Here is a 72,089-nt window from a genome sequence, read left to right as displayed (position 1 = left end):
CAAACCTTAATAGGCTTCTTAGTACATGAATATCTCAATCTTTGCTTTTGATCCTAGTTTTTTGGTATAGATTTGTTGTAGAAATAAAGGAAGGGTTTCGAAGAGTTCTAGAGGGATGGAGGATCTGTTTGTTTAGGATAATAATGAAATAAAAATGTGGGAACTTATATTTATAGTCAGGGCTGGAAAGTTACAGATCCGCGGGTCGACGAGCAGGGTCGACGGTCGTTGACGTGTCGATGGTCTGTCGACATGTCCCGCCGAACTGTCGCCTGAGATATCTGAGTGCAGAACCTTGTCGACAGTGCTAGGAAATGGCTTGTCGACGTGTTGACGGTGGCCCTCTGGGCCGTCGATGCTGACTGGTTTCAGCATTTTTCTGAACTGCTCCGTTTTGCTCCGATTCGATTCGTTTCACTTCTAATTCCCTCGTAATGTCAAGAATGTATACTAATACTCCTGTACACATACAAAGTAAAATATCTCGTGACCAAAGCTCTGGTGCGGATTACCGTACCGAAGGTACACACCACCAATAAGCCAAAATCTCCTTGCAATAAAATGGGAAGTGTAACATCAGGTGTCTAAATGAAACAAGGTTTAGTTGAGGTGTTCAACTGAAAGAACCGGACGACCACAAGTGTCTGTCAAGGGGTTTCCCTTTTAAAAAAGTATATTCAGCAAAATTATTCTATTCTTAATCAAACTTTGAATAATGTTTTGTAAATGATTGATACAAAATGCTTATTCTCCTTTTTAACAATGTCGTAAAATTTAAAATAAATGAATTTCTTCTTTTAATTGTATTATTCCTTTTTACTGTTTCAAATTAATTTTTCTAGCTATGAATATATCCCCCATTTTCAAAACCAAAAAATTAATACTACTATTGTGGATTTCAAATTTATCAAAGGTTTGAACAGATTTCAACAGTTTTTAATAGCTGCACATTGGTTTCCAAGAGAGAAACTGTTATATCCCGTATTTCATACGTTCGGATATCCCAAAGTGGTCGTGACGAAGTTAAGGGAATGACCAACTTACAAAGTTATTTTAATGTACAAATTGGTTATGAATATCATTTGTGAATACTATTGTATGGAAATGTTGAGACAGGTTAAGGGTAAAAAGAAAAAAACTGCAAAAAGGGTTCATGGAAAATATTGCGGAGGACTAAGGGCAAAACGGGAATTTTACAAAGTTCTAGAAAATTCATGGAGAGGCCATGTTGGCCGTGCAACATATGTGTGTGCATGTGACCACATTTTATTAAATGGAATTAATTAGCCAAAGCTTGCAAGGGAAGCCAACTAAGTCATCTTTCATGACTTAAGGAAATTTCTAGAAAATTGAAGAAAAATTGAAAAACAAAAAGAAGGGGAAAAACGTTCAAGAAGGGGTCATGTGCATGACCATGTGCCACTACTTATATATATAGATGCATAAGTCTTGAAAAACAAGACAATTCACCCCTTAAATTTCTAGAGAATTCAAGAGGAATGGAGAAAGAAAAAGGAGAAGGAGGGACGGCCAAGAGAGGGGCTGGCCGAACCAGCCCCATGAAACCTATCATGGAAAAATTGTTTCTTCATGCTTTCATGCTAGTTGGAGGGTCCTCTTCGACGTGGAGTAGTTGTTGGAGTGAGAAAACCATTCGTTTTGCAAAGAGATGCTCCTAGCCGTATGGAAGAATAGAGTAGAGAAGGTAAGATTCAATCCTTTCTTGTATGTTTTATGGATGTTGAAACATGTTGTTATGTGTTGAAATAGATGAAACTCATGAAAATAAGGATGTTATGTGTGTTGGCCGAATGCATGGGAATATGTAGAAAGATGAAATGATTTTTATTTAGTAGTTTGATTATTGTTGTGTGCAAAGTAGAGAAATGGATGAATTATATGAAAGTATGTGTGTTGGATGTGTGTCCGTGAAATATATATATAGTTTATGGCCGTGTATGGTATGTGTAATGTTGTGTGGAAGATTGAATTAATGTAGCATGTTGTTGATATAATGTGTAGAGATGGATGAAAATGCATGAAAATATGTAAGAAGAGGTTATGGTAAAATAAGAGGCGTTTTGGTAAGTTAGGGTAAATCGATGTTATTTGACATTCCAGTTGTCGTCGTTATGGATTATGTGATGAAGAATGAAGGTTGTTGTTGAAGTTAGCATACATGAATGATAATGACATACACGGTTGTTGTCGAATTGGAGTGTTTCGGGCAAAGTGATATGTAGATTGAGTCGTTGAAAGATTATGTGAATTGAATTGAATTAAATGTTGGAATGTTGCTAGAATGAATTGCCAATATTGTTGTTGGTTTGGCCGAGTTCCATTCTCGGATTGTTGTTGCTAAATTTGGCAGAGTTAGAATCTCGGGGGTGGTGTATTTACAGGGGAGATGCTGCCGAAATTCCGGCAGAATATAAATGAATGTGCTTGAAAGGTTAAGGCAAGTATATGACAAAAGATCTAATGAATGTGTGAACTCCTTTGAATGTAGATTAACAAGTTGGACGAATAAGCGTAGCTAGTAAGGCGCGACGCAGGTATGTTAAGGCTCGTCCCTTTCTTTCTATGGCATGATCCCGATGTTATAATTTTGTAATTGTTCCCATATCGTCCTTATTTTGAAAGTTAGATGTCTATGATTCTAAGGTATGCTTACTTCCCCGATAACTCGTCAATGTTTTCCAAAATGTTCGTATTTCTCCAAAATAAAGGTTATGGTGTCGTAAGCTCTTATGGCAATGACGATGGATATGTTTCACGATGACAATGATGATGTCAAGATTGAGAATGTCCTATGATGATTATGATAAGAATGATTTTTCAAAAATGACTTCTGGAATGTTCATAAAAGGTTCTGAATTTCAAACGCTCATAACTTTCGTAAACTAATTCCGATTGACCCGAAATATGTTTCTGAGCCTTCATATGTTCCCCATAACGTCCTTATTTTCAAAAGCTAGAAGTTATGAATTCAAAACATGATTTCCTTTCCAAAAGTTATAAATGTTTTCCAAAATATACATCTTTCTCCAAAATCCAAGTTTTACAAATTTTGAAAGTTTTTACAACTAAAACAACGACTACGAAGTTATGGTGATAATAATGAAGCCAGACATGAGAAAGTGTCTATGACGAATATGCCAAGGATATGTTCTTACCATGAATACGACGGTATGAAATGCTAAGCTACTTTTGGATAATGACTATTTTAAAGGTTTTAAAGTACACGAGGTAATATGTTATGATCCTGTTTTATGTTTTCCCAAGATAATGTTCTTCATTGATAGTCTCGCCTTATAATTGTTCCTTCAAGGCGTGACATGACGACCATGATGATTCCATAATACAATCGGAGGTTACCGACCTTACGTCACTCCGATAGATACATGACTTTCCTTGGGCTCTCATGCATGCTATATATGTATATGGGAGGGGGGAAGGGATACATGTATATGGGGATATGGGGAAGGGAAACATGTTTCATTTCCACCTGGTCAGCTTTCTTATCATCCCGGGCGCGGGATGCCCGGACGCGGGACATATGGGCGAGCCGATGTATTTCGGCGCTATGTGGGCGAGCCGACTTGTTCGGTGCTATGATATGATATGACCAAATAAGCATGCATGGTTTCCGCCCTAAGTGGCATTCATATGTACAGGTATTTCAATCAGCCTCTGATCCGCTATATGACTCCCTATGATATGATATGCTATGACATGATATAATATGATACGACATGATATGCTTTGAGATGACATGATATGATACGGTATGACATGATATGACATGATATGATATGATACGACATGATATGCTAAGAGATGACATGATATGATACGGTATGACATGATATGATATGACACGACAGGATATGATATGATATGACATGCTATGATATGATACGATATGATATGACATGACATGTACCCTATGAGATGCCATATGATTCCTTTGTGATTAACTCCACTGGTACCTCTCATTGTGTTGTCATCCATGCCTTACATACTCAGTACATTGCTCGTACTGACCCCTCTTCTTCGGGGGCTGCGTTTCATGCCGCGCAGGTACACCCAGATGAGCCGAAGTCATTATAGAAGATGTTCCAGCGAAGTTGGTGAACTCCAATTGGCCCTGGAGTGTGGCCGAATCAGCGTGCTATACTATGATGTTTTGTTCTATGTTAGAGACTTTGCAGACAGAGTCGTGGGTATAGAGTGTCAGCTTTGTAGACGGCTTCACCCGTCGATATGTTATTACGTTTCATGTCGCGGGCCCCATATGATTATAGACATGACTTATGAAAAAAAATATTGAGAGCTTACTATGTATTTTATTCTGAATTGATTCCAGAGTTTATATATGTAATAAGAGTCAGCGGGTTCGCTCGGCTCCAAGTATGGGGTCGGGTGCCCATCACACCCTAGTAAGGTCGGGGTGTGACAAAGTGGTATCAGAGCAGGTCGGTCTAAGGGGTTGTCTGCAAAGTCGTGTCCGGTAGAGTCCTGTTTATGGGTGTGAAGCCGGCCACATTTATAAACAGGAGGCTGCGGGGCATTTAGGAAATGTTGACCTTCTTTCTGTCTTAGATCGTGCGATAGAGCCAAGCCATAGGAAATGAGATTCCTGGTATTAATCGTTAATTTTCGCAAACGTCCAATAGCGACGGAAAAAGGCGAATGACGATATGGTAAGACACAGAGGTAAGTTGGGATATTTATTCTGTTACTTGGGACAGGAAGTTCTGAATGGCTGGAATATGTCATACAGCTGTATGTTGTGTAAAGTATCGTCGATAAATGTTACGTACAGACTGTGAAGAGTAGGAATGGTAACGGAGATTCTGGAAGAATGGATACGCCTAACAAGAAGGCGCGTAGGAAGGAAATATTGCAAACCGGCAATAGGTGAGATGCGTTGGTCCAGAAGGGTTATGGATTTGGGCGTGGCAACAAAGGTAAGGTCGCTACCATCGGGAATCTGGAAGCCCAAGACAGGAGGTAGTCATACACACAGGCGGAAGGTGAGCATCGGGAACCAAAAGGGTAAAACGGTAATTACAAAAGAAGGGATGTGTTACGAAAATGTTTTGGGAACTGTAAGACTTTGACTTGCTCCAGAGCATGCAATAAAGGTCATGTGAGGAAGCTGACGCGAAAATATCGGCATTAAGACACCGAATTTCAGTGGAGCTTTTGGGTTAAGCGTGCTCAGGTGGGAGCAATTCCATGATGGGTGACCCCCTGGGAAGTTTATAAGGAATTTTACTTATTCGGACGTAAAAGACAAATGGAAAACTAGAATAGCCTAAGTGAAACTACGGTATATGAGATGATGGGAGACCATAAGAAGACGTGTGAAACGAGACAGACTAGCTCGGTAAAGAGCCTTGGAATTAGGATAGGCTTGAACAGCGCTTGGAAGTATTTTGTAAACCAGTTGATAGTGAATATGTATGTATGTATGAATGTGTAAGATATCCCGTATATGATTGTATCGGTGGCGTGCGAGCCCCAGCAACCGAAACTACGGGGAGAAAGGTATTGATCACGCAAAGGTGCCGAAGTACGAGTGACAACAAGAATAAATGGTACAAGTGCGGCAAGTGAACTGTTATTATTTTACTATAGGTTGAGGTCGGAAATTTCAGTATAACGACACTCGGAGAAGAAAGAGAGTGTGAGTAAATGGAAGATAGAAAGCCTAAATGTTGGAAAAAGCGAAAGTTAAGAAAACCTTAGTAAGTGAAACCCCCGCGAGAAATTAATGGTAAAAGTACTGTTATATCCCGTATTTTTGAACGACGGATTATTTGCTAAGGTGGGGCCCACACATCGAGATTTTTTTTGGAACATCTGAAAAGTCATATGAATCACATACGTGGAGTTAAACACAACTCAAGAAGGACCCTTGGGCCAAATCAAAGTGGAAGCCCTCCAAACGGATATTTTTAAGAAAACGTTTTCGGGTAACCTGACTTCGAGGAGCCAAAACGGTATTATAAGTTCGGAATTTGGAAAAGTACCAATCAATATAAGTTGTAGATAATTGAAGTAGCTTTCCAACCATAGGTCGTGGGTTCCCAGGTGACGTCGGTACAAGGAGATATGGACGTTTTAAGGTCAAAAGGTCAGTGGGCTAGGCCCAACTCGGGCCCAACCGGGTTAGGCCCATGACCCATCTTATTTAAGTAACATTTCAGCGTTTCCCCCCTCATTTTTCACACCTAAACATCTAGAAATTTCTGGAGGAAAAGAGAGAAAATATCCTAGAGAGAAAAATAAATTTTTGACCAAAATCCGAGCCCCAAATTCCGAAGCCCATGAAGAGAAAAGTGTTGTACGTCGCGTTGTCTTCAATTTGAGCTAAAAATCAACCAAGGAGGAGAGTGATAACGTGGTGGCTACCTACTTAAGGTAATATGAAGGTTCCTTTTCATTGTTAACAAGTTTATTTAAAGATTTAACGGATTAGGACGGAAGAAATAGCGATATAAATTCGTTTGTCGGTGTTGATGTGGTAGCCGTATAGGGGGCTGTTTTGGTGGGGCATGATGAGCTAATTTTATTTAGTATTTTGATTGTTGTTGTGTTGTGGAATGTAGAAAGGAAAAGAATTCATGAAAGATTGGTTGGTAAGTTGTTATGGGGAATTTTGTGATTTTATGGAAGATTTATGTAATGATGAAAATGAAATTGTTGAGTTGGAAATTATGATTATTGTTGATGAAATTGGAAGATGGAAATGTGTTATGAATATGTATGTTGAAGATTAGAAGTTTCGTATGGATTATGGTTTTGGTGGAAAATTTGTATATTTTGTATATCGTGTGAATAGCTTGTAGAAATGATATGAAATGCTTCCGAATCGTATTGTAATGATCTTGATTAGTAATGAATGTGAAAACATTGAGGTTGGTTTGGAAATATGACGTTGGAAATGAAAGTTATTGTACTATGTTGGAAAGAGGACTAGTTATGCTATGTTGTGTTTTGTGGTGATTGTTATTGTTGTTGGTATTGTTGTTGGTTTGGTTATTGATGTTGGAGCCGAGTTAAATCTCGGGGATGTTATATGTATAGGGGAGATGCTGCCCAAATTTTTGTAGACAAGTGATGAGTTAAAGATTTGAATGCTAAAAGTCTTACTATTGACAATGGGTAAACATGATCATTTGTAGATTTTGGGCGAAACGGGAATTGAAATTGAGCGAGCGTAAGGCGCAGCTAAGGTATGTAAGGCTTACCCCCTCTTTCTCTTGGCATGTCCTAGATGTGATAGGCTATGACTCGAGCCTCGGGGATGACTCTACTCTTAGAAATCCGAGCTTATATTTAACCCTTTTTCATTCAGTATAATTGAATTGATTATATTATGTTTAGTGAAAAGGTAGTTTGAACATACGCAACTTCCACCAACGGAACTGGATTACCCTGAAACTTTCGTAGATGACCGTATAAGACCAAATGTTTATAGTTTTACGTATGTCACCTCGACTTGACCCAAGGTAGGCCCACAACCCCCGAGACCTATTTGTATTGTTTTATTTGCCCTATTTCCGTATGATAATTAAGAGAAACTTTGGCTAATGTTCCGAGTTTGCTATAAGTATCTAGTAACTCAAATATAAGTATTCTGACTCGACTATCCTGATATGAACACTCCGATACGAACGTTCTGATCCGAATATTTTGATATAAGCATTCTGATGTAAATATTCCGATATAAGTATTTTGATATAAGCACCCAATATATAAATAATCCGATATAAATATTCTGATATAAGTATTCTGAGTTAGGTATACTGGTACGAGTGTCTGGTATAAGTGTTCTGATACGGGTATTCCGATATAAGTATTCCGATATAAGTATTCGGCTATGAAGATCTAGATATGAGTCTTCTGATCCGAGTATTCTGATATGAGTATTCTTTGTAAGCCTTAATGTTTTTATGTACGATCTCGGATCGCTTAGAAGTCCGAAGAGGTTTCTGTATTTCAAATGCTCATAACTTCCTGATACTAACTAGGAAGAACCCGAAACTCGTTTCTGAGCCTTCGAATGTCGGCAAGTGTACCTATTCATTGAGTCTGGATTTATGTGCATATGATTTCTCATGACTCTGCTCGTGCATGACTTAATGTCTCTTTCACTGCGTCCCGGGCCAGGTTCTGTTATCGTGCCCTTCTTCTGCTTCGTGCATGACTTAATGTCTCTTTCACTGCGTCCCGGGCCAGGTTCTGTTACCGTGCGTTTCCTCTGCATTGTTCACCGCGCCCCTCGGTTGGAAAGCCGGGTTCTGTTATCTGTATATGATGATATGGGGATGGCGGCCAGGATGGCATATGATTATGTTCACCGCGTCTCTTCCCAGAGGGTCGGGTTCTGTTACCGCGTCCCTTATCATAGGGCAGGGATCTGTTATCTGCTATCTGCATATGTACATATTGTCAAATGATTTTGACATATGATGATTCTGTTACCGTGTCCCTTATCACAGGGCCGGGATCTGTTATCTGTGAAGATGTTACATGATTCCGATATGCATAATTTGTGTTCGGAAAGTAAGCACTCTGAGTATTTTGTACGTTCTGTGTTTCGTCCGATATATGACATCATCTGCGTATTCTATACGTTCTGTATTCCGTCCGATATATGACACTATCTGAGCATTCTGTACGTTTTGTATTCCGTCCGATATATGACATCATCTGAGTATTCTGTACGTTCTGTATTCTGTCCGATATATGACATCACCTGAGCATTCGGTACGTTCGGTACTCCGTTCTGTTTTCTGTATTTTCTGCACATCTTCGGACAAACGATCTATAATTGTAGAATAAGTATTTTGGTACTTTGGCTAAAACACTTACCTTCTGTACTTCCACTGACATGTGAAACAGGTATGCATGCTTTGTGTCTGAAAAATAATAAGCGTCTGGTACTCTGAATACTGTACTTATTTGTTAGTTCTATCTGTCTCCGTTACGGTTCTGTTTCTTTGTAATGCATGCCTTACATACTCAGTACATATTCCGTACTGCCCCCTGTCTTCGGGGGCTGCGTTCCATGCCGCGCAGGTACTCCCAGCTGAGTTGAAGCCAGTATAGAAGATATTCCAGTGCAGATGGCAAGCCCCTTTTGTTCCCGGAGTGCTGCCGAGTTAGAGTTTGTATGTTATGCTTTCTGGACTTATGTTAGAGACTTTGCAGACAGCGTCGTGGGTATTAGTTGTCAGTCTGTAAGCGGCTCCGTCAGCCGATATGTCGGTCTGTGTTATGTATTGAATTTTGTATGACTTTAGATTTGTTCGGCTTGGAAGCTACGAAAAAGAATATTTCTGAAAAAAAATTATTATGTGCTTTAACTTATTTGTTTTAAAAAGTTTGACGTGATTTTATGTGCAGCAAGAGTCTGAGGGTTCACTCGGCCCTAAGTAAGGGTCGGGTGCCCATCACACCCTAGCAAGATCGGGGTGTGACAAGTACGAGACCACTAAGAGGAAAATTCAAGTAGGCATGTGAGACGAGATAGAGTGAGGTAAAAGGAAACAAGGAGAAATGTGGAGAGGTTGAGAGTGGATTTCAACAAGTAGGTCTAAGAGAAGGAATGCTCAGGATGGTGATGGTGTTAAAGGGAAAGATCTGTAAAAGGAAAAGTATGTAACTATAGTAATATGCTTAGAGGTTTGATAGACAAGGACAGGGAGAAGGAAAGTTGTAAGAGTTCTGTGCTGAGAGGAAAAATAGCGGAACGCTTACGAAATACGGACGTACAGCTACAATACGAACACGCAGTTAAGAAAGAATTACGAGCAAGAGAGCTAAGCAAGTGAAATGACGAATAAAGGATAGAAAGGTATGGAAATGTGGACAAATGAGGACCTAGACAGCAAGTAAAAGAAAAGCTTAAGATAAGAAGTTTTCGATATGTTAGGCACAAAGCTGGAAAGGAAGGTGAGGGATAAAGAGATAAGCGAAGACTTCATAAAGGACTATGAGCACATAAGGAACCCCTTAAAGGAGGGGAGGCCATATTAGGCTTACAAGGAATGACGATAAACGAAACGAGCACCAACACATGAAGTCAAAGACAAGTGTACCTGTATTGAGGGATACGAAAAGAGATTAAAGAAAAGCTGTAGTAAGAATCTAAAGGCGTGACTTTTGTTAAGATATGGTGACGAAGCAGTAACAAGAGAAGAGATGATCTGAGGAAGACAAGGATAATACGTTGGCCCTACAAAGTAGAAAGCCCAAGACACGGGGAGAAGATTTATGTAAAAACCGAGAAGTTCGATTATAAAAGGAATGAGGTAAAGGACAAGGAGTGAGCATGAAGGAAAGGACGACTACAAAGGGATCCTCCCGAAGTGTTACAAGACCCTATAAGGTCAGTTGAACATTCGAGGACGAATGTTCTAAAAGGGGGGAGGATGTTATATCCCGTATTTCATACGTTCGGATATCCCAAAGTGGTCGTGACGAAGTTAAGGGAATGACCAACTTACAAAGTTATTTTAATGTACAAATTGGTTATGAATATCATTTATGAATACTATTGTATGGAAATGTTGAGACAGGTTAAGGGTAAAAAGAAAAAAACTGCAAAAAGGGTTCATGGAAAATATTACGGAGGACTAAGGGCAAAACGGGAATTTTACAAAGTTCTAGAAAATTCATGGAGAGGCCATGTTGGCCGTGCAACATATGTGTGTGCATGTGACCACATTTTATTAAATGGAATTAATTAGCCAAAGCTTGCAAGGGAAGCCAACTAAGTCATCTTTCATGACTTAAGGAAATTTCTAGAAAATTGAAGAAAAATTGAAAAACAAAGAAGGGGAAAAACGTTCAAGAAGGGGTCATGTGCATGACCATGTGCCACTACTTATATATATAGATGCATAAGTCTTGAAAAACAAGACAATTCACCCCTTAAATTTCTAGAGAATTCAAGAGGAATGGAGAATGAAAAAGGAGAAGGAGGGACGGCCAAGAGAGGGGCTGGCCGAACCAGCCCCATGAAACCTATCATGGAAAAATTGTTTCTTCATGCTTTCATGCTAGTTGGAGGGTCCTCTTCGACGTGGAGTAGTTGTTGGAGTGAGAAAACCATTCGTTTTGCAAAGAGATGCTCCTAGCCGTATGGAAGAATAAAGTGGAGAAGGTAAGATTCAATCCTTTCTTGTATGTTTTATGGATGTTGAAACATGTTGTTATGTGTTGAAATAGATGATACTCATGAAAATAAGGATGTTATGTGTGTTGGCCGAATGCATGGGAATATGTAGAAAGCTGAAATGATTTTTATTTAGTAGTTTGATTATTGTTCTGTGCAAAGTAGAGAAATGGATGAACTATATGAAAGTATGTGTGTTGGATGTGTGGCCGTGAAATATATATATAGTTTATGGCCGTGTATGGTATGTGTAATGTTGTGTGGAAGATTGAATTAATGTAGCATGTTGTTGTTGTTATAATGTGTAGAGATGGATGAAAATGCATGAAAATATGTAAGAAGAGGTTATGGTCAAATAAGAGGCGTTTTGGTAAGTTAGGGTAAATCGATGTTATTTGACATTCCAGTTGTCGTCGTTATGGATTATGTGATGAAGAATGAAGGTTGTTGTTGAAGTTAGCATACATGAATGATAATGACATACACGGTTGTTGTCGAATTGGAGTGTTTCGGGCAAAGTGATATGTAGATTGAGTCGTTGAAAGATTATGTGAATTGAATTGAATTGAATTAAATGTTGGAATGTTGCTAGAATGAATTGCTAATATTGTTGTTGGTTTGGCCGAGTTCCATTCTCGGATTGTTGTTGCTAAATTTGGCCGAGTTAGAATCTCGGGGGTGGTGTATTTACAGGGGAGATGCTGCCGAAATTCCGACAGAATATAAATGAATGTGCTTGAAAGGTTAAGGCAAGTATATGACAAAAGATCTAATGAATGTGTGAACTCCTTTGAATGTAGATTAACAGGTTAGACGAAAAAGCGTAGCTAGTAAGCCGCGACGCAGGTATGTTAAGGCTCGTCCCTTTCTTTCTATGGCATGATCCCGATGTTATAATTTTGTAATTGTTCCCATATCGTCCTTATTTTGAAAGTTAGATGTCTATGATTCTAAAGTATGCTTACTTCCCCGATAACTCGTCAATGTTTTCCAAAATGTTCGTATTTCTCCAAAATAAAGGTTATGGTGTCGTAAGCTCTTATGGCAATGACGATGTATATGTTTCACGATGACAATGATGATGTCAAGATTGAGAATGTCCTATGATGATTATGATAAGAATGATTTTTCAAAAATGACTTCTGGAATGTTCATAAAAGGTTCTGAATTTCAAACGCTCATAACTTTCGTATACTAATTCCGATTGACCCGAAATATGTTTCTGAGCCTTCATATGTTCCCCATAACGTCCTTATTTTCAAAAGCTAGAAGTTATGAATTCAAAACATGATTTCCTTTCCAAAAGTTATAAATGTTTTCCAAAATATACATCTTTCTCCAAAATCCAAGTTTTACAAATTTTGAAAGTTTTTACAACTAAAACAACGACTACGAAGTTATGGTGATAATAATGAAGCCAGACATGAGAAAGTGTCTATGACGAATATGCCAAGGATATGTTCTTACCATGAATACGACGGTATGAAATGCTAAGCTACTTTTGGATAATGACTATTTTAAAGGTTTTAAAGTACACGAGGTAATATGTTATGATCCTGTTTTATGTTTTCCCAAGATAATGTTCTTCATTGATAGTCTCGCCTTATAATTGTTCCTTCAAGGCGTGACATGACGACCATGATGATTCCATAATACAATCGGAGGTTACCGACCTTACGTCACTCCGATAGATACATGACTTTCCTTGGGCTCTCATGCATGCTATATATGTATATGGGAGGGGGGAAGGGATACATGTATATGGGGATATGGGGAAGGGAAACATGTTTCATTTCCACCTGGTCAGCTGGCTTATCATCCCGGGCGCGGGATGCCCGGACGCGGGACATATGGGCGAGCCGATGTATTTCGGCGCTATGTGGGCGAGCCGACTTGTTCGGTGCTATGATATGATATGACCAAATAAGCATGCATGGTTTCCGCCCTAAGTGGCATTCATATGTACAGGTATTTCAATCAGCCTCTGATCCGCTATATGACTCCCTATGATATGATATGCTATGACATGATATAATATGATACGACATGATATGCTTTGAGATGACATGATATGATACGGTATGACATGATATGACATGATATGATATGATACGACATGATATGCTAAGAGATGACATGATATGATACGGTATGACATGATATGATATGACACGACAGGATATGATATGATATGACATGCTATGATATGATACGATATGATATGACATGACATGTACCCTATGAGATGCCATATGATTCCTTTGTGATTAACTCCACTGGTACCTCTCATTGTGTTGTCATCCATGCCTTACATACTCAGTACATTGCTCGTACTGACCCCTCTTCTTCGGGGGCTGCGTTTCATGCCGCGCAGGTACACCCAGATGAGCCGAAGTCATTATAGAAGATGTTCCAGCGAAGTTGGTGAACTCCAATTGGCCCTGGAGTGTGGCCGAATCAGCGTGCTATACTATGATGTTTTGTTCTATGTTAGAGACTTTGCAGACAGAGTCGTGGGTATAGAGTGTCAGCTTTGTAGACGGCTTCACCCGTCGATATGTTATTACGTTTCATGTCGCGGGCCCCATATGATAATAGACATTACTTATGAAAAAAATATTGAGAGCTTACTATGTATTTTATTCTGAATTGATTCCAGAGTTTATATATGTAATAAGAGTCAGCGGGTTCGCTCGGCTCCAAGTATGGGGTCGGGTGCCCATCACACCCTAGTAAGGTCGGGGTGTGACAGAAACCCTAGGATTTGGGGTTCTGTATATAGAACCCCATCTTTTCACATTGAAACAAATCGTTATTGAAGCTTTTTATTGACTTTCGATCAATTAGGAATTCAACTATGTCGCTGGAACCTTTAGATAATTGAAAATTCAGTTTTAGTTCCAAAATTTCTCTTTTGTGTGTGGTTTAGAAAATTTGTGGTTGTTGAAGCATTGAGGAAGGATCCCCAACTTCATAATCTCGAGAAGCTGCACTAAGAAAGATAATTATTCTTCCTTTAGTCATTTTGTTTATTTTATGCTTGTTTGCTCAACTATTAGCTTAGTTGTCAGTTTCATTCATGTGTTTTGTTTTAATTATCAGCATTTATTTATCTTGCTTAGCTTATTATTTTTTGATGTTTGGTATTAGCTGTTAGGTTAAGCTATTTGCTCAATGATGTAGTCAATCTCTTATTAGCTGCTGACTAGTTTGTCAAATGATTATTTTGAGTGTAATTAGTTCTAGTTATTTATTACTAATCGAATTCTGGCCTTAACTCAATCATCTTAATGAATTGAATATGGTTATGTAATGCTTAATCTTTGAAGATTAGTTGTAATTAGTCATGATTGATTGTTTAAAAATGGATAAATCATTGGTTAAGTAAAAATGGATAAATCATTGGTTAAGTAAACACTTTAGGTTTGTTTCTGATTAGTTAGTCTTAAACATCCTCATAACTGGCTTAGTGTACTCTTTTGAGTTTCCGGTAATAGTCTTGTGTAACACCCCGTACAGTTAAGCCAAAGGATCCAAGTGTATCGAAATGTTAAGCCTAGTTAAAGTTGATGAGATTCATAAATGAATAAGACGTTGGACAAGGTAGACGACCTACTAGCTTCACCTATATGTTTCACCTAATTTCTTAGACGACCTACGTGCTTGAGCTACTATTTAGCCGTCCTACTTACTCGAGATACTTTCTTACACGTCCTACTTGCTTAAACTACTTCTTTACGTTCTACCTGCTTGACCTACTTATTTCTCGTCCTACTTGTTTCACGTCCTACTTATTAAATGAGGACGATACACGTGTCTAGAGGAAATAAAAAAACATCTAGCTTAAGTAGTTAATAAGTTGGTGCATCACCTACTTAATAAAGGAGAGGACCAGATTTTTTGTTTAATGAACAAGTAGGTGCATCACCTACTTAATTAAAGGAAAGGTCCAAATTTATTTCATATAAACAAAGGTAAAAAAGGGGTCGTATATGGCCAAGATCTGAGTCATTTTCTCATTTTCGACATAGAAAACATTTCACAATTCTCTCCTCTCTTTCTCTATGATCTAAACCAAACAACCCAAACATTCTTTTCAAAGAAGAAGAAGGGATTTACCTTTAAAGTCTCAGAAGGGATCTGCTTCTTCTTCTTCTTCTTGTTCTCCTTCTGCTCCTCCTTCTCCTCCTCCTCCTCATCCTCCTCCTCCTTATGCTCTTTCTTCTCTTCCTCCTCCTCCTTCTCCTTCTCCTTCTTCTCCTCCTCCTGCTCCTCCTCCTTCTCCTTCTGCTCATCCTTCTCCTGCTGCTCCTCCTTCTGCTGCTCCTTCTTCTGCTTCTTCATATGTATAAGTTAGTTTAAGCTTTAGATGTGCTTTAGTAATTACAGGTTCATGGGTTGATGGATCATGGATGAATGTCATTTTCTCATTTTCCACATAGAAAACATTTCACCATTCTCTCTTCTCTTTCTCTACGATCTAAACCAAACAACCCAAACATTCTCTTCAAAGAAGAAGAAGGGATTTACCTTTAAAGTCTCAGAAGGGATCTGCTGCTGCTTCTTCTTCTTCTTCTTTTTCTTCTTCTTCTTCTTCTTCTTCTTCTTCTTCTTCTTCTTCTTCTTCTTCTTCTTCTTCTTCTTCTTCTTCTTCTTCTTCTTCTTCTTCTCCTTCTTCTTCTTCTTCTTCTTCTCCTTCTTCTTCTCCTCCTTCTTCTTCTCCTCCTCCTCCTTCTCCTCCTCCTTCTCATCCTCCTTCTCCTCCCCCTTCTCCTTCTGCTCCTCCTCCTGCTCCCCCTCCTTCTCCTTCTGCTCCTCCTCCTGCTCCTCCTCCTTCTCCTGCTGCTCCTTCTGCTGCTCCTTCTGCTGCTCCTGCTGCTCCATCTGCTGCTCCTTCTGCTTCTTCTTCTGCTTCTTCTGCTTCTTCATATGTATAAGTTAGTTTAAGCTTTAGATGTGCTTTAGTAATTATAGGTTCATGGGTTGATGGATGAATGTTATGGATGAGCTATTGGTCTTGTTATGTAGTATGTTAGGGAGTCGGTCTTGTTATGATTTAGATGCTGGAAGTATGAGCATGATGGATATGAATTAGTTTGATGATTTAAATGTGCTTAGTTGCCACTAGTTGGTAAGCTGAAGATGGACTGATGCAATTAAGTTACTAGTTGTGTTGTGTAGCATGTTGGGACAGTTCTTGTTGTATGCAGGTGCTGGAAGTGTTGTTGAACTTGTATTCACATGTTATTAGGAGGGTTGAAAGGATTAGAAAGGAGATAGGCTTGGATAATCGTCGTAGAAACATTTGTAGAGTAAGCATGTCGCTCCTTGATTTCTTAGTAATATGGTTGATATAGTTGTAGTATGTTGTTTAGGGGTTGGTTTGTATGTTGAGGTGCTGGACGTGTATATTGATGATGTTTGTATGTTGTTAATGTTGTGAACTTGAGAAAATAAAAGGGGCAGGGGAGATGCTGTCCGATTAAATTATAGAACGAGCTTGTCGCTCGATGAGTTGTTGATGTGCTATTCGTAGCTTGACATTAGCACTATTATTGTTTTTTGTAGATTAAGGTGTTGAGGAGGCTGTTCTGATAGTATAATAAGGAGCTCGATGTAAAGGTACGTAAGCCTATTCCTTGACTCGCCACTACGGCACGACGTGTGTTATTGTTGCTTATACGAACCTGGAGGTTTAGAGTTATAAGTGTATTGATTCCATGTTATAAGTCTTATGAGTTTCAATCAATTGTCACTCAAGCGTATTGCTTTTAGAAGTTGAGTTCTAAGTTATCATGATGGAAATAGAGTTTTCCCATTAGGTGGGATGATATTGGTTCCCTCCTAAAGCTGAGTTCCAAGGCATCATCTAAAAAGGGGAATAGAACACGTTTAGGATCAGGGGTGTTAAAAGTTCCTAGAGTATCTTTAAAAGGGGATACAAAACGTACATAAGATGAATGAATATTGATAGTTCTACTTGGTCATTGTTGGAGTGTCGAGAGTTAAATAAGATCAGTCATGTGGTAACTTCTAAGGATCGTAAACGAATGACGAAATGCTACTTAAGATGAACTGTATGATTAACTTTCATAAGATTGTTGGTTGATTATAGATTATAAGATTAAGTCAATCATGTAATTAGCTTCAAGGGTTCGTTGATATATTCCAGATCCTATGGAGGATTAGTTGGTGAATGAGTTCCTAAGACATGTCACATGTCCATAAATTAGTTGTTACTCAAGCACACTACTCTTGGAGTCGAATTCTGAGTTACCATGATGGGGGTAGAGTTTCCCCTTAGGTAGAATAATGTTGATGGTTTCTAAAGTATGGTTAAGGGTGTTGTAGGACATGAGCTAAGATAAATGATATCGATAATCCTACATGGTCAGAATTGGGTATAGAGGATCATTTAAGGTGAACTATGCTGAAACCTCCTAAAGAGCGCTAATGGGAAATCGAATGATGTCTAGGACGAGTCATATGGCTAGTTTCTGGTGCTAGTTGATGGGTTGTAGATGTAAATGTAAGATGAATCAAATGACTGGTTTCGGGATATCGTTGATGAGTCATAAGGCCTATTGAAGTTAAGTTCTACGTATAAGGTTCAAGAGGTATCACTAAAGAGTTCTAGAGTTTTTAGAAATACATTAACTCCATGTTATAACCTTCGTAAGCTAAATGAGGACATACGTTACGGGTTCGTGATTCGATTTTTCATTTGAGCGTATTACTCCCAAGGTCAAGTCACTAAGTTCTCATTGTAGGATTAGAGTCTCTCCCTCAAATGGGCTAATATTGACAAGTTTCAAGTAGGCTAGAAGGATTATAGGTCACCGACTAAGATGGACATAATGTCGATAGTTTCTAGATGATCGATAAGGGGTTATAGAGTGTAACGTAAGAGGAATTTATGTCGTAAGTATTCAGATTACCATTGTTGGGGGTATTGAGCTTCTTTTAAGATAAACCGCATTGACATAGATGATCATAGTCTTTCCAAAATAGGATAGTCCACAAGATTAGAGAACAATTTTTGAAAATATTATAACAAGATCGTAGAATAGTAGGCATGTCCCTATCACATCTAGTGACATGAAGTCTTATCATTCTTCCTTTTTCATATATTGTTCCTTGTGTTGTCGATGACATCAGAATCCCCTTCTTGATAAGAAGCTTGTACTTTATACGTTAAGGAAAGTGTGTTCACAAGTTCACGGTTTTAACAGATCATAAGTACAGTAAGTATGTTAAGGCTATCTTTCTTCTTTTGGCATGATCCGAATGAACGAAATCTAAATGAAATGTCCTTCCATAAAACTCAACTCTTGAATGTTAAAAGTGTCCATGTTATTCATTCCATTGAAATGTTAGTCAAAGCATGTTTAGCTATGATTCCTAAGTCCCCTTTGAGGCATATGATGATGATGATAATGTTCTTAACGTAATTTGAAGGTTATCGACTATAAGTCACTCCGAAAGATGTCCAAATGTTCTAAAGGATCTTCATGCATTATATGTATATATATATGGGTTATGGGAAAGGAAATGGCGTTATATGCGCACCACCACCTGATCAGTTGGTTATATGATGATGATGATGCCCACAGAAGCTGTTATGATATGATGTTATGCCCACAGAGGCCAATGCATTGTACAGACACACACACACACACACACACACACACACACACAGATATATATATATATATATATATATATATATATATATATATATATATATATATATATATATATATATATATTGTTACCAAGGCATTATATACGCATATAAAGTATAAGTACGTATATCATGTGCCCTCAGTGGCATTCAAAGTTTCAGGTTGTTTCTTATCCTCTTTACATTTATGTCTTTACATATGTTTCATGTCTGCCTTACGTACTCGGTACAATCTTTCTGTACTGACATCCCTTGGCCGGTGGCGCTACACTTGTTATTCCCACATTGCAGGTTCAGATATCCAGGTTGGCAGACTATCTTGATAGGCAGTGCAGATGTTCGGAAAAAAAGGTATATGTTATAGCCCGTATTTTGTACGTTCGGATAAATCAAGATAATTGTGAAAAGTTAAGGGAAAGGCTATATTTTGATCTTGTTTAATACACAAGTTGTTTATGAATATTATTTATGAATATTATTGGTATGGAAATATTGAGAAAGGCTAAGGGTAAAAAGGGAAATTCACAAGGTGGCTCATGGTAATATTATGGAAGGCTAGGGGCAAAACGGGAATTTCACAAAATGTTCAAGAAAATTCTTGAAAGGGCCACTTTGGCCGTGTGACATAAGGTGTGGGCCCCAACCTATGGCCATATGTCCATATTTTTATTTGTAGGGCTTAAGTATATATATAGAAAAGTGATGGCAAAATAAGGCATATTTGTCTTCATGAAAATTCAAGAAGCTTGAGGAAACAAAAAAATGGAGAGCATTCGGATAAGCCATGGCCGAATCTTGGAGCTATGGAGTTGATCAAGAAAAAAATATTTTCTTCTAGTATTCCAACTAATTTGAAGGCCCTAATTAACATGGGGTGGTTGTTGAAGCATGCAAACCATTTATTTGTGCAATTTCAACCCTAGCCAAGCAAGAGGATGGATGGAAGAAGGTGAGGTTTAATCCTCTCTTATGTGTTATGAATGATTTGTGAATGTTGTAGAGTGAAGAAATGGATGAAATTCATGAAATATGTATGTGTATGGTTGTGGCCGAATAGAGGTGGTGTTGTTTAGATGTGATGAATTGACTTTATTTAGTATTTTGATTGTTGTAGTTGTGGATTCCATGATGAAAATGAAGGTTTGATGAATTGAAATGAAGTTGTAATCGTTGAGAAATTATTGGAGGAATTAATGTGATTCTAATATGGTTTCTTGTAATTATAAGAATAGCGTTGTTAGTGTGTGAATTATTGGTATAGTTCATGAATTGAAGGAAGGAAATGTGTTGTCATTGTTCTTGTTGAATTTGGAAGGTTTCGGGTGAATTAATATGTTGATTGGGTTGTTTGGAATATTATGTGAATTGTTTAAAGTATTCTTGAACCATGTTATAATGATTTCGGATTAATACTTGAATGTGGGATCATTGGTGTTAACTTGACTATATGTGATTGAATTGGATATAAATGAAAGGCCGTTGAATTATGTGACAAGGGTTGTTAATGTTAGAATATATTTTGGATTGATTGTTGAAGTTGTAAGTATAATTGTTGGTATTGTTGTTGATAATTTGGCCGAGTTGAATTCTTGGATTGTTGTGGATAAATTGGCCGACTTAGATTCTCGGGGATGGTGTATTTACAGGGGAAATACTGCTGAAATTTCGGCAGATTATAAATAAATTCATTTGAAGGACTAAGACAAGTATATGACGATGAGTCTAATGATTTTGTCGATTCTCTTGAATGTAGACTAGCAAGCTTGGACAATTAAGCATAGCTAATAGGGCGTGGAACAGGTATGTAAGGCTTACCCTTTCTTTCTTTTGCCATGATCCTTATGAAACGAGCAGATGACGTATATGTATGATTTCAAAGAAATTCCTATTCTTAGAGCCACTAGGATGGCTAATATTCTTGACTTCTGTAAGCTATTTCATATGGTTTTGATACGTATCTATGATGTCCGTAGATCTATTTGATATGTTTCCGAATGGCATTCGAGAGATAATTGATATGACTAATGTCTTGATTTTCAAATGATAGCACGTTTGATTATTCCATTGAGTCTGTGATATATTTTGATACGTACATATGGTTCCAAAAGCTCTATTTGATTTGATTCATAACGATATTCGAAAGGTACCTAACATGATTGTTGCTTTCATTTTCCAAAAATGGCTTCTGAAACGTTCGTAGAAGGTTCTGTACTAAAACGTCCATAACTTTTTCATACTAACTTGGATTGGCTCGAAATGTGTTTATGATCCTTAAGTGTCGATTTGCGTTCCTACCTATCGAGTCTTGATTTATGTGCATATAGTTTCTCACTACTCTGCTCATGGATGCCTCAATATGTCCTTCACTGACCCCGGGCTAGGATACGTTCTCGTGCGTACTCCACTGCATTGTTCACCGAGTCCCTCTCACTTGCGGGCCGGGACACGTTATATGTATATGTATATGATGATATGATGTTACGGGGATGGCGGCCAGGATGGCATATGATGACTTCATTCACCGAGACCCGCAATAGAGGGCCGGGACACGTTATGTATATATGGTACATGATGTTAACATGCATGATTCTATCCACCGAGTCCCTCAATAGAGGGTCGGGACACGTTATATGTACACATGATATATGATGTTGACATGCATGACCTTATCCACCGAGTCCCTCACTTGAGGGCCGGGACACGTTACGCATATATGATATATGATGTGGACATGTATGATTTTATCCACCGAGTCCCTGACTGGAGGGCCGGGACACGTTATCTGTATATATGATATATGATGTGGATATGCATGATTTTCATTCAAAAAGGGCAAGTGCTTTGATGTTTTAAAAGGTCATACTTGATTCTAGTAAATCTCTGTTTCAGTTATGATCCTCTTTTATGTATTCCATGCCTTACATGCTCAGTACATATTCCGTACTGACCCCCTTTCTTCGGGGGCTGCGTTTCATGCACGCAGGTACACCCAGATGAATAGAAGACTTGCTAGAAGGTGTTCCAGCGGAAATGGCAAGCTCCATCTGCTCCTGGAGTGTTGCCGAGTCAGAGTATATGTGCTATGATTTCTGATTGATGTTAGAGACTTTGCAGACAGAGTCGTGGGTATAGAATGTCGGTACCGTAAGCGGCTCCATCAGCCGATGTGTCATTCTGTGTTATGTGATAAGTTCCATATGATTACAGATTTTGTTTGAATTGAGAACACGAAAAAGAATATTTCTGAAGGCTCTCATTATGTATTTCATTTTAATTGATTTAAGAGTTCAAAGAGACTATGTGTGTAATAAGAGTCAGCGGGTTCGCTTGGCTCCGAATATGGGGTCGGGTGCCCATCACACCCTGGTAAGATTAGGGTGTGACAAAGTGGTATCAGAGCAGGTTTGTCCTAGGGGTTGTCTGCAAAGTCGTGTCCAGTAGAGTCCTGTTTATGATGTGAAGCCGGCCACATTTATAAACAGGAGGCTGCAGGGCATCTAGGGATTGTTGACCTTCTTTTTGTCTTAGATCGTGCGATAGAGCCAAGTCATAGGAAAAATGAGATTCCTTATGTAAGCCTTACATACGACGGAAGAAGGCGAGTGATGATATGGAAGGTCATAAAGGTAAGTTTGGATATATTTGTTCTGTTAATTGGAATTGGAAGCTCTGGGTGGCTGGAATATGTCGTATGACTGTATGCCCTGTGAGGCATTGTTGATGTTTGTTGCGTACAAATTTTGAATAGTAAGGATTGTAAAGGAGACTCCTAGCAGAAGGAAGCTGTTATAGCCCGCATTTTACAGGTTTGGATATTTTGACATCATCGTGATAAGTTAAGGAAAGACCATTCTTTTAAAAATATTCTAACGTACAAGTTGTTAAGGATATTAATCATGAGTATTATTGGTATGGAAATGTTGAAGAAGTCCAAGGGCAAAAAGAGAGATTCGCAAAATGACCAATGGAAATAATGTGGAAGATTAGGGGCAAAATGGTAATTTTACAAAAGTCCAGGAAAATTCATGAAGGGGCCATGTTGGCCATGCACTATATGCTCTTATTTTAATTAATGGGGGCTATTTGTAAATTATAAAAATACAATATGGACCCAAGCTTGTTTAAGAAGACATTAGTCTTCTTTTAATTTCATGAAATTTCTAGAGAGGGGCATGTGCCCCTCACATGCATTTATATATATATATATATATATATATATATATATATATATATATATATGAGTCTACTCTCCATTTAAGACAAAGAAAACAAGAACAAAAAAAAAAAGATGAAGAGAGGGAAAGATGAGGGTTTCGGCCATGGCCAAAGAAAATTAGGCCATGGAAATTGTATTCCAAAAATTTATTTCTTTATGCATTCCTACTAATTTTAAGGCTCTCTTTAACATGGTCTAGTTGTTGAAGCAAAAATATTCCTCTTTGTTGCAAGTTGGCAACCTTGGCTAAGTTGAAGAATTGAAGAGAAAAGGTAAGAATTCAACCTTCTTATATGTATTATGGATGGTTGTGCATGTTGTGATATGTAGAAATGAATGGAACTCATGAAATATGTATGTATGTGGTATAGCCGAATGGGTGATGTGTGTGGAAAACAATGGATTGAATTCATGTAGTAGTTTGATTGTTGTTGTGTGTAGAGTGGAGAAATGGATGAAATATATGGAAGTATGTGTGTTTGAGTATGGCCGTGTATGGTATGTGTGTGATTAACAATGTGTATGTAGAGTTGTGTTGGGGTGATGAATTAGTGTGTATTCAACATGCTTGTGTGTTGTAGTAACGGGTGGAAAATGGATGAAAATCATGGAATTTGTGTGTTGAAGGGCTGGCCGAAAATGGACTGTTTTGCATGTCCAAGAATGAACTAATTTTATTTAGTATGTTTGGGTTGTTGTGTTGTGGATTATGTGATATAAATGAGAGTTTAATGATCCAAGTTGGTGTCGTAATTGTTGCGGGCTGTTTTAGGAAGCCAATTTGAATCAAATGTAGTTTCTTGTAATTATGATAATAATGTTGTTAAAGTGTGGTTTGTTGGTGTAGTTTGTGAAGTTTGAAGAAAGAAATGTGTTGTGATGGTTCCTATGGAAGTTGGAAGATTTCGGGTTCCATGGTCCATTGTTGGGTTGTTTGACTATTTTGTGATTTGACCGAGGCGTTCTTGAATCTTGTTTAAATAGTTTGGATTAGTACTTGAATGCATGAAGATGGATGTTGGTTTGATTGCATGCGGTTGATTTGAATGAAAGTGGAATGCCGTCGAATTGTATAGAAAAGAGTCACTAATGTTAGAATGTGTGTTGAACCTCTTATTGATGTTGTAGCTTGGTTGTTGGTTGGGTTGTTGTTGAGTTGGGCCGAGCCATATTCTCTGGGTTGGTATATTTACAGGGGAGATGCTGCCGAAATTCCGGCAGAATATAAGTGAATGTGTTTGAAAGGTTAAAGCAAGTATATGATAATGGAACTAATGAAGGGATGAACTTTCTTGCATGTAGACAAACAAGTGGGATGCACAAGCGTAACTAGTTGGTCGCAGCACAGGTATGTAAGGCTTACCCTTTCTTTCTTTGGCATGTCCTAGAGCCAAGTAAGGTATAATGTGATATGCCGCCGTGGGGTAACTCTGTTCTGTGATTCTGAGTCTGATTATGATTCTAATTCACTTCTTGACCTGAGTTTGTGATCCTAGTTCATCCCTTGATATAAGTATTTTGGCACAAGTATTCTGATATACGTATTTTGATATAAGTATTCTGATATAAGTATTTTGATATAAGTGTCTTGATATAAGCATTTTGATATCAGTCTTCTGATATAAGTGTTTCGATATGAGTATTTTGATATAAGTATTCTGATGTAAGTATGCAGATATAAGTATTCCGATATGAGTATCCTGATATGAGAATTCCGAAATCAGTATCCTGATATGAGCATTCTGATACGTTTATTCTGGTTCGAGAACTTCTATAAGATTTAATGTCCCGAACTTCCGTATACGATCTCGGATTGCTCTGAAATGTTCGAAGAGGTTTCGGTATCAAGACGTCCATAATTTTCTTATACGTAAGTATGGTTCAAAAATCTCTATTTGATCTGATTCGTAAGGACATCCGAAGGTGCTTGATATGACTATGACTCTGATTCTCCGAAAAAGGCTTCTGAAACGCTTATAAAGCGCTCTGTACTTCAAACGCTCGTAACTTTCTCATACTACGCCGGATTGACCTGAAATCTGTTCCGAGCCTCCAGGTATCGGTAAGTACACTGGTCTGTTGAGTCTTGATTTCTATGCATGTGGTTTCTCACGGCTCTGCTCGTGCATGACTCAATGTATCTTTCACTGTGACCCGGGCCAGGTTCTGTTATGTCCTCGTGTGTCCGCTACGATAGGATTCACTGCGTCCCGGGCCAGGTTCTGTTATCGTGCGCATTCCCCTGCATTGTTCACTGCGTCCCTCATAGGCGGGCCGGGCTCTGTTATATGGTATGATGATATAATGATATGGGGTGGTGGCCAGGATGGCATACGATCTGTCTGTTCACCGCGTCCCGTACTAGAGGGCCGGGCTCTGTTACCGCACCCCTCACTGGAGGGTCGGGTTCTGATATATGCATATATGATACATGAATTTGATATATGATGATTCTGTTTACCGCGTCCCTTATCACAGGGCCGGGTTCTGTTATACGCATATGTGACATACGATTCTGAGTATTCTGTATGTTCTGTATTCCGTCCGATATATGACATTATCTGAGTAATCTGTACGTTCTGTATTCCGTCCGATATATGACATTATATGAGTAATCTGTACGTTCTGTATTCCGTCCGATATATGATATCATCTGAGTAATCTGTACGTTCTGTATACCGTCCGATATATGACATCATCTGAGTATTCAGTACGTTCTGTACTCCGTCCGACGTATGACATTATCCGTGCGTTCTGTACGTGCCACACTCCTTCTGATGTTTGATATCGGTATGTGCGATCGGTGTCTGGAAAGTAAGTATGTCGGCATTCTGTATGCTCTGTATGATTTTGTTACGCTTTGTATGATTTGTACGGTCTGTATAATCTGTATTGGTCGGTATGGTCTGTCTCGGTCTGTATGGTCGGTATTGGTCTGTATGAACTGTGTCTGAGAAGCAAGTAATTTGGTAATCTGGATAACATGCGTACTCTTGGTACTGTTTCTTTCGATTATGGCGCTGCTTTCTGTATTCTATGTCTTACATACTCAGTACATATTCCGTACTGACCCCCGGTTTTTTGGGGGCTGCGTTTCATGCCGCGCAGGTACTCCCAGACGAGACAAGGACGCTATAAAAGATATTTCAGCAGTGGTGGCGAACTCCATTTCCTCCTGGAGGACTGCCAAGTCAGTGTATGGTACATGTGTTATGGTTTCTGTATGGTGTTAGAGACTTTGCAGACAGCGTCGTGGTTATAGTATGTGAGTCCGTAAGCGGCTCCGTCAGCCGATATGTCGGTCTGTGTTATGCATTGAATTTTGTATGACTATAGATTTTTTCGCTTGGAAGCTTCGAGAAAGAACATTTCTGAAGGAAAGAAAAAAAAATTTACTATGTATTTTATCTGATTTGATTTAAAAGTTTGACGTAACGTTATGTGCAGCAAGAGTCTGAGGGTTCGCTCGGCCCTAAGTAAGTATGGTTCAAAAATCTCTATTGGATCTGATTCGTAAGGACATCCGAAGGTGCCTGATATGACTATGACTCTGATTCTCCGAAAAAGGCTTTTGAAACGCTTATAAAGCGCTCTGTACTTCAAACGCTCGTAACTTTCTCATACTACGCCGGATTGACCTGAAATCTGTTCCGAGCCTCCAGGTATCGGTAAGTACACTGGTCTGTTGACTCTTGATTTCTATGCATGTGGTTTCTCACGGCTCTGCTCGTGCATGACTCAATGTATCTTTCACTGCGACCCGGGCCAGGTTCTGTTATGTCCTCGTATGTCCGCTACGATATGATTCACTGCGTCCCGGGCCAGGTTCTGTTATCGTGCGCATTCCCCTGCATTGTTCACCGCGTCCCTCATAGGCGGGCCGGGCTCTGTTATATGGTATGATGATATAATGATATGGGGTGGTGGCCAGGATGGCATATGATCTGTCTATTCACCGCGTCCCGTACTAGAGGGCCGGGCTCTGTTACCGCACCCCTCACTGGAGGGTCGAGTTCTGATATATGCATATATGATACATGAATTTGATATATGATGATTCTGTTTACCGCGTCCCTTATCACAGGGCCGGGTTCTGTTATACGCATATGTGACATACGATTCTGAGTATTCTCTATGTTCTGTATTCCATCTGATATATGACATTATCTGAGTAATCTGTACGTTCTGTATTCCGTCCGATATATGACATTATCTGAGTAATCTGTACGTTCTGTATTCCGTCCGATATATGATATCATCTTAGTAATCTGTACGTTCTGTATACCGTCCGATATATGACATCATCTGAGTATTCAGTACGTTCTGTACTCCGTCCGACGTATGACATTATCCGTGCGTTCTGTACGTGCCACACTCCTTCTGATGTTTGATATCGGTATGTGTGATCGGTGTCTGGAAAGTAAGTATGTCGGCATTCTGTATGCTCTGTATGATTTTGTTACGCTTTGTATGATTTGTACGGTCTGTATGATCTGTATTGGTCGGTATGGTCTGTGTCGGTCTGTATGGTCGGTATTGGTCTGTATGAACTGTGTCTGAGAAGCAAGTAATTTGGTAATCTGGATAACATGCGTACTCTTGGTACTGTTTCTTTCGATTATGGCGCTGCTTTCTGTATTCTATGTCTTACATACTCAGTACATATTCCGTACTGACCCCCGGTTTTTTGGGGGCTGCGTTTCATGCCGTGCAGGTACTCCCAGACGAGACAAGGACGCTATAAAATATATTTCAGCAGTGGTGGGGAACTCCATTTGCTCCTGGAGGACTGCCAAGTCAGTGTATGGTATATGTGTTATGGTTTCTGTATGGTGTTAGAGACTTTGCAGACAGCGTCGTGGTTATAGTATGTGAGTCCGTAAGCGGCTCCGTCAGCCGATATGTCGGTCTGTGTTATGCATTGAATTTTGTATGACTATAGATTTGTTCGCTTGGAAGCTTCGAGAAAGAACATTTCTGAAAGAAAGAAAAAAAATTTACTATGTATTTTATCTTATTTGATTTAAAAGTTTGACGTAACGTTATGTGCAGCAAGAGTCTGAGGGTTCGCTCGGCCCTAAGTAAGGGTCGGGTGCCCATCACACCCTAGTAAGGTCGGGGTGTGACAAAGTGGTATCAGAGCAGGTCTGTCCTAGGGGTTGTCTGCAAAGTCGTGTCCGGTAGAGTCCTGTTTATGGTGTGAAGCGCGCCACATTTATAAACAGGAGGCTACGGGGCATTTAGGGATTGTTGACCTTCTTTCTGTCATAGATCGTGCGATAGAGCCAAGCTATAGGAAATGAAATTTCTTATGTAAGCCTTACGTACGACGGAAAGGTGAGTGATGACATGGAAAGTCACAGGGGTAAGTATCGGTGTATTCGATTTGTTACCTGGAATTGGCAGTCCCGGATGACCAGAATGTGGTATAGCTGTATGTTCTGTAAGGTGTTATTGGTATTTGCTGTGTACAGGAAGATAGTATAAGAAAAACAAGGTCGGATGGAGGATTCAGAAAGTCGACAATTAATTTTGCCAGAGGTTACTATGTAAAAGCGGTAAGTAAGAAGTTCGAACGGACTGATATCGGGGCATCCATAAAATAATGACAACGAAGGTGTATCTGTTATCGGCAGGAGTCTGGGAACCCAGAATGAAAGGCAGTTACGTAAGAAAGTGAAAGGTGAGCCCTGAGGGCTGAAAGGGGTAAGATGGTAATCATGGAAGAAAAGACGACCACGAGGGTGTCCCGGGATCTGTAAGACCTCGATTAGTCCCGAATCATGTAGTAAAGGTCATGCGAGAAAGTGGACCCGAAAATATCAGCATTAAGGCATCGGATTCCACTAAACATTCGAGGTTAAGCGTGCTCAGGTAGGAGCAATTTCAGGATGGGTGACCCCCCCTGGGAAGTAATTAGGAAAATTTTGCGAAATAAAACTTTAAGGGAACAAATGGAAAACTAGAGTAACCTGAGCGAGACTATGGTGTATGGGGTGGTTGGAGACCATAAGAAGACGCAGAGATGAGGGATGAAGAATAATTAAAGATCAGAGTACTCGAAGATCATGACGTATAAGGAACCCCCTTAAAGGGGGAGAGGCCATATTGGGCTTACAAGGAAGAATGAGGAACAAAAATGAGCATCAACACATGAGGTCAAAAACAAGTATGCCTGTATCGAGAGATACGAGAGGAAAGATTAAGGAGGAGTTGTGGTAAAGATCTAAAGGTATGGCTTTTGTTGAGATATGGTTACAAAATAGTAATAGAAAGGAGATGATTCAAGGAAGACAAGTTGGCCCAACACATAGGAAACCCATGAGACAGAATAAGGACTCATATGAGGGCGGAAAGGCTCGATTATGTGGAATGGGCATGGAGAAACGGGCAACTATGAAAGAAACCCCCTCCCGAAGTGCTACGAGTCCCCATAAGGTCAGTTGAACATTTGAGGACGAATGTTCTAAAGAGGGGGAGGATGTTATAGCCCGCATTTTACACGTTTGGATATTTCGACATCGTCGTGATAAGTTAAGGCAAGACCATTCTTTTAAAAATATTCTAACGTACAAGTTGTTAAGGATATTAATCATGAGTATTATTGGTATGGAAATGTTGAAGAAGTCCAAGGGCAAAAAGAGAGATTCGCAAAATGACCAATGGAAAAAATGTGGAAGATTAGGGGCAAAATGGTAATTTTGCAAAAGTCCAGGAAAATTCATGAAGGGGCCATGTTGGCCGTGCACTATATGCTCTTATTTTAATTAATGGGGGCTATTTGTAAATTATAAAAATACAATATGGACCCAAGCTTGTTTAAGAAGACATTAGTCTTCTTTTAATTTCAAGAAATTTCTAGAGAGGGGCATGTGCCCCTCACATGCATTTATATATATATATATATATATATATATATATATATATATATATATGAGTCTACTCTCCATTTAAGACAAAGAAAACAAGAACAAAAAAAAAAGATGAAGAGAGGGAAAGATGAGGGTTTCGGCCATGGCCAAAGAAAATTAGGCCATGGAAATTGTATTCCAAAAATTTATTTCTTTATGCATTCCTACTAATTTTAAGGCTCTCTTTAACATGGTCTAGTTGTTGAAGCAAAAATATTCCTTTTTGTTGCAAGTTGGCAACCTTGGCTAAGTTGAAGAATTGAAGAGAAAAGGTAAGAATTCAACCTTCTTATATGTATTATGGATGGTTGTGCATGTTGTGATATGTAGAAATGAATGGAACTCATGAAATATGTATGTATGTGGTATAGCCGAATGGGTGATGTGTGTGGAAAACAATGGATTGAATTCATGTAGTAGTTTGATTGTTGTTGTGTGTAGAGTGGAGAAATGGATGAAATATATGGAAGTATATGTGTTTGAGTATGGCCGTGTATGGTATGTGTGTGATTAACAATGTGTATGTAGAGTTGTGTTGGGGTGATGAATTAGTTTGTATTCAACATGCTTGTGTGTTGTAGTAACGTGTGGAAAATGGATGAAAATCATGGAATTTGTGTGTTGAAGAGCTGGCCGAAAATGGACTGTTTTGCATGTCCAAGAATGAACTAATTTTATTTAGTATGTTTGGGTTGTTGTGTTGTGGATTATGTGATATAAATGAGAGTTTAATGATCCAAGTTGGTGTCGTAATTGTTGCGGGCTGTTTTTGGAAGCCAATTTGAATCAAATGTAGTTTCTTGTAATTATGATAATAATGTTGTTAAAGTGTGGTTTGTCGGTGTAGTTTGTGAAGTTTGAAGAAAGAAATGTGTTGTGATGGTTCCTATGGAAGTTGGAAGATTTCGGGTTCCATGGTGCATTGTTGGGTTGTTTAAATATTTTGTGATTTGTCCGAGGCGTTCTTGAATCTTGTTTAAATAGTTTGGATTAGTACTTGAATGCGTGAAGATGGATGTTGGTTTGATTGCATGCGGTTGATTTGAATGAAAGTGGAATGCCGTCGAATTGTATAGAAAAGAGTCACTAATGTTAGAATGTGTTTTGAACCTCTTATTGATGTTGTAGCTTGGTTGTTGGTTGGGTTGTTGTTGAGTTGGGCCGAGCCATATTCTCTGGGTTGGTATATTTACAGGGGAGATGCTGGCGAAATTCCGGCAGAATATAAGTGAATGTGTTTGAAAGGTTAAAGCAAGTATATGATAATGGAACTAATGAAGGGATGAACTTTCTTGCATGTAGACAAACAAGTGGGATGCACAAGCGTAACTAGTTGGTCGCAGCACAGGTATGTAAGGCTTACCCTTTCTTTCTTTGGCATGTCCTAGAGCCAAGTAAGGTATAATGTGATATGCCGCCGTGGGGTAACTCTGTTCTGTGATTCTGAGTCTGATTATGATTCTAATTCACTTCTTGACCTGAGTTTGTGATCCTAGTTCATCCCTTGATATAAGTATTTTGATATAAGTATTTTGGCACAAGTATTCTGATATACGTATTTTGATATAAGTATTCTGATATAAGTATTTTGATATAAGTGTCTTGATATAAGCATTTTGATATCAGTCTTCTGATATAAGTGTTTCGATATGAGTATTTTGATATAAGTATTCTGATGTAAGTATGCAGATATAAGTATTCCGATATGAGTATCCTGATATGAGAATTCCGAAATCAGTATCCTGATATGAGCATTCTGATACGTTTATTCTGGTTCGAGAACTTCTATAAGATTTAATGTCCCGAACTTCCGTATACGATCTCGGATTGCTCTGAAATGTTCGAAGAGGTTTCGGTATCAAGACGTCCATAATTTTCTTATACGTAAGTATGGTTCAAAAATCTCTATTTGATCTGATTCGTAAGGACATCCGAAGGTGCTTGATATGACTATGACTCTGATTCTCCGAAAAAGGCTTCTGAAACGCTTATAAAGCGCTCTGTACTTCAAATGCTCGTAACTTTCTCATACTACGCCGGATTGACCTGAAATCTGTTCCGAGCCTCCAGGTATCGGTAAGTACACTGGTCTGTTGAGTCTTGATTTCTATGCATGTGGTTTCTCACGGCTCTGCTCGTGCATGACTCAATGTATCTTTCACTGCGACCCGGGCCAGGTTCTGTTATGTCCTCGTGTGTCCGCTACGATATGATTCACTGCGTCCCGGGCCAGGTTCTATTATCATGCGCATTCCCCTGCATTGTTCACCGCGTCCCTCATAGGCGGGCCGGGCTCTGTTATATGGTATGATGATATAATGATATGGGGTGGTGGCCAGGATGGCATATGATCTGTCTGTTCACCGCGTCCCGTACTAGAGGGCCGGGCTCTGTTACCGCACCCCTCACTGGAGGGTCGGGTTCTGATATATGCATATATGATATATGAATTTGATATATGATGATTCTGTTTACCGCGTCCCTTATCACAGGGCCGGGTTCTGTTATACGCATATGTGACATACGATTCTGAGTATTCTGTATGTTCTGTATTCAGTTCGATATATGACATTATCTGAGTAATCTGTACGTTCTGTATTCCGTCCGATATATGACATTATCTGAGTAATCTGTACGTTCTGTATTCCGTCCGATATATGATATCATCTGAGTAATCTGTACATTCTGTATACCGTCCGATATATGACATCATCTGAGTATTCAGTACGTTCTGTACTCCGTCCGACGTATGACATTATCCGTGCGTTCTGTACGTGCCACACTCCTTCTGATGTTTGATATCGGTATGTGCGATCGGTGTCTGGAAAGTAAGTATGTCGGCATTCTGTATGCTTTGTATGATTTTGTTACGCTTTGTATGATTTGTACGGTCTGTATGATCTGTATTGGTCGGTATGGTCTGTGTCGGTCTGTATGGTCGGTATTGGTCTGTATGAACTGTGTCTGAGAAGCAAGTAATTTGGTAATCTGGATAACATGCGTACTCTTGGTACTGTTTGTTTCGATTATGGCGCTGCTTTCTGTATTCTATGTCTTACATACTCAGTACATATTCCGTACTGACCCCCGGTTCTTTGGGGGCTGCGTTTCATGCCGCGCAGGTACTCCCAGACGAGACAAGGACGCTATAAAAGATATTTCAGCAGTGGTGGCGAACTCCATTTGCTCCTGGAGGACTGCCAAGTCAGTGTATGGTATATGTGTTATGGTTTCTGTATGGTGTTAGAGACTTTGCAGACAGCGTCGTGGTTATAGTATGTCAGTCCGTAAGCGGCTCGGTCAGTCGATATGTCGGTCTGTGTTATGCATTGAATTTTGTATGACTATAGATTTGTTCGCTTGGAAGCTTCGAGAAAGAACATTTCTGAAAGAAAGAAAAAAAAATTTACTATGTATTTTATCTGATTTGATTTAAAAGTTTGACGTAACGTTATGTGCAGCAAGAGTCTGAGGGTTCGCTCGGCCCTAAGTAAGGGTCAGGTGCCCATCACACCCTAGTAAGGTCGGGGTGTGACAGAAGCTTGGAAAAGAAATATCGTAGATAGGCAACAAGTGAGGTGCGTTGCTTCAGAAGGGTTATGGATTTGGCATGGCATGAAGAACGATCGCGGGAAAGACGATTAGCAGTCCCGAGGATTAAAATGGATAACATTCGAGGTTTAGTAAGAGTAAGGTCTGTTGGAGGATTCAGAGAAAGTCGACAATCAGTTTGCTGTAGATTATTGTATAAGGATGGTGACTGAAAAATTCAAATAGGCTGATAACTGAGTGTTTAGTTCATAAGTAACGGCGATGAAGGTATGTTCGCCACCATCAGGAATCTGGGAATCTAGGACGAAAGGTAGTTATACACGAAGGTGAAAGGTGAATATTGAGGATTGAAAAGGGTAAAATAGTAATTGAAAAGGGAAGGACGTGTTATGAAAATGTTTCGGAATCTGTAAGACTTCGACTTGCTCCAGATCATGTAATAAAGGTCATGTGAGGAAGTGGACGCGATTATATCAGCATTAAGGCACCGGATTCCATTGAAGTTTCGAGGTTAAGCGTGCTAAGGTGAGAGAAATCTTAGGATGGGTGACCCCCTGGGAAGTGTGCAAGAAATTCTATAAATCCATACATAAGAGGCAAATGGAAAGCTAGAATAGCCTAAGGGAAATTAGAGTATGCGGAATGGTTGAAAACCTTAAGAGGTCGCGTAGGACGAGGCAAACTAGATCAGTGAAGAGAAAGAAAGTGTATCACAACTCTGGAATTAGGATAGGCTTGAATAGCGTTTGGAAGTATTTAGTGGGTGAGTAGTAGTAATTATACATACATATATACGAATGCGTAGGATATCCCACATATGATCGTATCGGTAGGCATGTGCGCCCCAGCAACCGGAGCTACGGTATGGGAGGCATCAATCAAGTAAGGGTACCGAATTTCAAGTGACAGCAAAAATAAATGGTACAAGTGACACAAGGTAAGCTAATGTTATTTTCTCTACTGGCTAAGACTGGAAAATTCTAATACTACGATAATTGGAAAAGAAAGAGAGTGAGTTAATGGAAGGCAAGGAGATCAAAAGGTCGGGAAAAGTGAATAGTAAGAAAAACTCAGTGAGGGAAGCCCCCGAGAGAAACTACCGACAAAGCACGAGACCACTTGGGTAAAAGATTCAAAAGTAGGCACATGAAAAGGATAAAGTGTGGTATTATGGAACAAAAGAGTAAAGTGTAGGGTACAAGGACCGATTTAAACAAGTAGGGCTGAAGGAATAGTGATTGCGACAAGGAACGTGAAGTAAGGGAAATAATGATTAAGCCTTGTGATGATGTTAGGAGGTTTCAGCCCTTGAAAGGTATAGAAAAGGATAAATGTGCAGCCATATTAACGTGGTTGTCTCGGACATGGAAGAGCTTTCCTGAAATAATGACTTAAGAATAGAACGGATCTGCGTGTTTGAAGGAGTGTAAACTGTAAGGATTCTGTGCTACGGGCAAAAGTAGCGGGACGCTAAAAAAATATGGATGCAACGCGAACGTATAGTTAAAAAGAATCACGAGTAGGTGAGCTAAATGGGTGAAAGGGACTAATAGTGGATAGGAAGATATGGGAATATTGACAAGAATGATGATATAGGCGCAAAAAGAAAGAAAAACTTATGGTAATAAGTTTCGATATGCTGTGCTCGGAGTTGGAAAGAAAGATGAGAAGTAAGGTATAAACGAAGACTTCACAAAAGGACTGTTGGCGTATAAGGAGCCCCTTAAAAGGGGGGGGGGGGAGACTATATTATATCAGACTCTAAAGGAATCGCAACACTTTCAGGCTCCAAAGGAGGAAAACTTATTAGCTCGAGGCCAGAGTTCAAAACATATCGGCATATCAAGAGGATACATGAAAGAAGTAGAAACGAGTTGACAATGAGTGTACCGTGAGGCCGACATGAAGGGAAAGGATGAAAGATACCTTAAGAGAATGCTTCATATCAACATGAATTATGGTATGTTTATGCCATGATTTGAATTCCTCACATCGGGCAAATTGGCGCCATACCTAAATACGCAGCGACATGTTTTAAAGAGTAATAAAAAGAGCAGGAAAGGGCTACAAGCTAAGTTCATAACGGATGATGGAGAAAATGATAAGATTTAAAGGATGTTTCGAACGACGACGACTATTATAACGAAAGTATCAACAATTGGTAGTCTGGGAATTTTTGAAAGAAAGAAAGAACGCAGTGCCTAGGAATGAAATAAAAGAGTTCATCGGATACTAGAAAATAGTTCATGGACCATTAATTGTACGGAGCAAGAGAATATACGCTATAAAATTATACGAATCATCGATGTGAAGTGATGCTCGATCATATTTGTAAGGAATCCACACCGGAGAGCCAACAAGGAATAATGATGGACGAAACGAGCGCCAATACAAAGAAATCAAAGACAAGTATACTTGTGTCGAGAAATGTGAGGAAGGAAGTAAAGAAAAAGTTGTAGCAAGAGCTCAAGGATATTGCGAACTAAGAAATTAAGTGAACTCGGATCATAAGTTACCATAAGTGTAACTGGACTGCGGAGGATAATAAATGGCGAAGAAACATTAGGTACATACATTTTTGGATGAATATTTATAGCATGGTAAGCGAGGCTGCAATACTGTAGATAGAATGAGAGCAAGGAACAGCCTGTGGCCATACTGGATCGTCAAGTGAAGATTGCGTACCAAAGACATGGCTTCTGTTAAGGTGTGGTGACGAAACAATAACAGAGAAGAGATGACCTGGGAAGGACAAGGATAATGAGATAGCGCAGTGGATTAGAAAACCCATGACACGGAATGAGGACTCATGTAAAGACCGAGGAGTTCGATCATAAGGAAAATAGGGTAAAAGATAAGGAATTGAAGAAACGGACAACTATAGAAGGGACCCCCCGAAATGTTATAAGACCCCTTAAGATCAGTTGAACATTCAAGGATGAATGTTCTAAAGGGGGGGGGGGGGGGAGGATGTTATAGCCCGTATTTTATACGTTCGGATAAATCAAGATAATTGTGAGAAGTTAAGGGCAAGGCTAAGGGTAAAAAGGGAAATTCACAAGGTGGCTCATGGTAATATTATGGAAGGCTAGGGGCAAAACGGGAATTTCACAAAACGTTCAAGAAAATTCTTGAAAGGGCCACTTTGGGCGTGTGACATAAGGTGTGGGCCCCAACCTATGGCCATGTGTCCATATTTTTATTTGTAGGGCTTAAGTATATATATAGAAAAGTGATGGCAAAATAAGGCATATTTGTGTTCATGAAAATTCAAGAAGCTTGAGGAAACAAAAAAATGGAGAGCATTCGGCCAAGCTATGGCCGAATCTTACAGCTATGGAGTTGATCAAGAAAAAAATATTTTCTTCTAGTATTCCAACTAATTTGAAGGCCCTAATTAACATGGGGTGGTTGTTGAAGCATGCAAATCATTTATTTGTGCAATTTCAACCCTATCCAAGCAAGAGGATGGATGGAAGAAGGTGAGGTTTAATCCTCTCTTATGTGTTATGAATGATTTGTGAATGTTGTAGAGTGAAGAAATGGATGAAATTCATGAAATATGTATGTGTATGGTTGTGGCCGAATAGAGGTGGTGTTGTGTAGATGTGATGAATTGACTTTATTTAGTATTTTGATTGTTGTAGTTGTGGATTCCGTGATGAACATGAAGGTTTGATGAATTGAAATGAAGTTGTAATCGTTGAGAAATTATTGGAGGAATTAATGTGATTCTAATATGGTTTCTTGTAATTATAAGAATAATGTTGTTAGTGTGTGAATTATTGGTATAGTTCATGAATTGAAGGAAGGAAATGTGTTGTCATTGTTCTTGTTGAATTTGGAATGTTTCGGGTGAAGTAATATGTTGATTGGGTTGTTTGGAATATTATGTGAATTGTTTAAAGTATTCTTGAACCATGTTATAATGATTTCGGATTAATACTTGAATGTGGGATCTTTGGTGTAAACTTGACTATATGTGATTGAATTGGATATAAATGAAAGGCCGTTGAATTATGTGACAAGGGTTGTTAATGTTAGAATATATTTTGGATTGATTGTTGAAGTTGTTAGTATAATTGTTGGTATTGTTGTTGATAATTTGGCCGAGTTGAATTCTCGGATTGTTGTGGATAAATTGGCCGAGTTAGATTCTCGGGGATGGTGTATTTACAGGGGAAATGCTGCTGAAATTTCGGCAGATTATAAATAAATTCATTTGAAGGACTAAGACAAGTATATGACGATGAGTCTAATGATTTTGTCGATTCTCTTGAATGTAGACTAGCAAGCTTGGACAATTAAACGTAGCTAATAGGGCATGGAACAGGTATGTAAGGATTACCCTTTCTTTCTTTTGGCATGATCCTTATGAAATGAGCAGATGACGTATATGTATGATTTCAAAGAAATTCCTATTCTTAGAGCCACTAGGATGGCTAATATTCTTGACTTCTGTAAGCTATTTCATATGGTTTTGATGCGTATCTATGATGTCTGAAGATCTATTTGATATGTTTCCGAATGGCATTCGAGAGATAATTGATATGACTAATGTCTTGATTTTCAAATGATAGCACGTTTGATTATTCCATTGAGTCTGTGATATATTTTGATACGTACATATGGTTCCAAAAGCTCTATTTGATTTGATCCATAACGATATTCAAAAGGTACCTAACATGATTGTTGCTTTGATATTCCAAAAATGGCTTCTGAAACGTTCGTAAAAGGTTCTGTACTAAAACGTCCATAACTTTTTCATACTAACTCGGATTGGCTCGAAACGTGTTTATGATCCTTAAGTGTCGATTTGCGTTCCTACCTATCGAGTCTTGATTTATGTGCATATAGTTTCTCACTACTCTGCTCGTGGATGCCTCAATATGTCCTTCACTGACCTCGGGCCAGGATACGTTCTCGTGCGTACTCCACTGCATTGTTCACCGAGTCCCTCTCACTTGCGGGCCGGGACACGTTATATGTATATGTATATGATGATATGATGATACGGGGATGGCGGCCAGGATGGCATATGATGACTTCATTCACCTAGACCCGCAATAGAGGGCCGGGACACGTTATGTATATATGGTACATGATGTTAACATGCATGATTCTATCCACCGAGTCCCTCAATAGAGGGCCGGGACACGTTATATGTACACATGATATATGATGTTGACATGCATGACCTTATCCACCGAGTCCCTCACTTGAGGGCCGGGACACGTTACGCATATATGATATATGATGTGGACATGTATGATTTTATCCACCGAGTCCCTGACTGGAGGGCCGGGACACGTTATCTGTATATATGATATATGATGTGGATATGCATGATTTTCATTTAAAAAGGGCAAGTGCTTTGATGTTTTAAAAGGTCATACTTGATTCTAGTAAATCTCTGTTTCAGTTATGATCCTCTTTTATGTATTCCATGCCTTACATGCTCAGTACATATTCCGTACTGACCCCCTTTCTTCGGGGGCTGCGTTTCATGCACGCAGGAACACCCAGATGAATAGAAGACTTGCTAGAAGGTGTTCCAGCGGAAATGGCAAGCTCCATCTGCTCCTGGAGTGTTGCCGAGTCAGAGTATATGTGCTATGATTTCTGATTGATGTTAGAGACTTTGCAGACAGAGTCGTGGGTATAGAATGTCGGTATTGTAAGCGGCTCCATCAGCCGATGTGTCATTCTGTGTTATGTGATAAGTTCCATATGATTACAGATTTTGTTTGAATTGAGAACACGAAAAAGAATATTTCTGAAGGCTCTCATTATGTATTTCATTTTATTTGATTTAAGAGTTCAAAGAGACTATGTGTGTAATAAGAGCCAGCGGGTTCACTCGGCTCCGAATATGGGGTCGGGTGCCCATCACACCCTGGTAAGATTAGGGTGTGGCAGTATAGCTCCAATTCTACCTAGGGCTGAGTCAAGTCTAGAGTTTTCATTGATGTTAAAGATTATGAGTAGCTCGAGGCCCTGTCTCAACACTTGGATTAGATGTTTGGTCAATGGTATTCATAGAGGCTTCCTAGACACTATTGGTGGGTTTGTTGAATTCAGTTGTATGCATCAGGCTAACGGCCATATATATGTACAAAACTCATTACGTCTCTCTATCTGTTTATCCAAATATGAAATATAGTCTCTTACAAGTTCTTTAGTAGTTGCATATAAAGCTTGATCCGTCCTATTCAGATTTGGGACGTGAAATCTTAAGTGGGGTTTAATATAATTTTAATTTGTGATCTTTAGGGTTGATGGACGTAAGTTAGTAATATTTGTGAGATTAGTTGATTCATCAACACTTATTAGTTTAAAAACCAGAAACTGAAATGAATAAAACTTGTTTGATCTACCTCCCAAATCTGTTTGGCTAACTTTTTAGAATTACTTTTGTGATGTGGTTGAGATTGATTCCCAGTGCTGAATAAGCTCGTAATTATTTCTTTTGAATCCACATGCTGTCCTTAAATGTTAATAAGGAGATGAAAATTGATTAAGTACATTATTTACTCTCATGGTTGCCCTTCTTGGGTTAGAATTCCACATTCGAGTGAGAATTGGAGGGACACTCTTGTGAGTGGAAAAAGGAAATGGGATCAACACCTTAATGTTTCATCCTCTTTCCATCTCCTCTGAACCTCACTATTGATTCAATACCCCTTTTCCCATGTCCCCTTCTTTGATTGATGATTCCTGAGCAAAGATAAGTAGGCGTTTGGACATGCGATATGTAATTATGATTTCATATCGTGATTCCAAATCAATGTTTGTTTATGCAATTTACACAAAATTTCAAATCTTCATATCATGATTTCAAATCCCAAATCATCCAAAAAAGCATGATTTGGGATTGCAAATCATGATTTCAAATTTATTAAATGTAAAACTTGACCATAAGTTTGTTTATATTTTGTAAAAAACAAAAACAAAGTTGGTAGATATATTCACCAACCATGTTTACCAACTATTTATATCAAATATTAAAAGATCTACAAGTTGATAACATATTTATTACAAATTTACTCTTACCAACCATGTGGGAGGATTATATTAAAGAGTAGTTACACTAAAACTCATGTTCACTTTTCTTTTTCATTGAACTAAAGTTTGATCAATGGATATTGTATTTTTTAGAGAGGCCTTCTAGTAGCGTATTAATCTTGTTATGAACTATGATTTTCTCATTTGGTAAGATTGTAGAATTGGGAAAGTTTTGATGGTTTTGACAACTTGTGATTTTTTTTAATCTCCATGAGAAAACATACAACTAAAGAAATCCAAATTACATGTCCAAACAAAACTTCAACTTTAAATCATCATGATTTCATATCATGATTTCAGATCATGTCCAAACGGCTCCTAAGAGTGGATATAAGTATAGATTTAGAGCATGGTCCTATTCCCCTTCTCTCCCTTAGTTGCTGTTCTTTGTAAACATGTGTACTCTGAGTATGAATCACTAAAGCTCAAAGCATGTTCTTCTCCCCTGCCTTCTGTTTGTCAATACCGTGTAAAGCCATTCCTACAAACTGCTCAGTATAAGTCTAGATCTTCGAAACTGAACCCATTGGACCTTTATGTGATGTAGCTATGTTTGAATGACCTCATTATCCATGAAAGAATGATCCTATCATGCCCAAACTTGAGGAACGTGCAGACACCTACCATTTTCCACCTCGGTAGGCGAACCAGTCCCTTATTCACAACCAAACAATAAATAAGATGAAACCAATCACCCAGAATTACATAATAATAAGTCTAATACAAATAGATAAATATAATAAGTGCGGAAGATACATCGAATCCCAAAATTTTGTCTAAATAGTACAAGAGCCACTACATAATGTCTAGGAATTACAAGTCTCACATATCCACCATAAATAACTGTCTAAATGATAGAATATAAAGACAGGAAGAGATAGAGCCATCCGAGCAGTGAATCCATCTATGTGCTCACCCTAGAATGCGCGTTAGACGGCCTCAGGACTCAGCCAACGAGGTAATAAGTCGATCCGATCACGAACTCTGCACTCAGAAAAAAAAATGTAGTAAGGTAGAATCAGTACAACAACACGCACTGAGTAGGCATCATAGACCGACAACAGTTAGATAATCATATATATAAGAAAGAGACTGAAAAAGTAGACATGCTCACAATCAGATATAACTCAACACAGTTCAAAGTATCCGATCCAGTGCCAAATCACCAAGTCTAGTATATCAACTCAAATCCACTATAAGTCTGAAGTACAATCTCAAGTACCACTATCAAGTACACGTATCACCAAGATAAACCAACAAGTCCAATACACAACCATATATAAATACGAGATGAATGCAATGCAATGCAGTGATATACACACGCTTCGGGTGGAATATCTCGTCGCCTCGATAGTCATGACCCATGAGGGACAACTAAGTTTATGTACCTGCTGTGGCGCACAGCCTGATCTAATAGTCAATGTTGCGGAACGTGCAACCCGATCCCAGCCAGTGTTGCAGTACGTGCAACTCGATCCCAGTCAGTGTTGCGGTACGTGCAACCCAATCCCAGTAAGTGTTGTGGCGCGCAACCGAATCCCAAATATATGTATAAATGAGTGTATGGGTGATAACAATGGCAACAAGAATATACGAATCAATGGCGCCATACATGGACACATATCTCGATCATAATATCAATAACATAACTTTCCTTTCCTACCCAACAACCTCAATCATGATAAATATGCTCTTTGAAACATAGGGTAATCACTAAGCATCAACTCTAGAATCAATCACGTGACGACAAGCCAACAACTCACAAATAAACAATAACTCAATAGAACACAATGAGGCGACAAGCCATAGTCAACAACAATACCAACCTAAGTATTTCATCTCAACTCCATACCCAAAGGTTTACATGCTTTATCCAACAATGACAAACTCTACAATGATTCGCTAACCGAAGTCAAACCAAAAAGGTAAGCCGTAACCTACCTGGAAAGCTAAATAGGAGCCAAGAACCATCACACTTGGCCTTGCCTTTTTGTAGCGCCTCCAAGTACTCAAAGTCTATTCATAATCAAATTCTATATTAAAAATCACGAATAAAAACACCCATATTGCTATACTTCTAGTTAGGTCAAATTCTAACCCATGAAATTGGGGAAACGGGCCCACAAGGGTAAAACGGAAAATTGAAGGATGGAACATGCAATTCCAGGTCTAGATAATCAAACCCATGGAACATGCAATTCAAGGTCTAGATGATCAAACCCACTAATCAATTGTTAAAACAACTCAGGATTAGGCCTAATTCGGATTTAAGGATTTAAAGAAACCCCCAAATTTGGGTATGAACCCTAATTCTTAAATCCTCAAATTAATAACTAATAATGGAAGAAATAAGCTCAACAACAATGAATTCATCAAATTCTATGGTTATACTAGTCAATTCCACCAACAATTTCCATTTTAGAAGTCTAAACCCATTTCAAGAATTTTAGCATAAGACTCATCTTCTCTATTTTGATTCTAGTGATTCTAAGCATGGATGAAGGATCTAGGAAGGTAAATGAGGAAGTCTATGGTCATAGATCTTACCGCCAAGAAGATTCAGTCCACAAGTTGATCAATTCGCCCAAAGTGTGCTTAGAAAGTGATGAAGAGAATTTAACTTGAGAAAAAGAACAGAATTTGGCGACCAATCCGCAAAATCCTCATAGCTGCTATAGCGGCTACCTCTTCCACTACCACGAGACCGCCACAGCGGATGGACGTCTGCTGTGGCCACTAACCTCTAAGTCTCCTCGATCGCTATAGCCGTCAGCCCTTCCCTACCGCGGGGCCGTTGTGGCGGACACCAAACACCAGAATATTACTAGTTTTTGATCATTCTCAACCTGAAATCCGATTATCACCCGAGGCCCCATAGATAAAAAATAAACATGCACACACACATAAAAATGCGCTATGAATTCATTCGTGGCCTCAAAATTTCCAACGGAGGTCTATTTGATCAAGTCAACCCCTAATGGCCTTAAACCAAGTTTCCAACCCAAGTCCCAAAATGCCCCCAATTGCATTGGGAACCGAACCAAACACACTACCAATCATAAATGACCATCCAGATGTCTCGGGATCGACAAAATTCTAAAAAAGTTCCATTTACCCGAAAGTCAACTTTGGGTCAAACAAACCCCACTTTAAGGCTCAAACCTCCAAAAGTCACACCAAAACCCGCCTGATGACTGCAGGAAAGGGTCAACAGGGGTAAAAGAGTCAATAACACTATAACAACCAAGCGGGTCGTTACATTATATATTAATTAAATAATCGCTCATCCTCGAGTGACAAGGAAAAGAAATGGGGGAAAATACATGAGTCAGCATCTATATCCTGAACCCCTACTTGATGATAAATACAACCCTTTAATCTTCCTTGCCTTGAGATAGGAAATGAACCTACCTCTTGGTGTTTCTGTATTACCCTTCCACTCTAGAACTGGCTCTCCTGAAAACTGAAATCGAACCATCTTTTTTCTGCAATCAATATTAGCATAACAAGAGGCCAACAAATCCATACCCATAATAACATCAAAATCTACCATATCTAGCTCGATCATATCTGCCATGGTATGACAGTCACAAACTATAACCACGCAACTCCTACATACCCATCTAGCTATTACTGGGTCACCAACGGGTGTAGATACCTCAAAAGGTTTGATTGACTCGGGTTTCACCCCAAGCTGACCAGCAATAAAAGGAGTAACATAGGATAATGTGGAACCTGGGTCAATCAATGCATATACATCATGAGAAGATACTGATAGTATACCTGTAACCACATTAGGCAAAGACTCAAGATCCTGTCAACCTACCAATGCGTAGATGCGGTTCTGAGGACTGCTCGAACTGGACACTCCACCTCTACCTCTACCATGATCGACTGGTGTCTGAGATGTCTACCCAGAAGGGCGTATAGATGTCGAAGATCCCACTACAGACCCTGTCAGCTGAACTATACTTCCACCACCTCTCATAGGGCAATCTCGCATAATGTATCCTGGCCGACCATAAGTATAGCAAAAATTTAGACCTAAACGGCACTGCCCAGCATGTAACATACCGCACTAGGTGCATCGCAGTAAAGATGGTCTTATCTAACTGGAACCACTCCTGATCTGGGAACTGGAAGCCCTGGAACTCTGAGCTGGTTCAAAATAAGCGAGTCTATCAAATCTGGGTCCCGAAAACTGTGGAGGCGTACTAATTGCGGAATAGGCTAAGCGCCTGAAGAGCTGCTTCCTCGGACCACCTCTAGACTCACTAGCAAATCTCAAAGATCTGGCCCTCTTACTTTAACCCCTATCATGCTCATGCTCAACCTTCCGCTGCTGCTGGCGCTCCTCAAGATTCTGAGCGTGCGCCTGAATATAGCAGATATGCATACCTGACTGAAGTGAGGCCGTCAAGTAATCATTAATCAAATGTGGTCCCAATCCACTCACAAACTGGTAAACACGATCTCCCATGTCAGCTACCACAGCTAGAGCATATCTAGCCAATGAATTAAAATGAAGGTTGTACTCCCGAGCACTCATGTTCCCCTGTCTAAGGTTCAAGAACCTATCAGCTCTGGCCCGTTGAATTTCTGGCGGCAAATAATGTTAAAGGAAGGCATCTACGAACTCCTGCCATACGGGTGGAGGTGTATTATCCCCTCTAGAAGATATCTAGGTATCATACCAATGAACAGCCACATACCGTAATCTGTAAGAAGCTAACTCAACCGACTCAGTATCTAAAGCATGCATCACTCTCAACGTTCTCAACATCCCATCTATAAAGTTCTGCGGGTCCTCATCCGGCTTCTACCCAAAGAATTCTGGAGGATCTAAATTAATAAAATCATGAACCCTGGCACTAACAGCCTTATCACCAAGACCTGTACCATGTTGCTAGGACTGAGCGGCTACTAACTGGGTCAACAACTAAATAGCATGTCACATCTCCTGGCATGAGGCATCTGGTGGAGAAACTGGGGGTGCTGGAGTTGGAGCTGGGGATGGGGCTGGGGCTGGGGCTGGAGCTCCTCTATGCTCCTCTGGAGCGGGAAGAGTATATGAGGTCCGCGATGGAACCTCATTCTGGGACTCACCCTCCTTAACATCTATAGGAAGTACCCGTCCAATCGTTCTACCTACCACTGACTTGCCCTTCTGGGCGGCTGATGCTTTTCTTGTCACAGGCATCGCTAAAATCATAACATATTGTCAGAAAAAGAGGAATCCTTACAACAGGCTCTATCGCACGATCTAAGATGACAAAGAAAGGTCAATCATTCCTAAATGCCTTGCAGCCTCTTATTTATCAGTATGGCATGCTTCATACTCATAAACAAGACTCTACTGGACACGACTCGTAGACAAACCCTAGGATGAACTGCTCTGATACCACTTTTGTCACAACCCAACCGGAGGGCCATGATGGGCACCCAGAGCCAGCCTACCGAGTACCTTAAAATGTACATCTCATAGTCATATCTGAGTGGGCCATAAAACTGGTCATATCTGAGTAGGCTATGAAACTGACTCATAAATATCGTAACTGAAAGGGGCAAATGCCCAAAAGATATATATATATATATATATATATATATATATATATATATATAAATGTGCATCTTAAACTGTGCCCATATATAAGCCAACAAGGCGATCAAAGGATATAAAAAAATATAGATCGAAGAGGTCATGAGACATCTAACTATACACATCTGTCTACGAGCCTCTACATAGAATGCATAACATAGTAAGGATGGGACAGGGCCCCGCCATGCCCAAATATACATAAAATAATCATACCACTCTGAGCTGCAACTCCGGAACAAATGGAGTGCTCCCATATCAATGCTGAAATGGCAGCCTAAGGATCTGTCCACAAACAAAATAACGTTAGTACGGACAAATTACTGAGTATGTAAGGCATAGGAGTAACATAAGAAACTATAAGGTAAGTGAATGCAACCTGTATGTCTAAATTGTCCCTGCGAATGAATCATATACATAATTACTGTGCATCTGAACTACCTCTGAGGGCCGATGATATGCATAATACTGTGCATGCATGCATGAGGTCATATATATATATATATATGTATGTATGTATATGCGTATATAATGCCTGTCAAGCCACTGTGGGCATCGTCATCATCATCATCACTGTCGTATCATCATATGGCCAGCTGATCAGGTGGTAGCGCATATATAGCGTCGTCACTGTCACACCCCGACTTTACTAGGGTGTGATGGGCACCCGACCCCATATCTGGAGCCGACCGAACCCGCTGACTCTTGTTACGTATAGAAACCCTTGAATCAGTAAAGAAAGAAATACATAGTAAGCTCTCCAATATTTTTTTTTCATAAGTAAGCTCTGACATCATGTAAGACTCGTGACATAAAACATAATAGCATATCGGCTGCTGGAGCCGCTTACAGACTGACAACCCAATACCCATTGCTTTGTCTGCAAAGTCTCTAACATAGAACAAAACATCATAGCATATACTTGGACTTGGCAATTCTCCGGGACAAATGGAGTTCGCCATCTCCGCTGGAACACCTTCAGTAAGTTCTTCTAATCATCTGGGAGTACCTGCGCGGCATGAAACGCAGCCCCCGAAGAAGAGGGGTCAGTACGAGCAATGTACTGAGTATGTAAGGCATGCATAATAACATACAGAAGGTATAGAACAGGGATACTAACATAAAGGAGACATAGGGCATGTCATGAGGTGGAAAGTTAAACTGTACATATAAATGCCCTTTGGCGGATACCATGCATGCTTAGCTTTCCTTTAAAATCTTTCCTTGTTCATATGTATATATAAAATTAAGACATATCATATTGCCGAGGCGTCGGCAGCCGATCCATTTAACCATAAATATACACATCCCGCGTCCGGCCATCCCGCGTCCGGGACGATATCATGTCATATAATGCCAACTGATCAGGTGGATATGCGTTTATAACGCGCTGCCCTTATTTCCATCTTCCCCGTATGCGTAGACATACATCATGTACATATATTAGCGTCTATAGCGCTCTGGCTCTTTTATCATATACATATACGTCTGTCATGTACATACATCAGCGTCTATAGCGCTCTGGTTCTTTTATCATATACATATACTCGTAACATGCATAAAACATGTTCGAGAGTCCAAGAAAACCATTTCCACGTCGGAGTGACGTAAGGTCGGTAGCCTCCGATTACATTATGGAACAATCGTGGTCGCCTTGTCTCGCCTTGAAGGAACAAGTATTTTAAGGCGAGACTACCAACGGAAAATAGCTTTAAGAGAGAGCATAAAATGAAATTATGGGCATTATAACCGTCAATTCATACGCTTTGGAATCTTTTAGAAACTAGTGTCATGGCTACGGAATAGAATTAAGGTTTAAGAACTAGTATAACACTTTCATATTCACATTGGGTCCTTAGCTCAAGACTCTTAGTCATGGAATCATTCTTGTCATACTTATCATGGGCATATTCTCTTTTCTGACATCATAGCTATCTTTATCGTCATAGAAGTATTCTTTTCGGGATAGATATAGTACTTGCCATTTGGTAATGGAATAAGGATCAAAGGTTTCTTTTGGATTCAGCTTCAAGGTAAGTCAAGCGGAACAATAAGGTAAATCCGGGAACAGTCGGCCCACCTCGGATCAAATGAGGCGGCGCACCAAATTTACATATGTTACATGTCATGGCGTTACTTGTGAGGGTTTTAGGGTAGTCGGGTTCTATTTATGCGAGTTCTAGAGGTTTAGGAAATTCTTCCAACATTTTGCACACTTTTTAGTTCAATTCTTCTGATTGAAAAAGGGGAAACTTTAGATACGGATTCTGGAGGGTAGAAGGGTCCTCGAGGTTCTTATTCAACATATTACATCTAAGACATGCCATAGAAAGAAGGGTGAAGCCTTACATACCTTTTCTGCTTCTTATGCGACTCCAAATTCACGTTCCAAACCCGCCAAAATCTACAAATTGGTCATGTTTACCAAAACTTGATTAGAGCCTTTAGAAGTTGATTCTTTGAAGTAATACTTCGTCTGCCGAAATTTTGGCAGCATCTCCCCTGTAAATGTGCCATCCCACCAAGTTCAACTTGGCCAATTCTAATCAACAAGAATCCCGGGAATTCAACCCGGCCAAACTATCAACAACAATGCCAACAATCATAATAACAATTTCAATTAACATACCACTTCCTTCAAGACTTTCCAACTCCAACAAAAACAATGACAATTAACAACACATTTCTCTTATTTTAGGTTCACAATTCTCATCAACAACCATGCATTGACAACCTTACTTATGCAATATACGAATTCAAGCTAGCGTCGCATTATTTCTTCATTATTCCGATAACGATTACCACTTCATCTTAAATCACCAAACCTTCATTTTTCACCATGAAATTCTCAATACAACAACTAAAACAATAAGTAGAATTAATTCACTACAATTTGCCAAAATATCACCATGTTCGGCCTCCACAACAACATGCATATTTTCATGAGTTTTCCATTCATTTCTATACGTTACAACAACAACCAACATACTTCATAAATTATTCCATTCTTTCTATCCCACATAACATATGCACGGCCAACATACTACATACACACGGCCAACACACAACATGCAAGGTCTCATGGTTTTCATTCATTTCACATCATAGAATTCACAACGCAACAATCAAATTACTAGATAAAATCGATTTGTCACATCTACATTATACCACTTCCATTCGGCCACATGCATACTTATATATTCATCATGAAAACTTCTATCTTAGCATACTACAGCACATATAAACCCTTCATAACACATAAGACAAGATTAAAACTCACCTTTTTTCTTCAACTTCTCCACTTGGTTAAGGTTCATGAATTGTCCATATAAGTGTCTTACTTGCTCCAACAACTTCACCATGTTAAAGGGCATCTTCCAATTAGTAGAAAAGCTAGGAGAAAATAATTTTCCTTGGTCAATTTCCCATGGCTAAATTTCTAGAGCCATGGCCGAAACCCTTGCACTCTCTTCATCTTTTTTTTTCTTTTGTTCTTCTTCTTTTGTCTTGAATTGGAAGTCAAGCTCATATATATATATATATATATATACCCAAGCATGTGAGGGGCACATGCCCCTCTCTAGAACTTTCTTCCTTTTTCTTGACTTTTCTTTTCTTTGAATTTTCTTACTTGGTCAAAGAAGACCAAGTGTCTTCTCTCTTTTTACACTTTAGCCCTTCCATATTTACACTTTGCCCCCTTCACTTATGAAATGGCCACATGCTCCTTTCTTTATTTCCTAGAGTTCTCTTCCCTTTTTACCCTTAAATTTTCTCAATATTTCCATAACACTAATATCCATAATTGATATTTATAACCAACTTATATATTAAAAATAATTTTTGAACGTAGCCTTTCCCTTAACTTGGCACGACTACTTTGGAATGTCCGAACGTATAAAATACGGGATATAACATCCTCCCCCCCTTTAGAACATTCGTCCTCGAATGTTCAACTGGTCTTATGGGGTATCATAATATTTCGGGAGGATCCCTTTGTAGTCGTCCTTTCCTTCATGCTCACTCCTTGTCCTTTACTTCATTCCCTTTATAATCGAACTCCTCGGTTTTTACATGGATCTTCTTCCCGTGTCGTGGGTTTTCTACTTTGTTGGGCCAACGTATTATCCTTGTCTTTCTCAGATCGTCTCTCTTCTGTTACTGCTCCATGAACATATCTTAACAAAAGCCACACCTTTAGATCTTTACCACAACTCCTCTTTAATCTCCCTTTTTTTTTGTATCTCTCAATACAGGTACACTTGTCTTTGACTTCATGTGTTGGTGCTCGTTTCGTCTATCGTCATTCCTTGTACGCCCAATATGGTCTCCCCCCCTTTAAGGGGTTCCTTATATGCTCATCGTCCTTAATGAAGTCTTCGCTTATACCTTTATCCCTTATTCGTCCTTTCACTTGCTTAGATCACTTGCCCGTAATTCTTTCTTAACTACATGTTCGTATTGTACCTGTGTGCCCATATTTCTTAAACGTTCCGTTATTCTCTTAAACCTCTAAGCATATTACTATGGCTACATACTTGTCCTTCTACAGATCTGTCACCTCAACACCATCACCATCCTAAGCATTCTTTCTCTTACTTCACATTCCTCTACCCTGGTCATCATTCACTTAGACCTACTTGTTGAAATCAACTCTCAACCTCCCCACATTTCTCCTTTTCCGACATTTAAGCTTCCTATCTTCCATTTACTCACACTCTCTTTCTTTTCCAAGTATCGCTGCACTAAATCTTTCAATTCTAACCTACGGTAAAATAATAACGATTTACCTTATGACGGTGGCACCGTTTATTCTTGCTGTCACTCGTACTTCTGCACCTTTACGTGATCAATACCTTTCCTCCCGTAGTTTCGGTTGCTGGGGCTCGCACGCCACCGATACAATTATTCGGGATATCTTACACATTCGTATATACATACATATTCACTATCAACTGGTTCACAAAATACTTCCAAGCGTTGTTCAAGCCTATCCTAATTCCAGGGCTATGATGCATTTTCTGTCTCTTTACTGAGCTAGTCTGCCTTGTTTCACGCGTCTTCTCATGGTCTCCCGTCATCTTATATACCGTAGTTTCACTTAGGCTATTCCAGTTTTCCATTTGTCTTTTATGTCAGAATATGTAAAATTCCTTACAAACTTCCCAGGGGGTCACCCATCATGGAATTGCTCCCACCTGAGCACGCTTAACCCAAAAGCTTCACTGAAATTCGGTGCCTTAATGCCGATATTTTCGCGTCAGCTTCCTCACATGACCTTTATTGCATGCTCTGGAGCAAGTCAAAGTCTTACAGTTCCCAAAACATTTTCGTAACACGTCCCTTCTCTTGTAATTACCGTTTTACCCTTTTGGTTCCCGATGTTCACCTTCCGCCTGTGTGTATGACTACCTCCTGTCTTGGGCTTCCAGATTCCCGATGGTAGCGACCTTACCTTTGTTGCCACGCCCAAATCCATAACCTTTCTGAACCAACACATTTCACTTATTACCTATTCACAGTATTTCTTTCCCATACTTCTTCCTGTGGGGCGTACCCGTTCTGGCAGAACCTTCTTTACTGTTCTTATTATTCAAAACCTGTATGCGGCCAATGTCATCAATGCCTTACAGAACGTACAACTCTATGACACATGCTCTCCATCTCGGCACTTGTCTTCTTTCATCATCACTGAGCGTCTGCGAGAATTGACAGTTAGTATAAGGAATCTTTTTTCCTATGACTTGGCTCTATCGCACGATCTTAGACAGAAAGAAGGTCAACATTTCCTAGATGCCCCGCAGCCTCCTGTTTATAAATGTGGCCGGCTTCACACCCATAAACAGGACTCTACTGGTCACGACTTTGCAGACAACCCTGGGACCGACCTGCTTTGATACCACTTTGTCACACCCCGACTTTACTAGGGTGTGATGGGCACCCGACCCCATATCTGAAGCCGAGCGAACCCGCTGACTCTTGTTACGTATAGAAACCCTTGAATCAGTAAAGAAAGAAATACATAGTAAGCTCTCAATTTTTTTTTCATAAGTAAGCTCTGACATCATGTAAGACTCGTGACATAAAACATAATAGCATATCGGCTGCTGGAGCCGCTTACAGACTGACAACCCAATACCCATTGCTTTGTCTGCAAAGTCTCTAACATAGAACAAAACATCATAGCATACACTTGGACTTGGCAATTCTCCGGGACAAATGGAGTTCGCCATCTCCGCTGGAACACCTTCAGTAAGTTCTTCTAATCATCTGGGAGTACCTGCGCGGCATGAAACGCAGCCCCCGAAGAAGAGGGGTCAGTACGAGCAATGTACTGAGTATGTAAGGCATGCATAATAACATACAGAAGGTATAGAACAGGGATACTAACATAAAGGAGACATAGCGCATGTCATGAGGTGGAAAGTTAACCTGTACATATAAATGTCCTTTGGCGGATACCATGCATGCTTAGCTTTCCTTTAAAATCTTTCCTTGTTCATATGTATATATAAAAATAAGACATATCATATTGCCGAGGCGTCGACAGCCGATCCATTTAACCATAAATATACACATCCCGCGTCAGGCCATCCCGCGTCCGGGACGATATCATGTCATATAATGCCAACTGATCAGGTGGATATGCGTTTATAACGCGCTGCCCTTATTTCCATCTTCCCCATATACGTAGACATACATCATGTACATATATTAGCGTCTATAGCGCTCTGGCTCTTTTATCATATACATATACGTCTGTCATGTACATACATCAGCGTCTATAGCGCTCTGGTTCTTTTATCATATACATATACTCGTAACATGCATACAACATGTTCGAGAGTCTAAGAAAACCATTTCCACGTCGGAGTGACGTAAGGTCGGTAGCCTCCGATTACATTATGGAACAATCGTGGTCGCCTTGTCTCGCCTTGAAGGAACAAGTATTTTAAGGCGAGACTACCAACGGAAAATAGCTTTAAGAGAGAGCATAAAATGAAATTATGGGCATTATAACCGTCAATTCATACGGTTTGGAGTCTTTTAGAAACTAGTGTCATGGCTACGGAATAGAATTAAGGTTTAAGAACTAGTATAACACTTTCATATTCACATTGGGTCCTTAGCTCAAGACTCTTAGTCATGGAATCATTCTTGTCGTACTTATCATGGGCATATTCTCTTTTCTGACATCATAGCTATCTTTATCGTCATAGAAGTATTCTTTTCGGGATAGATATAGTACTTGCCATTTGGTAATGGAATAAGGATCGAAGGTTTCTTTTGGATTCAGCTTCAAGGTAAGTCAAGCGGAACAATAAGGTAAATCCGGGAACAGTCGGCCCACCTCGGATCAAATGAGGCGGCGCACCAAATTTACATATGTTACATGTCATGGCGTTACTTGTGAGGGTTTTAGGGTAGTCGGGTTCTATTTATGCGAGTTCTAGAGGTTTAGGAAATTCTTCCAACATTTTGCACACTTTTTAGTTCAATTCTTCTGATTGAAAAAGGGGAAACTTTAGATACGGATTCTGGAGGGTAGAAGGGTCCCCGAGGTTCTTATTCAACATATTACATCTAAGACATGCCATAGAAAGAAGGGTGAAGCCTTACATACCTGTTCTGCTTCTTATGCGACTCCAAATTCACGTTCCAAACCCGCCAAAATCTACAAATTGGTCATGTTTACCAAAACTTGATTAGAGCCTTTAGAAGTTGATTCTTTGAAGTAATACTTCGTCTGCCGAAATTTTGGCAGCATCTCCCCTGTAAATGTGCCATCCCACCAAGTTCAACTTGGCCAATTCTAATCAACAACAATCCCGGGAATTCAACCCGGCCAAACTATCAACAACAATACCAACAATCATAATAACAATTTCAATTAACATACGACTTCCTTCAAGACTTTCCAACTCCAACAAAAACAATGACAATTAACAACACATTTCTCTTATTTTAGGTTCACAATTCTCATCAACAACCATGCATTGACAACCTTACTTATGCAATATACGAATTCAAGCTAGCGTCGCATTATTTCTTCATTATTCCGATAACGATTACCACTTCATCTTAAATCACCAAACCTTCATTTTTCACCATGAAATTCTCAATACAACAACTAAAACATTAAGTAGAATTAATTCACTACAATTTGCCAAAATATCACCATGTTCGGCCTCCACAACAACATGCATATTTTCATGAGTTTTCCATTCATTTCTATACGTTACAACAACAACCAACATACTTCATAAATTATTCCATTCTTTCTATACCACATAACATATGCACGGCCAACATACTACATACACACGGCCAACACATAACATGCAAGGTCTCATGGTTTTCATTCATTTCACATCATAGAATTCACAACGCAACAATCAAATTACTAGATAAAATCGATTTGTCACATCTACATTATACCACTTCCATTCGGCCACATGCATAATTATATATTCATCATGCAAACTTCCATCTTAGCATACTACAACACATATAAACCCTTCATAACACATAAGACAAGATTAAAACTCACCTTTTTTCTTCAACTTCTCCACTTGGTTAAGGTTCATGAATTGTCCATATAAGTGTCTTGCTTGCTCCAACAACTTCACCATGTTAAAGGGCATCTTCCAATTAGTAGAAAAGCTAGGAGAAAATAATTTTCCTTGGTCAATTTCCCATGGCTAAATTTCTAGAGCCATGGCCGAAACCCTTGCACTCTCTTCATCTTTTTTTTTTCTTTTGTTCTTCATCTTTTGTCTTGAATTGGAAGTCTAGCTCATATATATATATATATATATATACCCAAGCATGTGAGGGGCACATGCCCCTCTCTAGAACTTTCTTCCTTTTTCTTGACTTTTCTTTTCTTTGAATTTTCTTACTTGGTCAAAGAAGACCAAGTGTCTTCTCACTTTTTACACTTTAGCCCTTCCATATTTACACTTTGCCCCCTTCACTTATGAAATGGCCACATGCTCCTTTCTTTATTTCCTAGAGTTCTCTTCCCTTTTTACCCTTAACTTTTCTCAATATTTCCATAACACTAATATCCATAATTGATATTTATAACCAACTTATATATTAAAAATAATTTTTGAACGTAGCCTTTCCCTTAACTTGCCACGACTACCTTGGAATGTCCGAACGTATAAAATACGGGATATAACAGTCACCTTCCCCATACCCCATACCCCATACATATATACATATATAATACATAATATACAAGCATATAGCGCTTGAGGGGTCTCGGGTTTATACGTGCATATACATATATATATATATATATATATATATATATATATATATATATATATAAATGCAATGCAAAGCGTAAAACATAATAGGAGTACCAGTAACCCTAATTTCTATACTAAATCTAAAGGAAAGCTTTCTCAAGATACATTGTGGAACATGAATCAAATAAATCATCCCTAACTCAAAGAGTGGAACCATTATGGATTGACGTTATGTGTACATTCGGTTCACAAGGATCATGCCAAAAGAAAGAAAGGGATAGCCTTACATACCTCTTCGTTTCTTTACTACTCCACACCTATCCTCCTGAGTTTTCAAATCTATATTCAAGATGATTCACACTAAGTTTAAGTCGTTGAAAAGCTTGTATGATCAATTTAGACTATTAGGTGAGCTAACGAATTTGGGGAGCACTTGTCCTATATCACTTACTTCCACCAAATTCCAAAACAGCTCCCAAACTTCATTGACAACATCAAAAATACCATAGCCAAGAGATTATATTCAAACTAAACTCAAATCCATCCAAAACTTCCTTACAAATTCAATCCATAACCATTAATTTCAACATAACATCCTATAACCTTTCTACCATGATTCTCTTCATCTTTAAGACTTGCTACACCCTCAAATCAACTCAACATGGGAAAAAAATGAATAACATACGTTATATTTGAAGAACTTCAACTTACACAACTTGTTTCAAGACCAAACTCTCCACAACTCCAAGTAGAGCAAAGAAGAATCATTTTCTAGGGATTAGTTTAAGATTTTATGGCTTGATCTCTTGTTGATTTGATTTGGGAGGTTTAAGGATGTTTGAGAGAGATTAGAAGGTCACTTGGGTTTTATTTTGATGAAGAAAAATGATCCCAAGTCGTGGAAAAATCATTTGTAGGCCAAAACAAAAATGTCCACCGACTTTAAAGTTTCTGGAATTTTCGAGCAAAGTAAGGGCAAAAAGTGCGGGTCGTACTTCAAAGAATGGGCTGTACTTTCAGCCCGTACCTGGGAGGGTCAAAATCCAACTTTCTGGAAAATTTGGTGAAGTACGGGCAAAGAGTGCTGGACGTACTTCAAAGAACGGGCCATACTTCTATCCCATACTTCTCAAAATCTCGATTTTTTAGTTGTATTAGAAAAAAGACTCACTGAACTTGAATTTATATAGGTTATGCATTCCATAACTCCTCATATTCTAGGAGATATACCTTTCTCAAGTTGGAACAAAATTTCAGTCCAAAATTCTGCCAAGTTTTCAACCGACTTAATTTCTTTGATTCACTTGATCCCGAAACCTTTAGACACTTGTTCAGTACTTGTTAGAAGTCCTTCTTAACCTTGTAAGGGCTTCATGACCTCTCCGGGCTTATGTTATTTTACTTACGACGCGATGACGTGAAATGTTTTGAGGTGTAACACTCATCTTATCGGAGGTAGAGTAGCCTTTAGTAATAACACCGTCGCTGCGTAGGGGTTCAGTTGTGTTGGGGTTTTAATATCTGTTGATTGTACCTATCCCACGTCATTTGTTCCTTTCCCTTCTTACGGGTATGACTGTCTATTAATAACAGCTAAGGGTACTTATCGTTTCTGTTAAGGACTTAACGTTGCGATTCTTACTTCTCCGTTCTTTTGTTTTATTCATTTCGGTTCCTCTTTCCTACTTCTGAGCACCTTCACTTCATCTTCCGTTGTGTATCAAGTTGAATCCACGTGCTTATGCTATGTGGTTCCATTAAACTTATCATATCATAATTTGTTTTGTCGTCGCCCATTTTCTCTTTATCTCAAATAAATTGTATTACCCCAAAATATTTATAGGGCCATACTATCCAATATGCATAGAGTATCTTTTGTAGTTCGTGGTGTCTACGAACATTTCTTTCCTCTCCGTCTTTCTCTATAGCTTGAACTTACAACTATTCTATCACATATCTAATTATGTTGAAGCTTTTTGCATCATGTATAACGTCAATTAGAGGCTTTCTGGTAGTTTTTGAACATCCTCATAAGGAGTGTGAAGGGGTGAATTTTTATCTGTTCATTTGCCCTCGTCTATGCTTAATCCCACTTGCCTTACTGTAACAGCTATTTTTTAAACCTTGGGACCGCTTTGTGAACATTCTTTCTCATTGAACCTTATTGATTACCCTTTTTCACTACCCCTTTCCGAGCTTATGTCATCATCGTCTTTCCAAGCATTTGTTCTTACTATTCTCTTATGTCGTTCTCGCTCGTTAGGCTCATAAAACTTTTGTTGATGCATTCGTCATTTTCATCAAATTTAAATTTGTCATATGGATGTAATTCTTCTTGCAACACCTATCCCAGAGGTGATAACATACCAATATCGTCATCCTTCAACTTTTTCTCCGCAATTGTAATCCTCTTCTCAGTACCCGTATCATTTATCCTTCCTGTTTCCATTAATACTTAATCGTTGTTTTGTCCATAGTCGCCAAACAATTCTTTTGCATGCTTTCTCTTCAAAATTAACTCATGGAACCATTGTATCCCGTTATCTGGTGCTCAACATTCCACATCCCCGCACCTCACAGCTATCCTTTTATTGATCTTCTCTATTATTCTGGACTCGCCTCCTCAAGTTAGTTTAACAATAATTTCATCGTTATATTACTTTTTAACCGGGGTATCTTCTTAAAAATGTTCACCTCACCATTCTCCACATCCAAACTATCGTTAAATCTTACAATGAAAATCCCCGTCATAAAGCTCCTTATTGCGGTTTCCAACCTTACTTAGACTTGCAGGCTTAAGTCCATTCTTCGTGTCCTTATTTAGATGTACTCATTACTTGCTAACTAATTTATATAGTATTTATTAGCTTGTCCTCGAACTCGTATGTCTACATTTGTCTTTCTTAGGGTGCCTTGTATAGTCTTCTCCCTAATTACTTTACATGATTGTAATTATTATAGGGAACACACCTTTCTTCTGTTATACGCATAATAGTTACCACATCTCGTAGATTCTGAACATTCATCCCTTAATTATCCCTTTTTCATCTAATAAATACGTAGCCTGCTTTTTTTTTTGTACTCTTAACCATTTACTCACTATTCATTCCCTTCTTCCTAACACTTTCTCCATGCCATTCATAACAATTTCCTTCTGCACTTCCGCTTCTTGTTTATATTAAGGATTGGTATCGGCATCTTCCTCAATTCGTCATTGCCGGGGTATCCCATGTTCTCTCCCATGTCATCTTAAGGCATCATAAGGATTCATGTTATCATCTTTCTCAACTCATTATTTATGAAAACATTCGGGATTCTTTCTTTTCTTCGTCATGAGAAACACACTTGTGCCTTCTAGCAAACCTTTGTCCTTCCTTGTTCACTTGTTTTACCATTCAATATATACATCTTCTTGTTTGAGGTTGCCTCATAACTATCGCATTCGGGAACTTGTTTTCAGTTTTGTCTCCGTCTATCCATTTGAATCAAATTCGTAATACAAACAACACCTCTACTTTTGGATGACTCATTCGATCTTTCCACAATTTCAAGTCATATTGTATACACTTTTGATCATTCTTGTCTATTCTTATCAAACGTTCACCACTTTCCTTGGTCGTCCAGGTTTCCTTATCCTTTTAATCCTAAGTCCATTTATAGGCACCTTTCAATTTATAATTCATCGAGTGACGTATACCGTCTTCTATCCCATCCTCCCGTAAATACAAGCATTAGTCTTGAACAATATAATTATCCTTGTAACAATCTTGCGATTTCCTACCATCTTATCATAACCATCCTATACTGCAATAATTATAATCCATTCCTTTTTGTCATCTCCTTCCTTTATACTTCACCCGTTTGCGTTCTTTTCCATATGTTGATTCTATTGATTTTTGAACAAAATGATCACTTTCATAGAAGCCTCGCAACATCACATATCATTGTCATGGATACGGAATGACCTGTAATTATACTCTATATATTCCATTATTACTCCGTCCTCTGTAAAAGACATGACCTCATATGGGTCTGTCTCAATGGAGAGCATATCCTTAGATGGATCTATCTCATAAGAGTCACATGCTCCCACTCTCGTAGCCCTCAAATCACTTGTCGTCTTTCCCGTAGAAGCCATCTTTCAGCTATAAAACAATTAGGGGTTACTATCACGAATTTCATTCCTTACGACTTGGTTCTATCGTACGATCTAGGATATAAAAAGAAAATAACTATCCTAAATGCCCTGTGGCCTCCTGTTTATAAGTGTGCACATAACATATGCATAAACAAGACTCTACTAGACACGGCTTGTAGACAACCCTAGGACAAAACCACCCTGATACCACTTTTGTCACCACCCAAACTGGAGGGCCATGATGGGCACCTAGCCTTACTTGCCAAGTACCACTAGATATAGACCCATAACGTAATCATAAGCATAGGTGCCATTAGGGCCGCCATGAGATAACCTGTTGACTTATAGAAGTAATGGACTGAAATAAAACAAGTCTGAGAGCACATAGCTGCATAACAAGCTGGACATGCTAGACGGGCCGACAAGGTTGTCATTTACATCTATGCCATAGTACATAAGCTGACAAGGCCATACAACATTTGACTGTACATAACTATCTACAAGCCTCTACTGGAGTACATGACATAATGTGATCGGGACAGGGCCCCGCCATACCCATACATATGCATACATATAATCATACTGACTCACAAGGAAACTCCGAAAAAATGGAGTGCAATAACACTATCTGCTGAGCTGGTATCCTACTGAGTGGGCCGTCAACCTGTATCTCAAGAGCTGCGGGCATAAAACGCAACGTCCCCTAGACAAAAGGGACATCAGTACGAATAATGTACCGAGTACGTAAGGCACGAGGAACAACATAATAAAGCACATGAAGGTAACATGAGATAAAAGAGAGTCAACCTGTACATCTGAATACCTCTAAGGGCTTATGACATCCATGCTTTCCTTTAAAACATATACATATATATAAGCCACACTGTGGGGCTGCATCATTATCATTAAGCCGCTCTTTGGGGCTATCATCATAATACGTACCCAACTGCAGTGGTGTGCACAATAGGTGCCATACCCAGCCAACTATAGCACGACTCGGTGTCATAATATATATATATGATGCGAAGACAATCTGAATATATCAGAGTGACGTAAGGTCGTTGCACCACCGATTAATATTATGGAAATAACATCGTCAACGTAACTTATTTTGAAGAATCAACAATCATAAGGCAAGATCAATATCATCATAAAGAGGTCAAAAACATAAGCTTCTTGCATATCTAAGAGTAGAGTCGTTATGAATATCATTCGTTTACGTTCGTTTCATTCTGGTCATGACAAAAGAAGAAAGAGAACAACTTTAGCATACCTCTTCCACTTAAGTTAAACACTCAAAGTACACCCTCCAATGTTCGTCAATCTATATAAAGGCAACAAGAACCATCGTTACACCGTGAAAGACTTTCTAACCGATTCGGGCAACATTTTCCCTATATTATTCACTTCCATCCAAACCCAAATCAGTTCCAAAACAACAAGAACACCATATTCAATATATATTTTAGCTACCATAAGTGAACAAACGAAAATCAGTCCATAAGTTCCTTTAAAAACAGCTAACGACACAATCACTTATCCTTCACTTCTACTTCAAGTTTTGTATTTATTCCATTCATCAATTCTTCGCATAACAACACATCCATGTGTAACAATAACCACCATGCCATAATCAAGTTATATTCTTCAATTTCCATCTACAACAATTCATAAACCAAGCTTCTAAAACAGTCTAGAAGAACAGTAACATTGGTCTATTTCAAGTGTTATCTCATATACCTTTACTCAATTAACACAACCAACATAAATTTAACCTTAAATCAATCAAGAACATAATAAACTTACCTTGGACAGAAACTTCAATTTGAAACCCTAGTTGGAATCAGTCCACAATAGCCCTCAAACAATCCTACAACACAGTAGAAGTGTTTCCTCTTGCTTCCCTAGAACTTTTGATTAAGAAATATGGTAAGATCTTATTGCAATCCTTTGAAACACTTGGAGAACCTTTATGAGAGTGTAGGGGAAGTGTGAGAACTGATTGGGGACGAAAATGGTGAGAAATGGGCTGTGTATATCCTTTTAAGCCCTCAAAGGTCGGCAACCGCAATAACGGGTCCCAAAAGGGCTACCTGCGCCATATCGCGAAAACACAAATATCTCTCTACTCCAACGTCGCATCGATGAATGGTTTAATGAATTGGAAACTAGACTCGTAGACCTTCAATTTTATGGGTGGAATACTCTGTAACTCCAAGTTTATTGGGAGAAATGCTCCTTGACATTAGACGCAAATTTCAGAAAAATTAATAACGTAACTTGCCATAACTTTCACCGACTTTTATTTTACAACTTGCTTGACTTAAAAATTTAACATACGAATATAGTATAATTCAAGTACCTTAAAATGTGACCTCCTTATCATATTAAGCACTCCCAGTTTAACCCTCAAATTATGGGCTATAACATCTTTGATTTGTTTAACCGCAAAACCTTATGGGACATGCTTAACATTTGTTTAATACTATCCTTAGCCTTGTAGGGGATTCATGACTCCTCCAGGATCAAATTATTTAACATATGATACGAACGACGTGAAAAATTTTAAGGTTTAACAGACGGGGCCCCTGTGGCTGGACTGAGGCGCGCTAGATTAGCTTCTTCAGAGCGCCAGCCATAGCATCTGCTAGAGTGTGAGCCCACACGAGAGCATGCAACTGGGGGAGGGATGGGGCCTACCTAAAATCACCCTAGGGTTATGTTCGATCCAGCATTTCAGGACACTTTAGCTCCTATCCTTCTACTTCTCGATGGTCAGCATGCCGGAGATAGTGCCACTACTATAGGTGGATCACAGACCAGAGTAGGAGCACAGACTTTTGAGTAGAGACAGACACCAGCGATGCAGCCTACTGCTATAATGGCCCCGCGCATTGATGGGATCCCAACCCCTACAGGTGCTTCTAGGCCCGTAGCTGGCCAGGTCTTGACACTTGGGGATCAGGAGCTTGTTGGAAGATTCTTGAAGATGGAGCCGCCTAGATTCTTTGGTATGCCTAGCGAGGATGCTTATGAGTTCATTATGGATATGCATGAGAGATTGTACAAGATGGGTATTGTGGAGTTGCATGGTGTGGATTATGTGCCTTTCCAGCTTAGCGGGGATGCAAAGACTTGGTTGAGGTCATTCATTGATTGTAGGCCCGTAGGGTCGCCTTCACTCTCTTGGGTACAGTTTCACTAATCCATCTTAGAGATGTACGTACCCCATACTTTGAGAGATTAGCGGAGGGATGAGTTCATCCGTTTGCATAAGAGGGGTATGTCAGTGGCTGAGTATGAGGCTCGATTTTTTTTCTTAGCACGCTATGCGACACAGTTGATTTTAATTGAGTCAGAGAGGGTTAAAAAGTTTGTGAGTAGACTGGTGCTTCCACTTCATATTGCTTGTCTTCAGCTGGTAGCCTTAGGGTCTTCCTTCCAGGCTGTAGTAGATCATGCTGCGGGTGTTGAGTCGGCTAGGGCCTGATCTCTTTGTGGGGTTAGTGAGAAGAGGCCTCATCAGTATGGTGGATACAATGGGTCCAGTTTTAGAGGTACCCCTAGTCATCCAGGACCTATCAGTCACACTCTAGCTGCCCCATTCAATCAGTGCTTCAGACATCTTCAGGTGGCCCTTCTAGACATAGTGGTTATGGGTCAGGGCAAGCTTTTGGAGGCTTATTTTCTCTACCAGCCGACTGAGGTGGTCCCTATGGATCCTCAGCTTTAGTGTTTTAGCCTCCAACACCTAGAGCTTGCTTTGTTTGTAGTGATCCCGGACACATCGCGAGAGAGTGCACCCGATCGAGATAGGGTGGGACCCAATAGGGTTTCAAATTTCAGGCGCCTAAGACTCTAACATCTTCTACTAGTCTGGTTGGTTCTTCAGGTAGCGGCGGTATTACTACAGGCCGTGGTGGTTCGCATTCCTCTAGGAATGGTTATCAGTCTAGTAGAGTTGGTTCTCAGGCCTCCAGGGGAGAAGCTCAGTCCGTCCAGAGCGAGCATAGTGGTGCTCATTGTTACGCTTTTTTCGATAGGCCAGAGGCCGAGGCATCTGATGTATTGATCGCAGGTACCATTTTTGTTTGTCTGTCACGACCCAACCCCGTAGGCCGTGACTAGTCCCCGATCTGGGCACCCGAACCCATCTATCAAATGTTATCTCAAATTCTATCAACTCATTCTAGTAAATGGCGGAAGCCGACAAGGCTTTATTTTAAATTTTTGTTTCCTTTGTTTTACGGACTATCCAATATACCCTGCACGCAGAAAATACCAACAAAAGCCACACAGGGCTAACCAAACAATATATAAACATATGCGAACCGGCCGCCTCGGCGTATAGGATCGCCCAAACAACATATGCGGACCGGCCGCCTCGGCTTATGGGATCGCCTAAACGACATGTACATACATCCATACAGAAAGACCCTAACCCACAAACATGTCCACAGACCTCTAAACAGACCAACAGAATCATATGACGGGACAGGGCCCCGCCGTACCCATGAACGAATATATACAAATGCACTAATAAATATATATACCAAAAGTATAAGCTCCGGAAAGAGAGGAGCACTCCGAATAGCAGAAAGGTGTCCTAAACAGGTGGATCACCAAGCTGTGCGTCCGTACCTGCGGGCATGAAACGCAGCCCCCAGAGAAGGGGGTCAGTACGAAATATATACTGAGTATGCAAAGTAGAAGGTACAGAAATAAATCTGAACAATAATCGAATCAGATATATAGAAAATAATACATATAAAAAAAATATATCAAAATGTTTATTTCCAAAGTGTAAATTATGCATAGGGCACAGGAAAATGTGGTCGCCCGCCTGTCGATGGCGCCACAACACAGCATCACACCAGAAAGTTTCAAATCTCCGAATCCCCGTCACACATCACAACACAGCATAACGCCAAACACAGCATAACGCATATTCACCATCACAACACTCGAGCGAGGAGCACGGTGAACCATAATCACAGCATAACACCGGAATGTATCACAAAGCGCACGACAACAGAACCGGCCCGGGAACCGGTGAACGATATCACAGTAGGCACGAGCGGAGTAGTGAGTAATCATATGCATAAAATCATTATTATAAATCTGAAGGATAAGTAAAATAGTCATATTCGAAATCAGAATAATAATTATCACTTTTTTTTGTTTCAAAGTTGTCGAATTTCAAAAAGGGCGTCGCGGGACCCACGGATGAGTATAGACCCGAACTGAGCCCGCCTACGAAAAACATACTCATTTTATATCATACAAACTCCTACGAAAATTTCAAAGCAATCCGAGCTTTTCTAAGGAAATTATGGGCGTTTGAAGTTTTGGAATCGCTAAAGAATGAACTTTAAAACAAAAATCAGCTTTCATGTAATCTTTACAAATTATGGATTCCAAGAACATAAGGATCAATGTTTTGCCATGACAAGGCAAGGATGCCAAAGAACAAATGCGATTCATAAACATGCTCGGATTGTGAGAATAGAGTTTCCTCGAGGCTTATATCATAGCCTATTTTAACTAAGGCATGCCGAAGAAGGAAGAATACTTTACATACCTCAAACGCTCTCCAATACGATCCAAACTCAAGCTAAATCCAACCTATGATTCGGGCTGCCCACGATCTATAAACAAGCCATAAAATGCCAAACATTAGCTAAAGACTTTTTGGGCATTAAATTCCAATTTCGCCCTTAATTCTACAAAAATTCGGGCAGCATTTCCCCTGTAAATAGGCTACCCCGAGAATTTAACTCGCTCAAAATCAACAACAACAACCACAATAACCAACCTAGTAACATTGACAACCAATCCGAAAAGCAAAATAATAATGGTAGCTCTCTTTTACGCCATTCGACAACTTCCCAATTATTCAATTTCGTGGCTTACTTTAAAGCCAAAATATCGTTCGTACATTTGATTATTAACCCAAACCCATACTAACAACATTCAAGAACATTCTAAACAATTCACATAATAATTCCAACAACCCACAATTTTTTTTCCATTTTTGTTTTTTGCGTCACAATCCACAATATAACGATGTCATTTTCATAAAATGTACAATTCATGTCAAATGCACGACCAGCCTCAAAACAGCCCGCAACAATTCACCATATCACTTTGGGACATTAAACTTTCATTTCTAAACTAGAAGTTATCACAACAACCATTAAAACGCTAAGCGACATTAGTGTGTTCTTTGGCATATAGCATGACCCATATTCATCTATCACTACACATATACATATATTGATGATTCTTAGCCATCCTACACACTACAACAATTTAACATGCTACAATGAATTTATTCAACAACCCAATCACAATACCCATTTACACGGCTAGCACACCCATCACACAACCCACTTCCAATCATACTATATTTCATGATTTCCAACCACTATAAGATACTACAACATGAATATAACCTTCATAACACAAGAACATAATGAATGCTTACCTTCCTTCTTCAACTTTCCAATAGCCTAGGGTTTCCAAAAGATGAAAATAATGGGTTGATCGCTCCAACGATGCTTCCACGCTACTTAGGGACCTCAATATAGTGGGTTTACATAAATGGAATAATTTTAGAGGAGCTAAAAAGAGGGGATGATTTTTGGCCTTCTTGTCCGTGAGCTTCAATGGAGGGAGCTTCTTTCTCTCTTTTTTTTTTTTTTTTTTTTTGTTCAAGTGGAGAATGAAGTAAATGAATTGTGGTCATCTTTTTATCACTTAATGAATTGCACAATTGTCCCGTGGCCCACATTAAAGAGTTGTTCCACTCAAAAGATGACACAAATTGTGTGGGCACCACAATCCACTATGCTCGGCCCACATGGAATTTGTGGATGATTTTACACTTCCAATTTATCACCTTTTGGTCCCAAATTTTTCCTAATTGTCCCATACCAATAAATTCATGCACAACTTATATCTCAAAATAAAATCGAAGGTTAAGAATCCCGACTTTGTATCCCAAAAAATTTTGTCCTTAGCTTATCATAAATAAATCCGGATTATTCCACTGTACAAAAATACGGGTTCTAACATCCTCCCCCCCTTTAGAACATTCGTCCTCGAATGTCAGATTAACCTTACCGGTCATACAACAATTTGGGGGAGTTTCCTTACTAACTATCACAACAATACAATCATTGATCAACGATTCATTTATCAAACAACATAGTCAAATAGAGAATTGGATTACCTGTAGGCTCTGAAAATAAATGAAGATACTTCTTCTTCATATGCTCCTCAGCTTCCCAGGTCATTTCCTCTCGGTTATTGTTCCGCCACAGCACTTTAACAGAAGCCATATCTTTGTTCCGCAACCTTTTTACCTGGCGATCCAATATGGCTATAGGCTGCTCCTCATAAGATAGCTCCTCTGTGACCTGAATGTCATCTACAGGAAAGACTCTGGAAGGGTCACCAATACACTTACGAAGCATAGAAACATGAAATACCGGGTGTACCGCTCCCAAGTCAGCTGGCAAATCCAATTCGTAGGCCACCTTGCCTATTTTGCGAATAATCAGTTAGGGCCCAATATATCTCGGACTGAGCTTTCCTTTCTTGCCAAATCGCATAACACCTTTCATCGGTGACACTTTCAGGAACACCCAATCGCCAATCTGAAACTCTAACGGTCGACGTCGCTTATCGGCATAAGATTTCTGTCGGCTCTGGGCTGCCAACAATCTTTCTCGAATAAGTTTCACCTTATCCACGGCCTGCTGGACCACATCTGGGCCAATCAACTCAGTCTCCCCAACATCAAACCAACCGATCGGTGATCTACACTTCCTGCCATACAAAGCCTCATATGGTGCCATCTGAATACTAGAGTAGTAGCTGCTATTATACGCAAACTCAACAAGCGGTAAATGGTTGTCCCAGCTACCCCTGAAATCAATAACACAGGCATGCAACATATCTTCCAATGTCTGAATAGTGCGCTCGGCCTGTCCGTCGGACTGGGGATGGAAGGCTGTACTCAGGCTCACCTGGGTCCCCAATCCCTCCTAAAACGATCTCCAGAACATAGGTGTAAACTGGGCACCTCTATCGGAAATAACAGACACAGGAACTCCATGAAGTCGTACAATCTCCCTGACATAAATCCTGGCATAATCCTCAGCTGAATAGGTGGTCCGAACCGGAAGAAAATGGGCTGATTTCGTCAGCCGATCAACAATAACCCAAATAGAATCATACCTCCGTGGAGTGCGAGGTAGACCTGTAATAAAGTCCATATTAATGATCTCCCACTTCCACGTCGGTATCTCCATCTCCTGCAATAGCCCACCGGGCTTCTGGTGCTCAATCTTAACCTGCTGGTAATTTGGACACTGAGCAACGAACTCTGCTATATCTCTTTTCATACCGTCCCACCAATATAGGCATCTGATATCATGGTACATCTTCGTCGACCCTGGGTGAATAGAATATCGAGCGTAATGTGCCTCGCCCATAACCTGTCGCCGCAACCCTGCAACGTCAGGTACACACAATCTGCCTCTGTGAAATAACACTCCATCAGGTGAAATCTCAAACAGAGTCTTCTCCTGTGCCAGAGCTGCGTCTCTGTACTGTGCAAGAATAGGATCCTCATACTGATGCCGCTTAATATCTTCTGTAATAGAGGACTCAGCCATACCTCGAACAGAAACTCCAACATCTCCAGAATCAGCCAAGCGAACTCCAAGACTAGCCAACTGATGAATATCGCGAACCATTTCTTTACTCTCTGATGGCACATCTGCTAGGCTGCCCATAGACTTGTGGTTGAGTGCATCCGCCACAACATTAGCTTTCCCAGGATGGTAGAGAATGTCAACATCATAATCTTTCAGCAACTCTAACCACCTCCGCTGCCGCAAGTTCAGCTCCTTTTGCCTAAAGATGTACTGAAGGCTCTTATGATCTGTATAAATGTCAACGTGAACCCCATATAAATAATGTCTCCACATCTTCAAAGCATGAATGACCGCGGCCAGCTCCAAATCGTGAGTAGGATAATTCTTTTCATGTTTTCTGAGCTGCCGGGAAGCATAAGCTATCACCCTGCCGTGCTGCATCAACACACATCCCAAACCAATACCAGAGGCATCACAATAAATCACATACCCATCTGGACCCTCCGGAAGAGTCAGGACTGGAGCCGTAGTCAACTTCTCTTTCAGCAACTGGAAGCTATGCTCGCAAGCATCTGACCACTGAAACTTAGCTCCCTTCTGAATCAGCCTTGTCAAAGGCGCTGAAATGGAAGCAAATTTCTCCACGAATCTCCGATAATAACCAGCCAATCCCAGAAAGCTACGCACCTCTGTCGGCGTCGTAGGTCTAGGCCAATTCTTTACGGCCTCGATCTTCTGGGTATCCACCCGGATGCCATCAGCCCCAATAATATGTCCCAGAAATGCCACTGAAGATAACCAGAATTCACACTTAGAAAATTTAGCATATAATTCCTGGTGCCAAAGTGTGCCAAGTACCGTCCTCAAATGGTCCGCATGCTCTGCCTCTGACCGAGAATAAACCAGAATATCATCGATAAATACGATCACAAACATATCCAAGAACAGTCTGAATACCCGATTCATCAGGTCCATAAACACTACTGGGGCATTTGTCAGCCCAAAAGACATAACTCTGAACTCATAGTGCCCATATCGGGTCCTGAATGCTGTCTTGGGAATATCAGCCTCTCGTACCCCTACCTGATGGTAACCCGATCGCAGGTCTATCTTCGAGAAGTACCTGGCACCCTGCAGCTGATCAAACAAATCATCAATCCTGGGGAGGGGATATTTATTCTTGATGGTTACCTTATTCAACTGTCAATAATCAATGCACATCCGCAGCGAGCCGTCTTTCTTCCTCACAAATAATACCGGAGCTCCCCAGGGTGACGCACTAGGCCGAATGAAACCCTTCTCTAATAAATCTCTCAGCTGCTCTTTCAATTTTTTCAATTCTGCAGGTGCCATTCTGTACGGAGGAATAGAGATAGGCTGAGTGTCTGGCAACAGATCAATAGCAAACTCTATCTCCCGTTCGGGATGAAGACCCGGAAGCTCATCTGGGAATACATCTACAAATTCATTAACCACTGGGACTGACTGAAGAGTCGGTGCCTCTGCCTCTAAATCATGAACACGGACCAGATGATAAATATACCCCTTTCTGATCATTTTCTCAGCCTTGAGGTATGAAATAAACTTACCCCTCGGCGGTACTGTATTACCTGCCCACTCTATAACTGGCTCCCCTGGGAATTGGAATCGGACTATCTTCTTTTGACAATCAACATTAGCATAGCAAGAAGCTAGCCAATCCATACCCATAATCACGTCAAACTCGATCATATCTAACTCCACCAAATCCGCCTTAGTGCAGCGGCCACAGATAATCACGGAACAATCTCTATAAATCTGACTGGCTATAACAGAGTCCCCTACTGGTGTAGCTACCTCAAAAGGCTCTATCGGTTCGGATTCTATCCCAATTGTATCAGCAACGAGTGGAGATATAAATGATAATGTAGAACCAGGATCAATCAATGCATACACATCACGAGAGAAAACCAGTAATATACCTGTGATGACATTAGGCGAAGCCTCCTGGCCCTGTCTGCTGGCTAAGGCATAAATGCGGTTCGAAGGACCGCTAGAACCTGAAGCACTACCACGACCTCGTCCGCGTCCCGCCCGTCCAGGCATACCTCGCCCCGCAGGGCGTGCAACTAATGGAGCAGATGATGAACCAGCGGCTGACCCTGTCGGCTGAGCCACACTACCAGAACCGCTCGCCAACGGACAATCTCGCATAAGATGGCCCTGACCACCGCATGAAAAACAGGCTCCAGTAAGTCCATAAGTGGAACCCGACCCTCGAGCGAGGAGCACGGTGAACCATAATCACAGCATAACACCGGAATGTATCACAAAGCGCACGATAACAGAACCGGCCCGGGAACCGGTGAACGATATCACAGTAGGCACGAGCGGAGTAGTGAGGAATCATATGCATAAAATCATTATTATAAATCTAAAAGATAAGTAAAATAGTCATATTCGAAATCGGAATAATAATTATCACTTTTTTTTGTTTCAAAGTTGTCGAATTTCAAAAAGGGCGTCGCGGGACCCACGGACGAGTATAGACCCGAACTGAGCCCGCCTATGAAAAACATACTCATTTTATATCATACAAACTCCTATGAAAATTTCAAAGCAATCCGAGCTTTTCTAAGGAAATTATGGGCGTTTGAAGTTTTGGAATCGCTAAAGAATGAACTTTAAAACAAAAATCAGCTTTCATGTAATCTTTACAAATTATGGATTCCAAGAACATAAGGATCAATGTTTTGCCATGACAAGGCAAGGATGCCAAAGAACAAATGCGATTCATAAACATGCTCGGATTGTGAGAATAGAGTTTCCTCGAGGCTTATATCATAGCCTATTTTAACTAAGGCATGCCGAAGAAGGAAGAATACTTTACACACCTCAAACGCTCTCCAATACGATCCAAACTCAAGCTAAATCCAACCTATGATTCGGGCTGCCCACGATCTATAAACAAGCCATAAAATGCCAAACATTAGCTAAAGACTTTTTGGGCATTAAATTCCAATTTCGCCCTTAATTCTACAGAAATTCGGGCAGCATTTCCCCTGTAAATAGGCTACCCCGAGAATTTAACTCGCTCAAAATCAACAACAACAACCACAATAACCAACCTAGTAACATTGACAACCAATCCGAAAAGCAAAATAATAATGGTAGCTCTCTTTTACGCCATTCGACAACTTCCCAATTATTCAATTTCATGGCTTACTTTAAAGCCACAATATCGTTCGTACATTTGATTATTAACCCAAACCCATACTAACAACATTCAAGAACATTCTAAACAATTCACATAATAATTCCAACAACCCATAATTTTTTTTCCATTTTTTTTTGCGTCACAATCCACAATATAACGATGTCATTTTCATAAAATGTACAATTCATGTCAAATGCACGACCAGCCTCAAAACAGCCCGCAACAATTCACCATATCACTTTGGGACATTAAACTTTCATTTCTAAACTAGAAGTCATCACAACAACCATTAAAACGCTAAGCGACATTAGTGTGTTCTTTGGCATATAGCATGACCCATATTCATCTATCACTACACATATACATATATTGATGATTCTTAGCCATCCTACACACTACAACAATTTAACATGCTACAAGGAATTTATTCAACAACCCAATCACAATACCCATTTACACAGCTAGCACACCCATCACACAACCCACTTCCAATCATACTATATTTCATGATTTCCAACCACTATAAGATACTAAAACATGAATATAACCTTCATAACACAAGAACATAATGAATGCTTACCTTCCTTCTTCAACTTTCCAATAGCCTA

At 39.6% G+C, this 72,089-nt stretch overlaps 1 protein-coding gene across 1 annotated transcript; it reads right to left on the bottom strand.

The window, feature by feature from the left end:
• Positions 1–15,944: 15,944 nt before the first annotated feature.
• On the bottom strand, positions 15,945–57,930 carry LOC132611954 (glycine-rich cell wall structural protein 1.0-like). The gene is made up of 2 exons (XM_060326311.1): positions 57,849–57,930; positions 15,945–16,120 (listed from the first exon to the last, which is right to left on the bottom strand). Exons 1-2 carry the CDS (start codon positions 57,928–57,930, stop codon positions 15,945–15,947), a joined length of 258 nt encoding a protein of 85 aa, XP_060182294.1.
• Positions 57,931–72,089: the final 14,159 nt, after the last annotated feature.

The sequence above is a fragment of the Lycium barbarum genome, chromosome 1 (genome assembly GCF_019175385.1).
Source record: "Lycium barbarum isolate Lr01 chromosome 1, ASM1917538v2, whole genome shotgun sequence".
NCBI classification, from domain to species: domain Eukaryota; kingdom Viridiplantae; phylum Streptophyta; class Magnoliopsida; order Solanales; family Solanaceae; genus Lycium; species Lycium barbarum.
The sequence above is the reverse complement of the archived record's forward strand: the minus strand, read 5'-3'. Positions and strand labels throughout refer to the sequence as shown.

Coding starts and splice junctions, on each gene's coding strand:
- LOC132611954 (XM_060326311.1), bottom strand. CDS start 57,930: ATGGAAACAGGAAGGATAAATGATACGGGTACTGAGAAGAGGATTACA. Junction 16,121..57,848: donor GTTGAAGGATGACGATATTG/GTATGTTATCAC, acceptor ATACATATGAAG/AAGCAGAAGAAGCAGAAGAA.